The sequence below is a fragment of the Camellia sinensis genome, chromosome 6, assembly GCF_055761805.1.
Source record: "Camellia sinensis isolate YWXY chromosome 6, ASM5576180v1, whole genome shotgun sequence".
NCBI lineage: Eukaryota > Viridiplantae > Streptophyta > Magnoliopsida > Ericales > Theaceae > Camellia > Camellia sinensis.
This window is the reverse complement of record NC_138966.1, coordinates 33,609,372-33,681,460: the sequence shown is the minus strand read 5'-3', so window position 1 is coordinate 33,681,460 and position 72,089 is coordinate 33,609,372. Positions and strand designations below refer to the sequence as shown.

The following is a 72,089-nucleotide window of genomic DNA, read 5'->3' as shown; positions in this document are numbered from 1 at the left end:
GGAAGTTCATATGGAAGAACATCATCACCCGTTTTGGGATTCCCAGAGCAATAGTTGCAGACAATGGAACGCAATTTGACAGTAAGCTAATCAAGAGCTTCTGTGCAAAATTCAAAATCAAGAACTACTTTTCAACCCCAAGCTTTCCCCAAAGCAATGGACAAGCAGAAGCATCCAACAAAGTGATCTTGGATGGGATAAAGAAGAGGCTCCAAGCAGCAAAAAGAAAGTGGGTGGATGAATTGCCTAACGTACTCTGGGCATATCGGACTACGCTGAGAAGATCAACTGGAAAATCCCCTTTTGCCATGGCTTATGGCACAAAAGCAGTCATTCCGCTGGAGGTCGGCATCCCAGGAATCAGAACTCAGGGAGTAGAAAACGGTACTAATGATGTACTCTTAGCCTGAGATCTTGATCTTTTAGAAGAAAGAAGGAAGAGAGCTACAATACAGCTCTACAGCTCGCAGCATACCAGGAGCAGCTTACCAGAGCTTATAATAAGAAGGTCAACCCAAGGAAGTTTCAAATCGGTGACCTCGTCTTGAGAAAAGTCGTCGGCAACAAAAAAGATCCCAGAGAGGGGAAGCTTGGCCCAAATTGGGAAGGACCCTATAGAATCATCTCGGTACTAGGCAATGGGGCATATTGGCTTGAAGATGATGAGGGCAAAGAAATGCCAAGGCCTTGGAACACTTGCAATTTGGAATTTTTCTATCATTAGAATTTTTTGTTCTTTTGTCATTTGCCGAAGTAAATAAATAAAGTTTTAGCTTGTTTATTTGTTTATACACTTGTGACTGATAAAAATACATAACAATGTTTCTGGAATACATGTATAATGAGAACCCAAGTGGAACTTAGGTTCACATTAGGGGGCTGATAAAAGAGAAATGGTTTTAATCGAAATCATGTTTAACACGTGTTGAAACTTGAGAAAAGTTTACAAGTTAAAGTTAAACCGAAATCATGTTTAACACTTGTTGAAACTTGAGAAAAGTTTACAAGTTGAAGTTAAACCGAGATCATGTTTAACACTTGTTGAAACTTAAGAAAAGTTTACAAGTTGAAGTTAAACCGAAATCATGTTTAACACTTGTTGAAACTTGAGAAAAGTTTACAAGTTGACTTGAGAAAAGTTTACAAGTTAAAGTTAAACCGAAATCATGTTTAACACTTGTTGAAACTTGAGAAAAGTTTACAAGTTGAAGTTAAACCGAGATCATGTTTAACACTTGTTGAAACTTGAGAAAAGTTTACAAGTTGAAGTTAAACTGAGATTATGTTTAAACTTGAGAAAAGTTTACAAGATAAAGTTAAACCAAGGAAAAACACTTGCTGAAATTTTATGAAGTGATTTACAAGTTGAAACCAAGGGTGTGCCAAGAAAGGTACTTGAGTATTTGCCAATGTAAATTATCAGTTTAACCAGGGCGTGTCACCCCGAGAAGGTCACACAAGACTGAAGTGTATATTAAAGATATGCAAAATATTCTAAGTGTGGAATCAAACAAGAGCAGTAAAGAGAAGACAAAGATATAAGCAGGAAAGTTGTATTAACGTTCAAAAGAAGGCATGTCGACCAAAGCTTACAAATTGTTCCAAAAAGGAGAAAAACAAAAATACAGAGCACAGAAGAAAGAGAAAAACATGAAATTAAGATTCTTCAGCATCATTAGCAGGCTGGGTTTGGACCTTAGAGGACTGCTGAGAAGACATCTCGGCGGCCTTCTCAGCCGCAAGCTCAGCGTCAATTTCTTAAAGGGTTAGATTAAGGCTCTTATCGGCACGAGGCACGTCCGATGACGGCTTCTCGGGAGTGGCATCCTTGAGGACTTCCTCACCCTCCTCATCTTGAGTCAAGTCCAGGATTTGCTCATTTAGAGAAGGGGACTTGGTCCTAGCAACCTCCTTTGATTTCCTTACCAAGGTCTCCTCCTCAGACTCAGATTCGTCGTCGGATTGACTTGGAGTTGGAGGGAATGGAAGAAGATTGACGTCGGCATTCCTGAAGGGCGAGTCCTCGGGGACTTCAAGCTTTTTTAGAAGAGACATCTAACCAAGGGCAAAACCCTTGTTGCATGCCCGCTTCACTTGCTTCTCATAGTCCGCCGTGACATCGGCCACCCCCTCATTGTAGCCCTTCTCATCGGCCGCCTTGAGCTCGGTGTCCTTAGTGGCCAAGGCTCTTTGCAGTTCTTTTTGGGCCTGGGCCATTTTCTCCTAGACCTCCTTCTTTTCGGCCTCAAGAACCTTCTTAATGGCCTCAACGGACTCCGCCTTTTCTTCAACGTCATTTTGAGCTTTGATAGCAGCCTCGTCTTGATCCTCCAAGGTCTTCATCTTTGATTGCATGTTTTTATTAGTATTTTGTAGACTAGCAGTCTCCCTCTTCTTGTCGGCTAGCTCCTGCCGATTCTCAAAGGCTTGCACTGAGAATGAATGAGCATGTTGGATGGCCTGAAAGTGAACAAAAGTTATTAGAAAATATTATGAGTATGAAATGAAGAGAAAGAAAGAAAAATTACCAAATAAAGAGACTTACCAGAACAGAGTACTGGACCATCAGAGCATAGTTCTCATATTCGCTCATCTCGGCGTTTCGGTCGACATTGCCGAGAAGGAGCAGAGCGGTACTAAGGGCGACGGCGACATTAATGTCGTCGGCACTGTCGCTAGCCTTAACTGGCTTATCCTCCAGTGTGATTTGGGGGGCCCAGGGGGAATCATGCTTTAGAGAACCCGAGGTAGTTGTAGCGGATGACCTCGGCTTCTTTGATCGTTTAGACCCGGATGGTTGGGCCTCGGCAGGTCTCTTCTCGGAGGCAGAATGGGACTTATCGCTCTCAGCCAATTTCGAGACTGGCAATGTGTCCTCAGTGTCAACCTGAGTCACCGTTGCCTTTGGCTGAGCCTTCTTGATCCTTTTTGTCTTCGGCTTTGGCTGGTTTGGTGCTGGTTGGGCATCAACTGAATCAAGAATATTGGCCAAAAGATCTTTAGCGACTGTTTTTTGGCGGCCCATTTCAGCAGCAAAAACTGTTCGGGGTCGTCGATGGCGTTGGGATATCGGGATCAGGTATGGAGCTGAGGTAGATGGCTGCTCAGCAGGATCAGAGGTCGATCCTTGATCTGGCCGAGATGAGGAGGCAGCTTGAGGAGTTGTGGCAAAAGGAGGTGACTGGCTTTTCTTCTTCTTCTTTGGGATGTCGGGCAACATCGATTTGTAGGTTAGGATGAAATTGAGTACCAGAGGGGCTCTCCGTTTGTGGACTGGCAGATCCAAAAGTTTCCTCAAGTCTTTGCTGGGAAAGAAAGACTGACAGAAGCCCTTTGGTGGCTGAGGAAGAGTTGCAAAGAAAACAGACATTAGAAACAAGCAAAGTATTGAAGACTTTAAAAACAAGTTAGTATGAACACAGGGCTCTTACCATTGCCCTCTAGAAAAACTGATCGAGGGGGAGGGTAGAGATGGAGGCCCTTGTCTAGAGCGAACTCCCAGTTCCCCGAGGTAATGAAATAGTCATCCCCAACTCCCTTGTTAGAGTCAGGGAGGTCGGCGACAATTTTGTACTCTATGGACCTCGGCTTAAGGTAGTAAACGTAGCCCGTATCTTTTTTGAGGCAACACATGGTGTAGCAGTATTGGATATCGGTTAAGGTAATCCTAGCGTTTTCTTGTCTGGCTAAGGCTATGATACCCTTGATGACTCGATAGGAATTGATGGCGAGTTGCATTGGGTTCAACTTATAATAGTGAAGTATCTCACGAAAAAGGGTGTTGAGTGGGAGCCGAAGTCCGTACTCAATAAAGGCTACCACAAGGAAGGGCATAGAATCAGTTGTAGGCATGATGGAGTCATCCTCCCCAGCCAACCTCAGATGGACATCGGCCGGGATGTCAAACTCTCGCCTAAAGTACTCTAACTTGGATGGGGTGTCTACCCTATGCTTCCATATACCCATGATATCGGCTTAACTGAAGGGGTTGGATTTCAGAAGGGTGTGTTTCTAAAGGGTTTTATGGACCTCGGCTAAAGCTTGAAAATACACAGAATCTGTGCGGAATTGTTTCAATTTTCCATAACAATTGTTTTGAGTTCTACAAACAAATCCCAAACCTAGATCTATGAAAACGAAGATTGAAGGCACGAATCTGGAAAACAGAAAAGCAAGAATGCGCTTCAGAATCAAGAACAAAGATAGACTATAAAGAACATTGTAAAGTACAAAGGGTATAAGGTCAAGAACATTGACAAAAGTGCAGAAAAGTTGTGAGCAGTGCGTGTATTCAAGACATGGGCAAAGAGTAAAGTCGTGAAATAAACACACTCAGATATATGACTCATAAATCAAATACTTGAGTAAAATAGCAATGGCGATTAATAATGAAGCAGAACTTCTTGGAGAGCAACAAGAAATAAGATGAGGAGGAACAGTGGCTTACCAGAAAGAGGGAAGCCGGAATGGGGATTGCTGAAGTCTGACGACGGTTGCAAAGGTGAAAGATCGGTGAAAATCACGCCGGAAGGGGTAAACAGAGCAAGTCGCAGAGCTATGGAAGCTTGAACAATGGAGGATTTGAAAAAAGCTAGAGAGAAAGAGAGCTTCTGCAACGATGTAAAGTGAAAAGACGGGGGAAAGAAACAAGTTTTGTCAAAACTTGAAACGGTGGCAAAAAGGGTAATTAATGCGCCTGGAACAACGAATGCGTCAGACGGCACATGTAAGCACGAGATGGCTTGCAAACGCGTTCGGAGTATGATCCAGTAAGGAGAAGATGCGTGGTTAAAACGGTTGAGTTATTGTGTATGACAACTCATACGCTTGAGATGAGCTTTTGGGATCCTTGTTCTTCAAAGAGACATGTCGGCCTTAACAGTGATGTCGGCTGGGAATCTCTAAGCCGATGTACTGGCAGGAAGTACCGACATAGGTCCCATCACCTTAGAATGCCGAGGTAATAGAACCTAGGGGGCAGTTGTGGGGATATATTTTCTGAATACCAACACGTGGCCAAGGTGACGCCGACGTGTCAGCTGAGGTTCCACGTGTCCTGGTCATGACACCTAGGTTATCTCGGCAAGGTCGAGGTTATCTCCGAAGATATCATAATCCGAGATAAGCGAATAAGGCACAAGAGTCCTAGGATGATGAGGGGACTCAACCTGGATAAATATAAAGCTCTTAGGGAGTTTATCTCTATCTATGGAAGAGTCCTGGATAAGCACTGAGCTAAAGTCCATTGAAGCTAGGCTTCTGTTGGGACAAGGATTAAGTTAACTATAAAAGAAAGGCACTCCCGATGGGTTTAAGATACGCAATTTATATTATGAATAGTGAGTTTAGCACTATTGATGATCTTTGAGAGATTTACTGACTTGATCGTCGGAGTGACCCTGGGTGGACGAACCACCGTCGGAATCTTCTCTTTCTGTTGCAGGTCAGCCAGGTGTCATTTGTTCTACCAATACTCTCTAGCTGATTACTGAGTTGACAGTGTGGTCAGAAAATCACTCACATAATAGAGAAAGTGCATCGCATACAAATGTGCATATTGCTCAAATGATAAAAGGGAGGTGCATCGCATACAAGTATGCATACCGCACAAATGATATAGAGGGGTGCATCACATATAAATGTGTATACCACATAAGTGATAAAGGGGAGATGCATCGCATACAAGTGTACATACCACACAAATGATAGAGGGGGCAACGCATACAAATGTGTATACCGGACAAATGATAGAGGGGAGGTGCATCACATATAAGTGTACATACCACATAAATGAGAGAGAGGAGGTGTATCGCATACAAATGTGCATACCGCACAAATGATAGAGGGAGAAAAGTGAACTTGAACTCCAAACGCGTCTCACACGAGAGGAGGAATAGTGAATTCAAATTCCAAATGTGTTTCACGCGAGAGGAAAAATAGTGAACTTAAAATCCAAACGTGTTTCACACGAAAGGAGAAATAGTGAACCCAAAATAGTGAATTCAAAATCCAAATGCGTCTCACGCGAGAGGAGATATGGTGAACTTGAAATCCAAATATGTTTCACGCGAGATGAGAAATAGTGAACTCAATCTAAACATGTTTTCACGCGAGAGGAGAAAGAGTGAACCTGAAATCTAAATGGATTTGACGCGAGAGGAGAAATAGTGAACTCGAAATCAAAACGAGTTTCATGCGAGATGAGAAATAGTGAACTCGAAATCCAAACGCGTTTTATGCGAGAGGAGAAAGAGTGAACTCGAAGTCCAAATGCATTTCATGCGAGAGGAGAAATAGTGAACTTAATCTAAACGTGTTTCATGCGAGAAAAGAAAGAGTGAGCCCGAAATCCAAACGCGTTTGACGGGAGAGGAGAAAAAGTGAACTCGAAATCCAAATGTGTTTCACGCGAGAGGAGAAAGAGTGAACCCAAAATCCAAACGCGTTTTATGCGAGAGAAGAAATAGTGACCTCGAAATCCAAAAGCGTTTCATGTGAGAGGAGAAATAGTGAACCTAAGATCCAAACGCTTCTCACACAAGAAGAGCAATGTGGTGTAACCAACAGGCATATCTAACCTTATTTCATATAGAGAGGGGGAAGGCTTTAACCATGTAAAGGAGAAATGGGTCTTAACTAGCAAGCGAGTCCTAGACCGTACCTCAATATAAAATAGGGGATTGATTTCAACAGGTTAAAGGAGAAATATTGTAACCAAAAAGCTTGAAATGATGTGAACGGATTGTAACTATGCATGACAAATATAGACAGTGCAAGTGTGATGGTGAATGCAAAAACACGAAGAGGTAATGTGAGACATACAATATGCAATATGATATGATGGATGCACAACAGATGAATGTTCAATTTTTTTTTTTTGTTGTTTTCACAATTTTTGGTTTTTGATTTTTTTTTTTGTATTTGATTTTTTTTTGAATATTTCTTTTGAATCTTTTGTTTTTTATTCTTTTAAAATTTTTGTCTTTTTTTTTTTGTTTTGAAAATTTATATGCATATCGCATACAAAATACGTATCATGTATATATATACATACGGACACAGACAAGCTACATATATGGATGCATATATATATAAGGACATACAAATACATATATGGTACACATACGGACACATATACACACATATTATATACGTATTTCTCTCTCTCTCTCTGCTTCATTCGTCTTCATCGAGTGCCATGTCTGGTATGCTATTTCAACAATCATGGCGCGCCTGACCGACAGCAGCTGAACCAGCCTCGATTGTCAAAGATTGCCTCGATAATTCTTCTTTCATGGCGTCTTCTTCTCTTTCAGCTTCTTCTTAAACCGATGCATGTGAGAGAGACAGAGCAGAAAGCTGCAAACTCCTCTTGCCATTACTCTGCAAATTCTCTCTTTAATAGCATTATACTCCTTTTGACATGGCCTCTTCTTATCATCCCCTCACTCTCTTTCCTGGCCTTAACGATTCCCCAATCGAGATTACCATCTCCTCTAAGCCTCGACAGAGTGCTTCTGTCCCTACCTTTGTTCTTAGCTTTTCTGCGCTATCAGTCAAGCAACTGATGGCAGCGCAATCTAATATCGATGCCAACCACTACACATCGAAGTCTTGTGACCACGGTCTCCAATTTGTCCCATCGACTGTAGGGTAGGATGAGTGAAGTACATTGATTAAACGCCCAACTCTCCTTACTCTAGTATATGTACAAGGATGCTCAAGAAGAGATTAACAATTAGAAAAAACAAAACAAAAAGCTAAAACAATAGGAAACCTCTGCGGCCAAATTCGAAGGTCCTTGGTGCCCTTCATTTGACGGCTGGCAGGGAGTAATTTTTTTCGGAAGCTTTGCCAATGTCGAGGTAAAGTCTTCAAAGGCCTCCCGAGAGTGAAGATGTGGTAAGGCAATTGATGGTAGAGTCGAACGATGAAGTTGTCTACTTATGAAATTGGTTATCTTAGTCGCTGGGCTGCTGCCATAATCCGAGAAAAAGTCCATCTTTTTTTTTTCTTTTTGAATTTTTTTTTCAATTTCTTCCTTTTGTTCTTTTATTTTTATTTTTGTTCCCTTTTTTTTTTTTTAAATTTTTGTTCTTTTGTTTTTGGTTTTGCCTTTCTATTTTTGCTTAGGAAGGAGCACCAATGCTTCAAATGATTTCTCTTTTTTGTTTTGTAATGCTATAATCGAGGGGGGGGGGTTCACCTTGAAGTTTAGTAAATGAGTTTGTTTCGCAAATCATGGCGTGAATGACACAACACGATGAGCACAAAAACATTTTTCTTGAACTTGAATTTGAGAATGTTTGAATTTCAATGAGTTCTGAATTGGACATCAAGCTTTCAATTGACCAGAAATCAAAAAATGACTCAATGAAAGAAAAACACAGAAAAAAAAACCAGACACTCCTATTTATACTTGCTGGAATGAAATACACTCAAAACACAACTCGAAAGGACAAACCATTGAACCTACGCAATTTCTATAGTTTTTCATTTTGGATTGATGTCGAAAATGGCCGACCAGTTAATTGATTGGCCAACTGACTCATTTGTTGTCCAACCAGTTGACAAAATTGATAGGCCAATTGAAATATTGGCTGGCCGGCTAAACAAGTGGCTGGTTGGCTGAAACAACCAAGAATCACCTAGAATTAACTAACAACTTGTATGACCGACTAAATTGTTAGCCGGCTGGTTGAAACATGTAACTAGAGACTCGAGAGTGCGAGGAGAAGACATAATTCCCGACTATACTATGCCCCTAGTTTATTGCTTTGACTTTTTCCTTTTTTGTTTTCTGCTAAAAAGAGTTTGACATACCTGAGAGTTAGATTAGTATGTTTGTTCCACTCTTTGTTTTGAAATCATGTAAGTCAAACTGTGAGTATTGAAAATTTTCCATTTTTGGGTCCAAAGAATGGTCTGGGTTTTGCAAAGATGGAATAATTTTCAAGAAAATTAATCGACTTCATTAAAGGTCCTCAAAATCTGTTTTCACAAATGCCCACTACCTGACCAACATGAAATCAACCCTTGAGATGCACAATCTCAAATCCAAACTTGATCTACTTTGCAATTGAATCTGCCATAAAGAAGAGATAGGACAATTGAATTGAATGGAGATAAGCTAATTGATCATGGATAGGACAGCCGAGTCGAATAAAGATACACCAATCAAACATGGACAGGATGAGCAAGTTGAAAATGGATAAAGCTGCCTATGTATCCCAAAGATAGAAATCAGGCATTATGTAGTTCTAGGAAAGGTTCACTCGGGTATTTTTACTCTCCTTTTGTGCTCTAACTTTTTCTATAGCCACCCTTTTGGGTTTTCTACCTTACGATCTTTTTTCATTTTTTCACTTTTTCCTTTTCTATTTTTTTCATTTTTCATTTTTCTTCATTTTTTCATTTCCTTTTTTTTTTTTTTCATTGTTCTGCTCTAACTTTTGCTTGGGTCGTCCTTCTGGGTTTTCGGCCTAATGAGCCTCTCAAGGACAGTACTTTGTAGCTTGTCCATGTTGATTGGCTGTGAGATCTCTAGGCAATTTAAATCCATGAAAATGACTGCTCTTCCTAACCACATAGACGTGATGATGTAGGGACCTCACTAATTGGGTTTGAATTTACCCCTAGGGTCATGAAAGAAGTTCAATTGTCCTTCAGCACCAAATCTTCTTCTCTAAGTTTCTGGGATTTGATTTTTTTTTTTTTTTTTTTCTAAATGCCTTGGCAATCCTGCATTGACACCTTATCCTTAGTAGTTGCCCTTTGTGGGCGTAGGTCATTTTCCAAAATATCATGATACCGCGGATTTCATCTTCAACCCCTTTTGTTGCAACTATCATGCATCTTGACCCCAATCGGTATATCTACCATTGAAGGTAAGGTTGCCGAAGAGTCAACAAACTAGTTATTCGTTTTGACTAGATGGGTGACTAAGTTTGAGTCCCTGATCACATTCAACCTTATTGCCTCTAGTTCTAGGGTTGCTTCCAACCCAGCTATGCAAATCTCATACTTTGGTTGATTATTGAACATTATGAATCAATGTTTGAAAGCTAGGGAGATCAAGTCCCAAGGTCGAGAGGGATCCTATGTTGTACAATCTCAGGATTAATTTTAGGCATGTCTTCATAGGACCACATACAAAATATTTTTTTGAAATTTTTTTAATAAAGAGACGAATTGTTTGTGCTGTTCTAAAGACATTGTAGAACCAATCTGGACTAAGCTAGGATCCTTCTTAGTACCCACATTAACTAAAATGATCTCATTCATCAAGGGCTTAGCACACCTCTCTTTCTTTTAGTCGGTCAAATTTTACAAATCCCGAGGAATTCCTTCCTCTTCGTTTTTATCAAAGTTTTGGAATTTTTTTTTTTGAAAATTTCAATCAATGCAATGATTTAAAGGCACAAAGAAGTAAACAAAAATTACTGTATCTGAACTTTTTGGCTCACTGGTTAAAAAAGACTCGAAAGTAAAAGAAAAGGTAGGCATAGAAAGGACAATGATATCTGGGTTATCACCCTCGAAATCACCAAACTTAGACGTGCTAGAATAACTCGAGCCTGATCCTAACTCTACAAACTTGGTGGAATCAAACTTAGACTCAACACTCAATTCAGAACTCAAAATAAAACCATTCTCAAATTGCTAGTTAAAATGTGGGCCATCCACATCATTCAAAATAAAGCTTGTGTAATCAATAAGTGGTCATTCCCCAATCACAAAAATGGTCGACAGATATCCCATAAGTTATATTTATTTACACTGGTAGACTTTGTGGGATATTAGACTTTTTTGAAGTTATGGTGCTCTAATGACTTAGCAAAAAAAAAAAAAAAACAAACAAAAACAACACCCCAATCAGAATTCCAGCAACACTTCAACTTAATTTGCACAACTGATCATTGTATACCCCACCGAAAAAATTGAACCCCATAAACTGACATGCCTAAACCATTCATCTAAATTTAAGAACCCCTATATAGATCCCATACATTGCACATAGCAGGAAAGAGAACAAACACCCCTATGGAGGGTAGGGTTATCCTATCCTAGCTTTGAAATGATCTAAGATTTCACTATTCAAACAAACGACATCATACATCCTAGAATGAGAGAGTATCATGCCCTAAGTTAGAAGTTGCTAGTGTATGCTATATGCACTAGGTCAGTCTTGGTCAAAAGGGTAACTCAGCAAGACACAGATATACTTATCCAATCTGGAGGATCAAGCGGTACGTGGTGATCTTGATTCCAAGGCTTGTGCTCCCATCATATTATAGCCCATAACCATCTATCCACCTAAAATCGAATAGCCGTCTAGGATAATAGGTGATGAGCACGGGACTTATGCGCACCAATGCATGAAATGCAATGAACATATAATTGAAAATAAAAGTCATATCATGGAGTTTGAGTCAAGGTTTCTTAATGTCCCCAACAGAGTCACTAAAAATTGTAACACCGACCAGGGGGTACCGGAGCGCGTTAAACAGTTTGGACCCTTCATTTATTCGATCTAATCTCACAAGTGCAATGTGAAACATAGAGAGAGTCCACATTTGGCACCTATATAAAAAATCCTTTTTATTGCAAAAAAATATTTTCTAGAAATGGACTACATCATCAGATCTCAGAGTCGCCACCTAATATTTTGAAAAAATTAGGAAACCCGTGACTCGTGCCAAGCCACTGTTCATTGTAACCAAGGATGCTTGGCTCGAAACCTTAGATATGAGGGGGGGAAGGTCATCAATTGAGCACCTCTACTCACCCGATCAAAAGATCGCTATGATATGAATTTTATTTACTTTATATGTTCATATTCCAATTATTAATAATCTTAAAATTACTATATGAAAGCAAACAAGTATAGACTGTGTCATTCATTTTAGAACAACTTGATTTCATATATTTTGAAAGAGTTTGAATAATGTTCAGGTCAATAGAAATTGAGCTGACAAACATGATAATCGATATTATTCCAAATTGAACAACATAACCTCCATCCATTGGCATTCATAGAGATATATCAAATAAGAAAATAGCCGTATGGTACAATGCTAAACATAGTAAGAAAAGCACACAAAAGCATGATGTTAAAGCATAAAAACTCACATATTTACTGGTGTCCTGCGAATAGTTACAAAACAAAGTTAGCAAAATATGCATGATCCTATATACATAATCCTAATGCAATTCACTCATGAAATGCAACTAAAGATCTAGCTTCTAATAAATGACATGTGAATCATCTCAAGACATGAGGTAGCGCACAAAATCAAATAATAATCAATTAAATCCATAGATGCAAATTTAACCAAATCTTAATGCATGAAACATGGATGGAAAGTATGGATATGATGAAAAAACAATATGTGCTGCATATTTACAAATAATGAAATCAAGTAAAAGAACAGGATAGAAAGAAGTAGGGGTGGAGAATTATTATAACACTTTACATATCTGAATAAGGGAGGATGGGAAGAAAAATATAACAATAAAATAAAATAAAAAAAACCTCATAACTCTCTCTAAATAAAAGAAAAATAGAAATTTCAAGTGCCTCAGTGTAACGCCCCGAAATAATCCAACATAAATCTAATACATCAACCCGTGTCCACTAAACAAAATAACAGTACTCCAATCATTTCACCATCAATCCACAAAATTTATACAAAAGTTCCACATGCGAATTATATATTCAAGGATATAGAAATACATGAATCTATAGCATGCAGAGCATCATGTTCCAAAAATAATAAAATGCCCTCGTGGGCTTACAATTTTCAAGGCTTAAGCTCGGTTACACAAAAATGACCTCTTAGACCTATACATGAATAGCCCTTGGCTAGCAATTAAATCATAACAAAACAGAGTTTTTACTCTTCACAACATTCTACGCCCTCAACTTGGTGGGATCACTACGTCTTTTCTTGCACCAAAATCCCATAAGGGTGAGTATAAAGCCCAGTAGAGAAACTTTACAAAGTATATACGGTTATGTTAACCTTCAATCTTGAATGTAAATGCAAATGCCATGCAATGCCATTGTAAAGAAAATTTCATTTCATACTCTTCTTGAAAATCACCATGTCTCAAAAACAGTTTGCAATCTCAACAATTTCAAAACTTCCAATTTTAATCAATAGGGGCGATAAATATAACTCAGGTAATCCCTAGGTTGGTGTCTGCAAGTAGGCTCAACAGGCACTACCAATAACCCCACTTTACCGGTTGCTAACCGGAGGGGAAGTGGTACCTCCTTCGCGCGTGTTTTCGGTCTTTCACCCCAGACACTCAGGCTAACTTAACAATTTCATCTACACCTCCTATCTGGACTTACCAATGTATTTACCCCATGAATATTACCATGGTTTCGTTTCACAATATTTCATTTTCAACGACAGTTCCAATTTCAAATCAATGATCATGACATGCAAAGTTTTTAGAAGAGGCAATGCAATAATTATCCATACAACATTATGTTTTCTACGTTCAACAAGCTCTCAACAAATATTCAATGATGATCAAATTTTTCCCTTTTTCTTCTTTCAATGCCAATCCACAACTAGCCCCAAAGTATGCTACCATTTATCCATAAACAAAACAATATGCCCATAATTCATGCATTTCCATCATTTCAAGCTATAACAAATTTTGGAAAACAACCTCCATAATTCTCATGTGTAGAGAAACCTCCATCAATATATGAGCATTTGTAATACAACAAGAAAACCCTTCACTTCTTTACTTATCATGACACACCACTATGAACATATACATATACATATATACTATCACCCATGAAACCCTCATCTTCTTTTATTCAAGAAAACTCCACAAAATTTCCTAGATTTTCCTCTTTTCAAACATCACACACACACACACTAAACACTTGAAAGGGACCCCAAAGAACACATCCTTTTCTTCCCTACAATGATTTCAACCCTCAAGATGCTATCTCAAAAGGATTTAGGATTTTCGAAACTCACTTTTGAAAAATCTCTACATTTTGAGCCATAAAATCAAAACCAACATAGTGGTTTCAAGAAAAACCTATAAATCAACTTTTATGATGCAAAACATGTATATATAACTCAAGAAGTCCCTAACTTAAAGTTTGACGAAGAAAAGAAGATGAAACCCTAGAAATCAAGGATGCCCAAACTCAATTTCCACCGTGCACAATGTAGCTCTTGAGGAGCTCTTCCACTTTGATGAAAGGATTTAGGTTGGGATGCACTAGATCTTGAAAAATCAAGAGCCCTAAGTGTTTTGGTGGATGAAATGTAGAGAGAAGGGAGAGGAGATGATTTTTAGAGAGAGAGAGATGGGCCAAAAGTGATACAAACATAGCCCTAGGGAGAAAATAAAATAGAGATTTGGATTGCCTAGCGTCCCGCACGTGTGGAGCCTCCTTCTCGCACGTGCGGCCTTCATCCCCGTACGTGCGACCATCCACTCCCGCACCTAGCTCCGCACCTGCATATATTGCAGTGTGATGCCCCCAGCCACCCCTGAATTCTGCACGTGTGGCCTCTCCCGTACATGCGGCTCAACCATCTAGCCTAGAAAATTTTCCAGCTCCAACTTCAAGCCCTCCGGATTCAACTTTGCACTTTCCGAAATAAATAAAAGCAAGACTTTGGAAAAACTCACGAACGCAACAAGCCCCAACAATTAACAAGGTTCCAAGCCAACCCGACATTTTGACAAGATAACCCAAGGTTAAATGAAGAAACACGAAACTAGTGCCATTCTCGGTCATCACACTCAGAGACCACCGGAAACCATCATGCTCAACAATAGAAGACTGCTCGGTTATGTCTGGGAAAACACATTTGGCGAGAGCACTATTCATCTGACGGTACTATTCACCATGGCAATTACTATTCACCCTCCTTGGTCATTCTTCATCTTATCGGTCATTTTTCGTCTACGGTTACTATTCATCACCAGAGGCACTATTCATCATTGGGGTTACTATTCACCATCGGAGATTACTATTCATCATTGGAGGTTACTATTCATTGCCAATCACTATTCATTTGACGGAGTCACATTTTTGACAAATTGGGTGGTTTTGACCAACCATTTAAAGCAGTAAATTACACCAATTTATGTAGGTAGTGTTGCACTGACCATTCAAAGTGGTAAATTAAAACAGTTTATTTAAAACAATAAATTAAAGTAGTTTATGTACAATAGCAAATTACAATAGATATGTGGGTGGTGCAACCTTCCCTTTAAAGCGGTAAAACAGTTATATAAAAAAAATAGTAAATTACAACATATATGTGGGTGGTGCGGCGTTTCCTTTAAAGCAATAAATGAAGCGATAAATAAAGCAAAAAAAGAATTTAAAAAAATTATATTACATTTTACATTTAAATGAAAGTTTGTGAAAATCACTTTTTGGAGAAAGGATGAATTTTCTGATTTACAAACTTTCTTTTGATCACCCTTAAGGTTGTGAAATGTTTTCTCAATTCTCAATCCAAAATTCAGAATTTTAGCTTTAATGGTGATATATTGGTGAAAAGGAAATAGAGAGAATGGAAAGAAAGGTTTGGTTCAGAAAAATAAAATATCTAAAAACATATTTTTCCTCTCTTAAAAACTATTTTTCCCCCTTTTTTATGATTTTTTTCTTCTCCGTTCTCTCTCTCTTTTCTGATCTCTCAATTTTCATCTCCTTTTTTCTTCTCCTTGCTTGCTCCAGCCTTTTTATAAGCAAGAACCACAACAAACAAACTAATTTTGAAATGGTGGATGGGAAAAATTTTCAAATGGTGCACAGTAAAATCACTGTATACCGCATAGTAAAATTACTATACACTTTAATATAATAATATATAAAAGGTATTATTAGCATAAATATATGTACAAATGCCCAAAACAATATATAAAAACACACAAAAACATTTAAATTTTAAAACAAAAAATAAATAGATTAATAAAACATATTTTAACGGGCCAAATATGTCAAATTTAGGCTAAAACTGGTTTAAAACATTTTGGCCAAAACGGATAAAGATTGGGATTAAAGCTTAAATTTCATCATTCCACTGAGAATTTTGTGAGATAGCATATTCTTATTTTCATCATCAGGTAATTAAAAGAAAGTGCACAAGTTTTAAGACCAGTCAAAATGAAATGTCTACAGCCACCACTCTTGGCGGTGGTGGAGAGTGGGTGGCGGAGGTTGTGGTGGGTGTGGGTGATTTGAGCAGGTTTTGTATTGAGGGATCTTAACTAACAAGAAAAATCATATTGAACCTCTCCTACTATCCAAAGTTAAAGAGGAATATTTCACTAATTTTTCCATTTAAATAATGATATGATTTGTTAATATATATATATATATATATCAAAAGTATTTGTATCTAAATTTTTATTTTGAATAAATTATAGGATTTACTGCTAATTTTTTTCTCCCTCTATCACATATGTTAGAAATTAAAAAATTTAAATAAGAGTATGATTTGTTAATCTATATGTATCAAAAGTATTTGTATTTAAATCTTTATTTTGAATAAATCACAAGATTTACTCCTAATTTTTCTTTCTCTCACATCTATACTATTATACATAGTCTTTCTCTCTTTTCTCCTCCTTCCATTGTGTTTTCTACTCAATCATGCGAGTTTTTGTTAGTTAAACCAAGAATAGCTTCTTCTTCTTCTTTTTTTTTTTATTATTTTTATTTTTGTTACACATTTGACTAGCCACGAAAGTCTTGACTTCAACCATTATTTTCTTAGTCATTCTCTGAATATAATTTTGTTTGTCTCTCGGGATTAAATACCTTTTTGAAGCTCTCTATATAGTTCAAAAGTGACGTGACCCAGAACAACATCAACTCAATTATTTAATATACATCTATGGGGATATATATTCTGAGTACCAACACGTGGCCAAGGTGACGCCGATGTGTCAGCCGAGGTGCCACGTGTCCTGGTTATGACGCCGAGGTTATCTTGGCAAGGCCAAGGTTATCTCCGAAGACATCGGAATCCGAGATAAGCGGATAAGGCACAAGTGTCCTCGAATGAGGAAGGACTTCAGCATGGATAAGGATAACATTTTTAGAGAGTTTATCTCTATCTGTTAAAGAGTCCTGGATAAGCACTAAGCTAAAGTCCATCGAAGCTAGGCTTCTATGGGGACTGGGATTGAGTTAACTATAAAAGAAAGGCACCCCCGATGGGTCTAAGGTACACAATTTATATTCAGCACAGTGAGTTTAGCACTATTTGTTATCTTTGAGAGATATACTGACTTGATCGTCGGAGTGCCCCTGGGTGGATGAACCACCGCCGGCATCTTCTCTTTCTATTACAGGACAGCCAGGCGCCATCTATTTTGCCAGTACTCTCCAGCTGATTACTGAGTTAACAGTGTGGTTAGAAAATCACTCACATAATTTGGCACCGTCTGTGGGAAGGAAAGAAGAATAGATGGCCAACAACGGACAGAAGGAGAAGGTTGGGGATGACACTCCTAATGGGAGTGGGAGACTTATTGACGTTGACAGCGAGAAAGACAATTGCAACGAAGACCAGAATCATGGAGTAAAAGACGTCGGCCAGGAAGGCGACATACCAAATCAAACAGACCAAAGTGGGTACTATAACGAAGATAACCTCCAGGTATGGAAGGACAGATGCCTACGGAGGGACGACGAGATTAAAGAGATGGCGAACAAGTTGGCTGACCTGCAATCGGTCGTAAACTTCATGATGTAAAACAATATCATGCAGCCACCATTCCCGCTGCATGACACGCCGATTCCAGCGGCCAATGCCTAGAAGAGAGGACAGAAAACTATCCCTATAGCCCCCCAGCACCCCAGAAGCAAATGACATTCTCACCGGCCTTCAAGGGAGGTCGGGTGTGGAGAGCCAGGAAGGGAAGAGTCTCAAAGGACACATCGCACCAAGGAGGCAGATCCCAGAGAACATCGGCATGTTCAGAGGCAGGAGTTGTGCTTCGACGTGACCAACGGAGAAAGATTAAAAAGGGCTCACAACGAAGCTGAAAGCAGTGCACCTAAGAGACTGAAATCAGGAGATAGCTGAGCTTCTGGGTGGACCAAAGAGGACTTAAGAGATTACCTCAAGAGGAAGCAAGATCATGCCGAGGTAACTTCAACAGTTAAACCGAGAACACCATTCTCAATAGAGTTAGACAAATATGAGGCTCTGAAGAGATTCAGTATGCCGAGGTTCCAAATATATGACGGTAAGTCAGACCCCAACTTTCACGTTGGATTATACCTGAACTCAATGGCACTATATAGTGGGAGCGAGCCGTTGCTCTGCAAAGTGTTCCCCTCATCCTTCGGGGAGATTGCATCAGATTGGTTTCACAAATTGCCAAAGGGAAGTGTGAAGACCTGGGAAGGCCTGGCCGAGATGTTTATGGCCAGGTTGTGACAAACAAGCTACAGCCATTGAGGGTGGACGCATTGATGGCTCTAAGAATTAGTAAGGATGAAGGCCTTAGGGCCTACGTAAAAAGGTACTATGAGGTGTTCAATCGAATACCCGAATGCAACCAGGAGGTGGCGGTTGTGTCTTTCAAGAACGGCCTAAAAGACGACTGTCCACTACGGAAATCTTTGGCAAAGACATTGCTAAAAAGCATGGAGGAGCTCATGGCCAGAATTGAGAAATATGCTAGAGCCGAGGAAGATATATTAGGGGCTAAGGAGACGAAGCAAGAGAAGGAAAATGGCTCGCCAAAGCGAGGCCGAGGTAATAACAGATCCAACAAACAGGAGGTAGGACTAAGGGCTGCACAGGCAGTCACAACTGTGTTCCGCATCCCAATTCACAAAGTCCTGGATAAAATCCGAACCTAACCCTATTTCAGAGCACCAGCAAGGGTACCTGGAGAATTTATAGGAAGGAGCCTGGGTAAGCATTGTGGTTACCATAACGAAGATGGGCATCTGACTTAGGGTTGTAGAGCCCTAAAGTCACACTTTGAAGACCTGGTAAGGCAGGGCCATTTGAGGGACCTTGTAGACGAGGCCGGGACCAGAGAAGAGCAGGCAAGATTGCCTCAAGCACCAACAACTCGACCTCCCCTAGCATAGCAACCTTAAGCAGGAGGGCCTCTGGTAATTAATGTCATTCACTCGAAGGTCAACGAAAACAAAATTTGGGGGGAAACCCAAAAGGTAAAACACCTACACATGTCTAGCAAGTCAGGGAGAAGAGACATCGGGCAGAGGAGTGCCAGGGACTGGTAGTGTCCTTTACTGAAGTCGCCCTTGAGATGGTACAGCATCCGCATAACGATGCCTTGGTAGTATCCCTTAAGGTTGGGGAGTGCCAAGTAAAATGCATCTTAATTGACCAATGCAGCTCTTGTGACATCATGTATGTTAGATGTTACAAGGAGCTGGGCCTTCACCCTGATGGTATGGAGCAATCCAACAGCCCAATGGTCGGGTTCAATGGAACGCCGACATGGCCACTGGGCGCAACAAGCTTGGAGGTGCAGGCTGGCACCAAGAAGATAAAGACAGAATTCACCGTGATCGACACACCCTCCCTTTACAATATTATCTTGGGGAGGCCATGGCGGCATGCAATGGGGGTTATTCCCTCAACATTGCATCAGCTGCTGCAGTTCCCAACAGAGCATGGGATAGAAGAAGTCAGAGGGGATTAGCTGCAGGCAAAGAACTGTTCCATGGTAGCAATGAAATCCACCTGCAGCATACGAGAACCAGAGAAGGCAGAGATCGAAGACGAGGATGTGGGGGTCCTAGAGGATGTCGGCAAAGAGCTAGCCGAGAAGAGTGAAGAAGCACTGAAGAAAATCCTCGTCCAGGAGAGGGATGAAGAACGCTTCTTTCTTCTCGGCTCAGGCTTAACCGAAGAAGAGGAAAAAGAGTTGGAGGCATTCCTGAGAGCAAATATTGAGGTGTTTGCTTGGACACCTTACGAAATGCCTAGCATTGACCCTGAGGTCACTTGCCATAAATTGAACGTTGATAGGTCAGCCAAACCTGTCATTCAACGAGCAAGAAGACCGATGTTGATGCACGTCGAAGCAGTAGAAGAGGAAGTAGACAGACTTCTGGAGGCCAGGGCCATTGGAGAGGTAAATTACCCGACATGGCTATCAAATACAGTGGTGGTAAAGAAAAAGAATGGTAAATGGAGAGTCTGCGTGGACTTTAGTAGCCTGAACAAGGCCTGTCCCAAAGACAGTTTTCCTCTACCCAAGATTGACCAACTGGCAGACGCCACTTCGGGACATGGAAGGATGAGCTTCCTGGATGCCTACAGGGGATACCATCAGATAGCCATGCATCCCCAGATGAGGAGAAGACTGCGTTTATCACCCCAAAAGGGCTATATTGCTACAGAGTGATGCCTTTTGGGTTGAAAAACGCAGGAGCAACTTATCAAAGATTGGTAACCAAGATGTTCAAACACCTGATTAGCGAAACGGTGGAAGTTTACATCGATGACATGGTCGTGAAGACCAAGGAACCGGAAGGCCATTTAGCCGACCTGAAAGCAGTCTTTGACATCCTTAAAACATATCGGCTCCGACTCAATGCATTGAAGTGTGCATTTGGAGTAGGATTTGGTAAGTTTTTGGGATACTTGGTGACCAGAAAGGGAATTGAAGCCAGCCCAGATCAGATTAAGGCCATCCTTGAGTTGAAGAGCCCGATGTCGGCAAAACAGGTGTAGATGCTAACTGGAAGGGCTGCAGCCCTGAATAGGTTCATAAGCAGAAGCTCAGACAAGTACAAACCTTTCTTCGACTTAGTGAAGAAGGCCACAGATTTCTTATGGACCAAGGAGTGCGAAGCCGCCTTGGCCGACTTGAAGAAGTATTTAACCACGGCTCCAGTCCTCTCAAATCCAGAACCTGGAGAGGAGTTGTTTTTGTACTTAGCAGTTTCAGAACACGTAGTAAGCGCAGTGGTAATCCGAGAAGAAAAAGGAGAGCAAAGGGTTGTTTACTATGTAAGCAAAACCCTGACCGACGCAGAAACGAGGTACCTACTCTTAGAGAAATTGGCACTGACTTTAGTAATGACTTCAAAGAAGCTGAACCATTACTTCCAGGCCCATAAAATTGCGGTGCTAACTGAACACCCCCTGAAGTCCTTGCTGTAACAAGGAGACCTGACAGGAAGAATAGCCAGATGGACAGTCGCCTTGGGCCAGTATGACCTGGAGTATAGACCCAGAACAGCAATCAAAGGCCAAGTTTTGGTCGACTTCGTGGCGGAGTTCACGCCAGAATCCATCAAACATTGGGCCTCGTTGAGCCAAGGTGAACGATGTCCAAACATGCAAGGAGGAGCCCAGCCAAAGGCGAAAGAACAAAGGAAAGAGGAAAAACTCAAACCCTGCAGCATTTACATCGGCGACTCGTTTCGCTTGTTTGTTGATGGGAGTTCAAACCGATAGGGAGCCGGGGCGGGAGTAGTACTGGTATCTCCAGATGGGCAGATACTAGAACAATCGATTCGTTTGGGGTTCAAGGCCTCAAACAATGAAGCAGAGTATGAAGCACTCATTGTAGGACTGAAACTGGCAGTAGCAGTACAAGCCGACGAGGTAATAGTCTTTTGTGACTCACAACTTATAGTTAACCAGACAACGAAAGGATGTCGGCCTACGCAAAGGAGGTCATTACGTTGGCAGCCTTGTTTCAGAACTGCCGACTACTTCAGGTTAGCCGAGATGATAACAGTCACCCCGATGCATTGGCCAACCTAGCTAGTGTAGTACAACCTGGAAAAGCAAGGACAATAATGGTTGACTATTTGTCGGGCCCGAGCATCGAACCACTGACCATAGAGCGTGAAGCAATGTGTGTGGACATGGGACCAAGCTGGATGGATGCAATTGTTGCATTCCTGAAAGAGAGAAAGTTGCTAGATGACCACAAAGAGGCACACAAGACCAGATTGAAGTCTGCAAGATTCAGTCTGACAGCAAAAGGACATCTCTATAGAAGATCCTTCACTGGACCCCTTTTGAGGTGCGTACATCCTTTACAAGTTGAAGATTTTTTATATGAAATTCATGAAGGAATTTGTGGAAGCCACGCTGGGGGCAGATCACTTGCCCATAGGGCCATTACCCAGGGGTACTGGTGGCCTTACATGCAAAAAGATGCAGAGGCCTATGTGAAGAAGTGTGAAAAATGCCAAAGGTCTGCACCCCTGATACATCAACCAGCAGCAGACCTGAACCCAGTATCTAGTCCTTAGCCATTTGCCCAGTGGGGCATGGATCTTGTTGGACAACTCCCCCAAGCAACTGGACAAAGAAAGTATCTACTGGTGGCAACAGATTACTTCACCAAGTGGATAGAAGCTGAACCCCTTGCCAAGATTCGAGATGTGGATGTAAAGGGCTTCATATGGAAGAACGTCATCACTCGTTTTAGGATTCCCAGAGCAATAGTTGCAGACAATGGAATACAATTTGACAGTAAGCTAATCAAAAGCTTCTGTGCAAAGTTCAAAATCAAGAACTACTTCTCAACACCAAGCTTTCCCCAAAGCAATGGACAAACAGAAGCATCCAACAAAGTTATCTTAGATGGGATAAAGAAGAGGTTACAGGCAGAAAAAGGAAAGTGAGTGGATGAGTTGCCCAGTGTACTCTGGGCATATCGGACTATGCTGAGAAGATCAACGGGAGAATCCCCTTTTGCCATGGCTTATGGCACAGAAGCAGTCATTCCGCTGGAGATCGGCATCCTGGGAATCAGAACCCAGGGAGTAGAAAACGGTGCTAATGATATACTCTTAGCCCAAGATCTGGATCTTTTAGAAGAAAGAAGGGAGAGAGCTGCAATACAGCTCGCAGCATACCAGCAGTAGCTTGCCAGAGCTTATAATAAGAAGGTCAACCCAAGGGAGTTTCAAATCGGTGACTTCGTCTTGAGAAAAGTCGTCGACAACAGAAAAGATCCCAGAGAGGGGAAGCTTGGACCAAATTGGGAAGGACCCTATAGAATCATCTCGGTACTGGGCAATGGGGCATATCAGCTTGAAGATAATGAGGGCAAAGAGTTGCCAAGGCCTTGGAACACTTGCAATTTGAAATTTTTCTATCATTAGAATTTTTTGTTTTTTTGCCGAAGTAAATAAATAAAGTTTTATCTTGTTTATTTGTTTATACACTTGTGACTGATAAAAATACATAACAATGTTTCTGGAATACATGTATAATGAGAACCCAAGTGGAACTTAGGTTCACATTAGGTGGCAGAGAGAAGAACAATGGTTTTAACACTTGTTGAAACTTGAGAAAAGTTTACAAGTTAAAGTTAAACCGAGATCATGTTTAACACTTGTTGAAACTTGAGAAAAGTTTACAAGTTAAAGTTAAACCGAGATCATGTTTAACACCTGTTGAAACTTGAGAAAAGTTTACGTTTACGAGTTAAAGTTAAACCGAGATCATGTTTAACACCCGTTGAAACTTGAGAAAAGTTTACAAGTTGAAGTTAAACCGAGATCATGTTTTACACTTGTTGAAACTTGAGAAAAGTTTACAAGTTGAAGTTAAACCGAGATCATGTTTAACACTTGTTGAAACTTGAGAAAAGTTTACAAGTTAAAGTTAAAACGAGATCATGTTTTAACACTTGTTGAAACTTGAGAAAAGTTTACAAATTGAAGTTAAACCGAGATCATGTTTAACACTTGTTGAAACTTGAGAAAAGTTTACAAGTTGAAGTTAGATTAAGGTTAAACACTTGTTGAAATTTTATGGAAAAATTTACAAGCTGAAACCAAGGTTATGCTAAGAAAGGTACTTGGCTACTTGCCAAGGTAAATCATCAGTTTATATAACCCAAGTGTGTCACCCCGAGAAGGTTGCACAAAGATTAAAGTATATATCAAAGATATTCAAAATATTCTAAGTATGGAACCATACAAAGAACAGTAAAGAGAACAATACAAGCATGCAGAAAAGGAAGCTGTATTAACAATCAAAAGGAGGCACATTGGCCACATGGAGAGCTTACATTGTTTCAAAAAAAAGAAGAAAAACAAAGTGCAAGGCACAAAATGAAGAAAAAAGGAGAACACAAAATTAAGACTCCTCAGCAACAGCAGATGGTTGGGTTTGAAGTTCAGACGACTGCTGGGAAGATATCTCGGCAGCCTTCTCGGCCGGAAGCTCAGCATCGATTTCTTGAATGGTTACTTCAAGGCTCTTGTCGGCGAGAGGCACGTCGGATGATGCTTTCTCAAGAGAAGCATCTTTGGAAACCTCCTCACCCTCCTCATCTTGAGTCAAGTCCAGGACTTGCTCATTCTGAGTAAGGGACTTGGCCCCAACGGCTTCATTGGACTTCCTCACCAGAACCTCCTCCTCAGATTCAGAATCATCATCAAATTGGCTTGGAGTTTGAGGGAATGGAAGAGGAAGGACGTCGGCGTTCCTGAGGGGTAGTCCTTGGGGATCTCAACCTTTTTAAGCAAAGTCATCCAACCAAGGGCGAAACCTTTGTTGCATGCCTGCTTCACTTGCTTTTCATAGTCAGCTGTGACATCGGCCACCCCCTCATTGTAGCCCTTCTCATTGGCTGCCTTGAGCTCGGCGTCCTTCGTGGCCAAGGCTTTTTGCAGTTCTTTTTGGGCCTGGGCCGTCTTTTGCTCGGCCTCTCTCTTTTCGGCCTCAAGAACCTTCTTGATGGCCTTAACGGATTCCGCCTTTTCTTCGGCATCAGTTTGAGCTTTAATAGCAGCCTCGGCTTGTTCCTCCAAGGTCTTCATCTTTAATTGCAAGTTTTTATTAGTCTTTTGTAGACTAGCAACCTCTCTCTTTTTATTGGCCAGCTCCTTCCGGTTCTCAAAAGATTGTACTGAGAAGGAGTGGGCATACTGGATTGCCTGAGAGAAAATCAAATGGAGCAGAAGTTATTACAAAATTTTCTAAAAAAGAGAGAGAAAGAAAAGTTACCAAATAAAGACACTTACATGAACGGAGCGCTGGAGCATCAGAGCATAGTTTTCATATTCGCTCAACTCGGCGTTTCGGTCGAGATCGCCAGGATGAAGCAGAGCGGTACTAAGGGCAATGCCGACATTAATGTCATCAGCGCTATCGCCAACCCTAATTGGCTTGTCCTCCAGTACGATTTTAGGGGCCCAGGGGGCATCATACTTTAGGGACCCCGAGGTAGTTGCAGATGATGACCTCGGCCTTTTTGTTCTGGTGGATTTAGATGGTTGTGTTTCAGCAGACCTTTTCTCGGGGACAGAGGTGGTCTTCTCACTCTCAGCCAATTTGGGGATTGGCAAGGTGTCATCAGTGTCAATCTGAGTCACCGTTGCCTTTGGCTGAGCCATCTTGATCCTTTTTGTCTTTGGCTTTGGCTGGGTTGGTGCTGGTTGGGCATCAACTGAATTAGGAATATTGGCCAAAAGATCCTTCGCGACTGCTTTTTGGTGGCCCATTTCAGCAGCAAAAACTGTTCGGCGTTGTCGACAGCATTGGGATATCGGGATCAGATATGGAGCCGAGGTAGATAGCTGCTCAGCTGGATCAGAGATCGATCCTTGATTTGGCCGAGATGAGGAGGCAGCTTGAGGAGTTGTGGCAGAAGAAGGTGATAGGCTTTTCTTTTTCTTCTTTGGGACGTCGGGCAGCGCTGATTTGTAAGTTAGGATAAAATTGAGTACCAGAGGGGCTCTCCGTTTGTGGACTGGCAGGTCCAAAAGTTTCCTCAAGTCTTTGCTGGGAAAGAAAGACTCACGGAAGCCCTTTGGTGGCTGAGGAAGAGCTGCAAGAAAAACAGACATTAGAAACCAAACAAAGTATTGAAGACTTTAAAAAGAGGTTAATATGAACACAGGGCTCTTACCATTGCCCTCTACAAAAACTGATCGAGGAAAAGGGTAGAGATGAAGGTCCTCGTCTGGAGCGAACTCCCAGTTCCCCGAGGTAATGAAATAGTCATCTCCAGCTCCTTTGTTGGAGTCAGGGAGTTCGGCGACAATTTTGTACTTTGTGGACCTCGGCTTAGGTATTAAACGTAGCTCGTATCTTTCTTGAGGCCACACATGGTGTAGTAGTATTGGATATCAGACAAGGTAATTCTAGCGTTTTCTTGTTTGGCTAAGGCTATTATGCCATTGATGACTCGGTAGGAGTTGATGGCAAGCTGCATCGGGTTTAGCTTATAACAATGAAGTATCTCATGGAAAAGGGTATTTAGTGGGAGCCGAAGTCCGCATTCGATAAAAGCTACCACAGGGAAGGGCATAGAATCAGTTGTAGGTATGATGGAGTCATCCTCCCCAGCCAACCTCAGATGGACGTCGGCCGGAATGTCAAACTCACACCTAAAGTGTTCTAACTTGGTCGGGGTGTCTACCCTATACTTCTACATACCCATGATATCGGCTTAAACTGAAGGGGTTGGATTTCAGAAGGGTGTATTTCTAAAGGGTTTTATGAACCTCGGCTAAAGCTTAAGAATACACAGAATCTGTGGGGAATCGTTTCAATTTTCCCTAACAATTGTTTTGAGTTCTACAAACAAATCCCAAACCTAGATCTATGGAAACGAAGATTGAAGGCACGAATCTGGAAAACAGAAAAGCAAGAATGCGCTTTAGAATCAAGAACAAAGATGGACTATCAAGATCATTGTAAGTACAAAGGGTATAAGGTCAAGAACAATGGCAAAAGTGCAGAAAAGTTGTGCACAGTGCATGTATTCAAGACATGGGCAAAGAGCAAAGTCGTGAAATAAACACACTTAGATATATGACTCATAAATCAAATACTTGAGTAAAACAGCAATGTCGATTAATAATAAAGTAGAACTTCTTGGAGAGCAACAACAAATAAAACCAGGAGGAACAGTGGCTTACCAGAAAGAGGGAAGTCGGAATGGGGATTGCCGAAGTTTGACGATGGTTGCGAAGGCAGAAGATCGGTGAAAATCACGCTAGAAGGAGTAAACGGGCAAGTTGCAGAGCTATAGAAGTTTGAACAATGGAGGATTTGAGAAAGCTAGAGAGAGAGAGCTTCAGAAACGATGTAAAGTGAAGAGACCGAAGGAGAAAGAGGCTTTTGTTAAAACTTGAAATGGCGGGGAAAAGAAAGCAATTAATGCGCCTAAAATGACGTGTGCGTCAGACGGCGGACGCAGGAGCGAGATAAACTTACAAGCGCGTACAGAGTACGATCCAATAAGGGGAGAACGCGTGGTTAAGACGGTTGATGTATTATGCTTGACAACTCATACGCATGAGGGAGCTCTTGAAATTTTTGATCTTTAAAGAGACATGTCGGCTGGGAATCTCTAAACCGATATACTGGCAGGAAGTACTGATATAGGTCCCATCACCTCAGAATGCCGAGGTAATAGAACCTAGGGGGCAGTTGTGGGGATATATTTTCTGAGTACCAACACGTGGCCAAGGTGACGCCGACGTGTCAGCCGAGGTGCCACGTGTCCTGGTCATTACGCCGAGGTTATCTCGGCAAGGCCGAAATTATCTCTGAAGATATCGGAATCTGAGATAAGCGGATAAGGCACAAGAGTCCTAGAATGAGGAAGGACTTCAGCATGGATAAGGATAACATTCTCAGAGAGTTTATCTCTATCTGTTGAAGAGTCTTGGATAAGCACTAAGCTAAAGCCCATTGAAGCTAGGCTTTTATGGAGACTGGGATTGAGTTAACTATAAAAGAAAGGCACCCTCGATGGGTCTAAGGTACGCAATTTATATTCAGCACAGTGAGTTTAGCACTATTTGTTATCTTTGAGAGATATACTGACTTGATCGTCGGAGTGCCCCTGGGTGGACGAACCACCGCCGAAATCTTCTCTTTCTATTACATGACAGCCAAGTGTCATCTATTCTGCCAGTACTCTCCAGCTGATTACTGAGTTGGCAGTGTGGTCAGAAAATCACTCACACAACATCATTGTTGATCAAGTAGTTATGATCATCGCCAACATCATCACCACAATAGCGGCAAGGCTTAATAAGTTAATGATTTGGTGAAGGTATTTTTGGCAATGAATGGGAGGTGTTAAATTTTCATACTCTCTCAATGAAATTTATGTAATATTATATCAAAAATAAAAACACTACTTTCAAAAATAAAACTTGCTATCTATATAGAAATTAAAAAAAAAAGACATTTTCCATAATAGAAAATCCTTACAAAATGTAAAAGACACTATTTCATTAGTTAGAATATCCTTTTAATATTAAAAAAAAAAACTTTAACTTTTTAACTTTTCAAAATTATTCAAAATTTATACATGTTATTACTTTTTTATTTAACTTTTAAAATTCTTTTGTTGTAGCATGATCCTTTCACTAATAATTTGATTGTTATCGTAATTTCATAAATTAGGGATTATTGATATATATGTTTGCACAATATAAAACTAATATGAAATATGTTATAACACGAGTTATACCATAACATAGACTGCCACAAAAAGAAAAAAAAAAAAAATTATAACAACTCATTTTAAATTGTAAGATTCTATGCTTAGCACGGGTTACCACTGGCAAACTATAAAGAAAATTACAAAAATACTTTATTACAAATTGCCAGTATAAAAAGTAAAATAAAAATGTAATTTATAAACAATCTTAATACATGCACGAAATAAGGCCATAGGCTTATAAGAAGTGGGTAGCTTATCTAAATTTAGACTAGCCTCTTACAATTTTTTATTAGGGCATCTTCAACGGTTTACCAAAAATTTCATCAAATCTGAGTAAAAATATGATGAATTCCTCTATCTGATATTAGCCACTCCAACGGTGAATACTGTAGCTTTCATCAAAACACATTGGACATCCGGCGGGATGACTGGCCGGTCAACTGGAAAGAGGAAAATGATTTTTTTTCCCTCCATTTCTGTTTCCTCATTTCCTTTGCCATTTCTTTTTCCCTCCATTAAATCTTTTTCATTTCCTTTTGCCTCCAATAATTATTTCCTTCAAAAAACAAATATAAATAGATTAACCCATGTACTATATAAACCAAACAAACAACGTTGTATCTTCAACTTCAACTTCTCTTTTGTAGCCTTAGTAGTAATTGGTCGTGTTGATATATTACTTGATTGTTGGTCCTCCTCAATATTATTGTTGGGTTGAAAAGGCTCACCTTTAGTTGTTGGATTCGAAAATGGATAAGCTTGTGGAGTCACTTTTTTGGGTTGTGTTCTAATTCCATCCCACTTACAACTTCGGTGCAAAATATCCCAATTTGTATCAAATGTGAAGTGTTTTTTTTTCCTGTATTGCATGATACATGCGCTTAGCTTCAGTGACCTAAAAAATGAAAATTATAAACATTTCGATAAAAAGTAGATTGAGAACTCAAAAAATTGATATTTAATAACAAAAATAAAAATTACCATGTCTGCCTCAGTTGTTCCACTTTGTTGCCTCAATTGGATTTGCTCAAGAAAACCACAGAATTTATTAATTACCTTTTGCATGACAGATCAACGGTGAGACAAAGAAATACGGTTTCGATTTGATTCACCATTCAATTGTGAATTAAAATAAACGAGTACTCGTTCCCAGAATATTGCCATGGTTTGACTATTACCAGCAATGGGATCTTGAGAGATGGCTAACCAAGATCTAAATAAAGTTTCATCTTCTACAATGGTGAACGCTTCAGCACGAGAAATACGAGAAGTTTCCGAAATGAAATTAATATCAGTGTTTTGCTCTAAAGTTTGTAATTCCTCAAACATTTCAAATCTTCCGTAGTTTTAAGATAAAATTTGTAGAAATAAACAAGTTAAAAAAATTCAATAGGATACAACATCCAACACACAATGAGATATATTGTAAAAGAAACAAGAAAAGAGATGGGAGAAAAAAGTGAAAAATTGAAGAAATAATATAGACTGAAGATCACACAATGAGAAGATAAATGAAACAAAAAGTAAAGATTGAAGTTAACAATGACAAAGAAAAGAGAATCGTAATGATATTGTCAAATTAAAAGACTGGTAGAGTCTTATTTTATAGACCACAGCAACGGTAACTTTGTAAAATCCTCTGCAAAACCAACGGTAACCTTATTAGAGTTGCACCCTGCTAAATGAATTACATATTCGTCTGATTTTCTATTTAGTTATTTGATTAAAATTATTGTTAAATCTCTATCGATCAAGACTTAATAAAAAATTTACTAACACAAACATAAACTTAAACGAATGTTGCAGTAGTTCATTCACTTCTTTAGTCTCCAATCCTCAATTCCATCTCCTAGTAATTTCAAGAAGAAAAAAAACAAAGAAAGTCAAAACAATTTAACTAATGTAAATCAAATTGAAATTGTAATAATTTGTATGTATATTTAATATTTTTATATATTTATATTTAAATTTGTAATTCAAGTTTTAGGTTGTTGGAAATATTTGTCTAGGCCTAGCCTTGAATTTAATTCAGGCTTTTAAATTGCTGCATAAACTTATATTTTAAAAATATATTGTCAAATCCTTAAAAATTCAAGTTGGACACATTTTGCTTAGTTTGGGTTGCCTGAGTAGCAACCTTATTTTTAACTGTTTAATTGGATGACAAGAAATTTAATTTAACTCTCTCGACCTTAACTTTTCCAAGAATGCTATGTGCACCAAAAAAAAAAAAAAAAAAAGGATAAAATTCATTTAACCCCCTTGTGGTTTAATTGTGAAGCACTTTACCTCCTATATTTTAAGAATAGTCAATTATCCCCATCTAATTTGGATCGTTTTACAATTTACCTCTTCACCATCAATATTTCCGTTCAAATAAACAGAGTTTGTACCTCACACTCTATCGATTATGGTCAGACTAATCAATATTCAACCAAATCAATACCCAATTTGATTATATACACATATATACAAAATTGTGTATAAATAAACCTATATATATATATAAAGGGAAATTCTATATAATGTGTCTATGTAAACCTATGTATATATATATATAATCAGTTAACTCAATAAAATCCTTTGTGTAAACCTGTGTATATATAATGAGTTGACACACTGGTTCAAGAGGGTAAAATAGTAAATTTTTAATTTTGTTAATAGAGTTATGTGTTGCAATTTAGTCCAAAACCATATGAGAGTATCTTAGTAAACCACAAAGGATAAAATGAATATTACCCAAAAAAAAAAATAATAATAATAATATGTATCTTAATTTATTTTGAATTTAATTCACTTTGCACCTAGAATAAATCTAAGCCATGCATTGATTTTTCTCTATGTATTTCTTTCTACTAGTTAGACCCAATGCATATTTAGAAAATTTCTATATATACAAGATGAGTTCTTTTTCTTTATTTAAATTTTTTTTTACCAACAAAAAATTTATTAATAAAATGAGTATATATTGGGGGAGAAACAAGAACAAAACCACACATCTCCAACACATAACAGCCACGTAACTATAAAATACTAAAATATCAAAACATTACGTACCATTACATACTTGTTGGCAAGATACTTAGCTACCAACATATAAGACCAACGGCAAACAAAAGAAAAACACAACTCAATTGACCAACAAATCAAATAAATTAAACAAGGAAATATCTCTATTGATATCATTTCCTCGCTTTGGTGAGAGCAATCCCCAGTAGTGGCAGTGTCAATCTGTAGGCAGTAAGCACCAAATTGAGGTCCCCTAATTGTGCCCATATGAGGGTAACAGCAGTAATAATGGAGCTATACATGGCTATGGTGTCACAAAAAAATGAACATGTGAAACCACTTGTGTTTTAGCATAGTTGGCGGCATGCCTTGGTCAGGTTCAGTCTTGTTATAGCCACTGGGTATTGTGCAACCGGCTGCAAAAGTTATAGTGGCAACAAGGGTGGACACCAATAGAAGAGTGTTGAATCGGTCCTTATAGCTATCTATGTTCACTTGATCCAGTTGCATAGATGCTTGTTTCTTTTTAGCATTGAGGGCTTTTCTACAGTAAGCTTGTGGTGCACCAGCGGCCTTCAATGCAGCCCATGTTAACCTTGCAAGATAAAAATGTCCCACAAATTTAAGCTATGACCACCTAATGGCTATTGAAATAGCAGGCCATTAAAATTCCTTCCAGTCAATGCTAAATAATAATTCATAGTACTATGAAAAGGAATGTTCACACAGACAACCTTTGGAGAACTTCAGCTTTAGCACTACAAGTGAAGAAGCATTTCGAGATTGTATATATGGACTGGCACAAGATTCACAACAGTTACCATTACAAAACATTAATCATGAATAACAATAGATATAGCTTTGCTTGGACCCTATTTTGACATATTAACGTAAGTGGAGTTGATGCAAATAAAAATAAATAAATAACATGAAGAATCAAGAGCAGACATACCCTCATTTTGTTATGTTTGATTAGGTATTTATGTGTAGGGTTATTTAATTAGCTTAGTGCATACCTTTCGAAATGAGGGCATGCTTTCCATGTAGTATTCAGCAGAATCAAGAACAGACATACCCTCATTATTCACTATGAATCCACTCTTTCATCCCATGTTAGGGTACTAACAATCTTTGGATGCCAATCCATGGTAGCCAAATGCAAGGGTGTGTTTCCATGCTTATCCCTCATGTTTATAAAGCTTCTCGAGCTCAAGAGTTTGGAGAATGTAACTAACCATGTTATGTCCTCTGCTCTGGGTAGCAACATGAAGAATATTTTGACCATGACAGTTGAGCAGTTCCCTCGAATCAGGCCAATAGTGAAGCAATGCCCGGACAACATCAACGTGGCCTTTAATTGATGCTAAATGAATAGGAAGTAAGCCACTGTTGTCCCTTGCAATAGCACTTGAACTCTGTCTTCCTAACAAGTATTGAACCTCTTCAAGATAGCCCAATCATGCAATCAAGTGAAGTGGAGTCCTTCCTTCCTTCATCTCTTAATCGAATGAACCATAGTTCTGATTTCAATAAGGCATCTAAAACACCTGGGATTTTAAAATAAATTGAGAAACAAAAATGCAAAAGCCAAAGAGAAATCAAGAATAAGTGTTAGAATTACCTCGGTTTCTTTTAAAAATGGCAGCATGAATAGGTGATTACCCTTTAAGTCTTTTGTTTGTATTTTCAATCCCAATTGTATCACATAGAATATGCGTGACAAGTTCCAAAAACCCTACTTCAGCAGCTAGAAACAGAGCTAATTTCACTTCATTGTTCAGATAATATAACACTTCTGGATCTACCGCGATCAAATAATAAGCTACAACTTGGTGACCGTTCATCAAGGCCTCGTGTAATGATATGTTGCCCTTTTCATTTTTTACCCTCAAAAGCAGATTATCCCTATCAACATCTCTCTAAATTTTCCCACCATTTTCAGAACACATTTGAATCCTCGGAGCGTATAAATCAACCAGATCAATGTCAAACACTAAGCACTTTTTTCCTTTATTTCTCTTTTTGTTAAGTACTCAATAACAATGTACTTGATAGAGTACTTTGAAGTAATCATCCTCAACATACAGAAGCACAAGAATTGCAAAAAGTCATGCCAACTGACCTCTGAAGCAACAAAAATTATTGACATTACTTCAAAGAGACATAACAATCAAGTAAAACTGATACAAGGGAAGCCAAATACTTACCTGAGACTGAGGGAAGATATCAGCAAGAAGATTTTTGTACCGCTTCACAGGCTGTCTCGACCTTGCCCGCAGGGAAGGATAGAAGAAACAGATTTTACCACAAATGGGCAAAACCCGCCTCAACATAACCCCCATTTTCCAAGGAATTGAATTCAAACTTCTCCCCTGAAAAACCAAATCACAAATTCAAACCAAAATTCACCAAAACAACAATGACCCAATTGACCAAATGAACAATAATAATTCAGAAGAATTCCCAAAAATTTCATTTTTGTGGCAATTTAACGAATTGGACTCAAGAAAATCGCCAAAGAAAAGGTCAATAAACATATCAATTTTGCAAAATTCAAACAAATTTATCAAAATCTAAATCATACCCACCAATCCAAACAATACTAAAATTCATATACTGAACAACCCAAACTGTTAAGATCACGATCTAGATAAGCCTACCAACGAATGAACAAAATTGAGACAAAAAACAAAAAAGGGTCTAAATATTGATGAGTAAAGGAATGAAAAACTAAATAATTTTCATAAGAAGCTCTGGTTATCAATCCAAATGCCAATAATTAACGTAAAGAAATTAAATATTGAGAGAATACTCTTCCAAAGGCCCACCCAATGTTTTTAAAGGTGATAGGCGCACCAAGGCGCCAAGGTCTCCTAGGGCCTAGGCTCAAGGTGCAAGGCGAGGCACAGACTTCACCGAAGTGAGGCGCACTTTGTACGGAAAAAAATGTATAATTTAATATAAGTAAATAATTTAGGGTTAAACATAAACAAAATGAAATGTTAAACATTTAGTGTTTTTGGGAGATTAGGAATTAGGGCTAATTTTTCTTCTATCATTGATTTGGGGTTGAATGCCCAATATATTGGCATTTGTAATAAGAGTAGAGATCTTCTGTAGCTGCATCATATTAAATCAATGGTTAGATTTTAAACAAAACCAATTAAAGCAACAATAAAAAAAGCCCTTAAGACGCAAGCCTTGGGCCAATCAGGCGCCTTATCACGGTCTTTTGGCTTGGAACACTACAAGGCACAAACCTTGAGACTGGACGGGACTTGGGCCTAGGCGCACGCCTAGGCACTCCTTATCGAAGTCGCCTAGCTTGGAACACTATAAGGCGCAAACCTTGGGCCTGTATGGGACTTGGGCCTAGGCGCACGCCTAGGCGTGCCTTTAATACGGACCTCTAATAGTATAAATCCTCTACCCACCAAACAAGCTGCCATATCTCCCCTCAATCAATCTTCTCCAAAGACTATGCCGCTTTAGTGTAAATCTCAATAGCCAATTTTCTAATATCGCCTTATTAAATAAGTCCAGCTTCCTAATCCCAACACCTTACTGAAACCTCACTACAAAAATAGATTTCCATTAACTACTATACAATCTTTAAATTCTTTCGGTTATTAACTGATTTTTTGAAATTTAGCTGAAATTCCAACCAAACTAATAGACAATGTAAGAAAGCCATTCTTTTCCAGAATGCCAATTTCACCAAATATTCAAAATTTATAGCCATTTTTTTGCTATCTAAAACTTCATCAATTCAAATTTGATTAACCAATCTGAATCTAACTCTTGTGAAACTTGAGTAAATTAGGAAAATTTTAAAGCGATGTTCCCAAACAATCAATTTAGCTATGATTTTCTACATAGAATTGCAGCAATCTGTTAAAAATTACAGCCAAAATAAGAAAACAGAGGCAACCTATGAAAACCATACAATTAACATATTAAGAAAATAAGGGCAGAAGGAAGAACTCCAAAATCTTAGAACTCCATTTTTTAAAAATAATTTGGCTCCTTTAGACAACACAGTCACCCAAATAATAAATTCTTCACTTAAAATTGAGGCACCACAAAATAACTACCTCACAATTCTTGTTTCAATCAACTCTATACAAAAAAACTCGGGGACCTAAGTTACTAAGGTTAGTGACTCACAAGTATTCCTCCAAGATCCACAGAAGAACATGCATGGACAAGTTTCCCTCTCTCTTTTCTTATACCGGGTGATTATTAAAGGAAGAAACAAAAATAAACAAATAAATAAATTTATAAAAATTAGAAAGAAAAAAAAAACTCAAAACCAATCTAGCATTGATGTGCACAACCATATTGACCTTCCTTGGGGTCGAGTAGACTTGACAACTATATTAGTCTCTAAGGTGACATTGGTATCAACCTCTTGAACATCATCCTTTTCAACAGATGCAATATGCATACAAAGATGATCCTCATCAAACCATATAATGATACTAAGTGTAATGTAAATTCAATTTTATCTTGATGTACCTTCATCCTTGATTTTTGCAGCTTCCTGAAAAAATAAAAAGAAGAGTCAGAAACAGAAAAATACAAGAACAATTTTTTTAAAGCTTATTAAATCTAATTCGAAGGATAAATGGGACAATTACACTTTCAATCTCTTGAGGATGCTGTCAAACTATGATGTATCGAATGCCCTCATCTACACCAATACCTGTTGTAATTTTCAACAATTATGTCCCAGTACCAATTCAATTGCCAAGCTGCTCTATATGTCATGAACTCCTTATTTATGAAAAACTCATCCCATAACAAGGTTAAGGTTATTAGCTCCTTTGATTCAGAAGACAATTAAAATAAAATTAAAAAAAAAAACTTTATGTTCTAGGCAACAAAATAGAGCATGAATTTGATGAATAAACAAAAAAAATCAGAGAAACGAAGAGCAAAAAAAAAAAAAAAAAAAAAACTGCAATGTCCTGTTTGTTCTTAACTCTGACATATCCTTTGATCCCTTGCTTCTCTTTCCCAAGGCCTTCGCCTTCTTCCCATCCTTACAACACAATAACATCTTCACACCATCAACACACACATGTACACATATATACAAATTAGAAACTTAAGATAACCACAAAATTTGTTACAAAAAAGTAGCAGGAAAGTACAATTAGTTCTCTTTATAAAAGAAAATCAATTTGACATGTTTCAAAATTTCCAAGATGTCAATAGAACAATCAATTTATATACATGCATGTGTACATACATATGTAGAAAAGAAATCATGCTTCATCTAAAAAGAAAAGTTAGAAATTCTTCAATAGTAGCACACCCATTTCATATCCAACAATATTTGATGCAATGAACGAAGCAAATTTGTGGAAAAATAAAACAGCAGCAACATCCAAAGAAGAAGCATACATTTACATAATCAATAAAAAACAATTGAAATTTAGGATAATTTTTAGATAAATTTGCAGAAGAAAAAACAAATCCAAACTTAGATACACAAAGTTAATGCAAAAATGTCTTCCTTATACCTGATTGAAGAACAATAGAGAGACACACAAAATGGGTCATTTTTGTACCTGAAACAAAACGACCGAGAATAGAAAGCGAACCCTTCATTCAATTGGAAGAATAACAAGTCCAATCATTTCAATGAAAACTGAAATCAATAAAACAGAGCAACAAAAGAACACAAAACAAACCTCTTAGGCTTTGATCTTCTAACTTTATTGTTGAATTTTTAATATATTTCAAAACCCACTAATAAGACCCAAGATCTTTTTATCTTTAAAATTTTTTATTTCTCTATTGAAAAACATTCACAGTTGTTAAATTATATCTCCAAATATTCATATCTTAACATTCTTATATAATTCATTGACGATAAATATTACGAGACATGAGATCATAAAATTTGACTAAACTTGGCCCTCAACCATTAATGTATAATTTCAATTATTGAACAATATGAACAAAAGCAACTACTATATTATCCAACTTTCCAAACACAAAACTTCTGTCATTCAGACATTACAGAGTCCATAATTTGCTTTTATTATTTATTAAAAAAAATTGCTGATTCTTAGAAAGATCTAAGGAAGCAAAGTTGACTGATCATGTTGGCTACAAAACATAGGAAGTGGCTGCTTAAACTATTTCATAGAAAGTGCTGAAGCAGTAAGCATAAATAAAAATCAAAATAGAACTGGCTACTTAAACTATTTTACTTTTTTAAATCGAAATAGATATTTCACAGAAAGTGCTGAAGCTGATGTCATTTTAAATTAATTTCAAACTAAGGAAGTTGAATTATGCTCTTATTGTGCTAAAAACCATAAAAAAAATTCATTGCAAGGGGGGGGGGAAGGCAAAAGTGAAAAGCTGAAAAATAGGCACTCGGCCAAAAAAACTTGTCTTCAAGAGGAAAAATGCACATAGACTCATTATGCAACAACTAAGACAGACACTGAGACACCCCTTCAAGTAGATACCATTGCTTTATTGTGCTACTTAAAGGTGTGGAGCTAGTTTTGAAATAAAACATAAGCAACTCTAATTTTGCTTATAAATACAAACCACAAGAGATAATCCAATAAAATAAAGCTTCAAAGATAAATTCCGCTTACGTGATAACACCATTTGATTTTGCTAATTTCTTCCTTTATTGCATCAGTGGGCACCCTTATTAAACCTTTTCACCTTCTTATATTGTTTTCCTTCAACAATTTTCATAAGCCATTCTCGTCTTCGAGTTACAAACATAAGATATCCCATAACCATTCCAAATACAAATCTGCATCCATGCCCCATTACTAGAACTTGCCATCTAAATCCACTTGACTTGTCGGATTCTCGTATTGTTGGAATGTTGGTAGAGGTGGCAGTGGCTACAGTTCCTTACATTTCTTTGATAAGGGAATTCCACATAAAGCCAAGTTCCCATTGTATGAATCATTACCAAATGTATTAAACTGCCTCCCTTAAGGAATTGATCCTACTAGTTGGTTGTCCAAAAGGTTCAATAAGAAACATCAAACTTGCCAATTGCCAAGGAATCTCCACAACAAGCTTGTTTGAGGAAAGGTCCAATGATTCAAGGTTTGTTAAACTTGCAAGTGAAGTTGGGATATGGCCTGTAAGGTTGTTATGAGATAAATTGAGACCTCGAAGCGAATTAAGCTTCGCAATGGATTTCGGAATATCTCCATGGAAATTATTGCTTGATAAATCAATGATTGAGAAGACCATCAAGATTCTTGAATATTCAATTTCAAATCCTTTCATCACCACCACCACAGAATCTTGATGATACATCTCACCCATCACATTCATCATAGCTTCAAATTTTTCGATATAATTGGTTGGCAAAGGGCCACTGAACTCATTATAACATATGTCAATAATCCTCAACTTAGTGAAAGGAACTTTACTCTTGGTCTTAAAGGCGTCAATGTGACCATGAAACTTATTAAATCTCAAGACCAGACCCGCAACTCTAGAAGAGTTCCTAGCCAGTGGGGGAATGTATCATTTATCTTATTTATTCCAAGATCTAGAACTTCGAAGTGTTCACAATTGAGCAAAGATCGCGGAACTTGTCCTTCAATCTGGTTGCCATTCAAGTTAAGATTCCTCAGCATGTTACCTTTTGTAACTGCTGCAGTAAAGGTTCCATGAAAGCTATTCAGCACTGAGAGACTATTGCTGAAGTTTCCCAAACAATGTGGAATAATTCCACTGAAATTGTTATTGGACAGATCAAGAACTTTAAGTGAGTTTAGACTACAAATTAAAGGAAGGATTTCTCCTATCAATTTATTGTTTGAGATAGAGAAAGCAATTGTGGTGATAGGTGGAATAGGGAGTGGTCCATGGAGTAAGTTGGAGTGCAGGTCAATAAATTGTAGTGTTTGCCATGGAAGTTTCTCTAAACCAGTAAGAAATTATTAGAAAGATTTAAATCCTTCAATGATTTTTTCCCCACATCCAATACCTATTTTGGAACTTCACCACCAATTTTGTTGTTTGAAAGGTTTAGAGAAAGCAATTCAGCCTGCACTATAGCGATCCCGGTTCTTCCTCCTTTCGTTGTTGTATCCGGACTTGGTTCCGTGGATGTCGGTTGTGGTTTATATCTTGTTTCCGTCCTTCAATACTTTGTATTTGAGTTATTGGATGTATTGGGTAGGATTGTTACAGGTTGGGTGTGATTGGGAGTAAATGGTTGCTGCCCAGAATTTTGGTCCTTCACTCGAGCGAGCCTTTGGTCGCTCGAGCGAGCTCTGTGTTTTAGATCCTTCGCTCGAGCCAAGGTTCCTTCACTCGAACGAGAGTTGAGTTTTGTATCTGGTAGCTCAAGTGAGAAGTCCTTCACTTGAGCTTGCGTCTAGTTCTGGACCTGAAGGTTGCAATTCCTCGCTCGAGCGAGCTTTCCTTCGCTCGAGCGAGCGAGCTCTATGTTTTGGAGTTTTTCGCTCGAGCGAGCTTTTCTTCACTCGAGCGTGCTTCTGTTTGCAGACCTGAAGCTTCGAATTGTTGGCTCGAGCGAGGTTTTCTACGCTTGAGCGAGGATTCTTTGTGTCTGGTCGCTCGAGCGACTAATCTTTCGCTCGAGCGAGCCTGTGTTATATCAGTAGGCAGCAGCGGGGAAACACTTCACTTTTTCATCCTCTTTTGCTTTCAAAACCCTAGATCCATCCTCTCTCTCTCTCTCTATACACCTTCTCTTTAGGGATTGATCTACTTTTAGTGTGTTTCTACCCTAAGTTCTTTGTAAGAAAGATAGAGGGTTGTGTGGGCTACGTTTTAATCTAAAAATTTGTGGATTTGGATCACTTTGGATTTTCACCATCTATAGCGGTCCCGGTTCTTTCTCCTTTGTTTGTAGTATTCGAACTTAGTTCCGTGGATTTCGGTTGTTGTTTTGAACTTGTTTCTGTCCTTCAATTCTTTAAATTTGAGTTATAGAATGTTTTGGACTTGTTTGTTCCAGGTTGGGGGTGATTGGGAGCAGGTGGTTGCTGCCCAGGTTTTTAGTCCTTCGCTCGAGCGAGCTGTTTGTCGCTCAAGCGAGCGTGGAGTTTTGTGTCTGGTGGGTCGAGCCAGGGTGGCTTCGCTCGAGCGAGCGTTGCGTCTGGTACTAGGACCTGAACACTGGAATTCTTGGCTCGAGCGAGCTTCTGGTTTGTTTGCCCGCGCGTGAGTTTTCTGTGTCTGGTCGCTCGAGCGACCAGGTCTTCGCTCGAGCGAGTCTATCGTATTTCAGTAGGCAGCAGCGGGGAAAAAGATCATTTTTCTCCCTCTTTCATTCTTGAAACCCTAGTAGCCGAGAGTCTCTCTCTCTAAACTAATTATCTCTCTCGATTTCATCTCCTTCTAGTATGAATCCATCCTAGGTCCTTTGTTAAAAAGGTAGAGGGTGTCGAGGGCTTCATCTTAATCGGAAAAATTGTGGATTTGGAGCACTTTGTTTTCGGGTCATATCTCCTTTTAAGTTCTCCTTTGAGGTAGGGATTCTCCTTGTTCTTTTTCAATACTACGTCTATAGATAGACATGTGGTAATTTTTGTATTGCATGAAAACCATTTTATGTTGGATTTTTGTATAAATTCATGAGGTTGAACTTTGGGTTAGTTGTTGGATTTAGATCTATTATCATTAGATGTGTTTTGGGGCTAATTGGGTGTTAATTAACATGTTGTTGTTGTAAGGAGAGGAAACCCTAATATTTATTTGGTTTAATAACTCAATAGAGGGGTTTTGATCATTGGGTAAATACTTGGGTATTTTGGGTTTTGAATGAAGCCATTGTTGTTTGTTGTAGATGATTGAACCTTTTTATCAATATTGGGAGAAGGGGAGGGAAATCCTATTTTAGTGATTATGATTTAACTTGTATAATTAAATTGGAATGGCTTGGAGATGAATGTAGTAGATTAAAATGAGCTGTGGCTTTATTGTCCTTGGATTTGATTTTGTGAAAAACAAAAAGGATAAAACCGGTTTTGAAAAATAAAGAGAGTTGGTTTTGTGAAATGGGAAAGGTACTTTGAAATGAGTATGAATGTTGGATTGTTGTATCTTATACTAATATGTTAGTATTAGTGATAAGTTGATGATCTCATGATATTTGAGTTTGTTAATAGATGTACAATATACATGCATCTAGAGGTTTTGTCCTTGGTCATCGGTGGAGGATGACATGGTTGTGTTGAATTGTTGTGGATACATTACACCTATGTGTTTATCTACTTTAACTCGTTGTTAGATTCTTGTTGGTTATGTATATGCATTATACATGTTGGATATGCCTTGTTGCATGGTTGTTGTTGGCGTTATATGCCGCGCTTATAATCAAAGGTACCGTTACCTTCCAGCTAGCGCCTGGAGAACTGTATGCGCTAATAATAGAAGGCACCATACCCTTCCAGCTAGCGCCTGGTAAACTGGTATTTTGGCTTACTACGCACATAGCTAGTAGAGCGAAGTTGGTTGTAGTTATTTCAGTATATCTTTGGCTCACTAAGCGCATAGCTAGTTGAGCATGGTGGAATTGTTGTTGTTTAGTTGTAACTGAAAATATCATAGATTTGATTGGTTCCAGTTCGGAGAACCGAGTTACTCCATTGATTGATTGTATACATGTGGGTGGGTTGTAAATTTATATTTTTACAAGGTTATGCATGTATAGGTATGATAGTAGTGGAAGTGAACCAAAATGTCTTTTTTTTTTGTCTTTTGGAAAGTGTGAAGGAGAATGAATGTTTTAATGATAAACATGTTTTGAAAAGGTACATCTGTGTATGTATAGGAAGTGGAAGAGAGTATCGGGCTTAGTGAGATTATTTTCCTAAGTAATTGTTAATGTTATGAAAGAATGGGAATGGGGATTAATGAAAGGAATAAGGAAAGATGAATCGCTTATAGCGTTGAATGAAACGGTTGTTTTCAAGAAAAGTTTATATATATATATTTTGTATAAACTGTCATATTACTATTCTAGTATGAGAATGAGTGTGCATGATCATAGCTATCTGTAAGTTGTTATTGTTGAGGATCATGTTGAGATCCCTACTGGACTTTATGTTCATCCCACGTTGTTGAATCTTTTTCAGGTGTTTAGCAGGTTGTGCTACAGGATTTGGATCTTCTTATTTGTTGGCCACGGGGCCTCTTTGTTGTTGGCGGAACATCATATGTGTGAAAGGGTTACACCCCTTCATTTGTTTATTTAAAGGTTGTAAGCCCAAGGGCAATTTATTGAGTATGTTCATGTAACATTTACTTTGCATACGAATGAGAGTATTTATATTCATTCCTATGGATTGAATGTATGAGTTTATTTCTGCATGTTATCTCTGAAATTGAATTAAGTTAATGAATTTGGTAATGGCTTCGAGTATTAAAAAGTGGGGCGTGACACCATCTTCTCCTTTGGTCTCTTCATTTCGAGGTAGGGATATCCTACTCCATCTTATGAGTTTTTACATAAACTTTGGTCATTTTGATTAGTTGGTATTGTTGGGTAATATTGGGAAAGTTAGGGTTTGTTATGTAATTTATAAAAATGGGGTTTTCAAATATTAAAACCCATGTGTATGTGAGATAATGAAAAATGAAATTATTGTTGTCAAATTGGTGAAATCGAGCCTAATGGTTGATATTGAGAAAGGGGGGATAATTCCCTAATTATTGAAATAAATTAATTTGTATGATTAATTTGAGAAAATGTGGAAATATGAAATTGAGTGAAGGATAATGAAATTGGGAAATTATGGGATTAAATGGTGTAGTTGGATTAGTTAATCACTCACCTATGAGAATGTGGGTATTATATCTGTTTATTGCATTTATTATCTGTTTAGAAATAACTGCTTTGGGCTATCGGTGGAGGATAGTCTTGATTGTTGTAGACATTGTATGTTGATTAGGGAAAACTGAAACTAATCACATTAAATATGTCATTGAATATGACAGTTGAATTAATACAGCAAATATGTGTATTGATTGATTGTTGTGTAGGACAAGTGTTAAATACATTGTATATGCATATTGTTTGGGAGGAGATAGGGGATGTACTCCATGGTTTGAGAGGAGATAGGGGATGAACTTTCAAACTTGTTTGGGAGGATATAGGGGATGGACTCCATTGATACAGTAAATATGTGTATCACTTGAAGTGTTAATACAGCAAATGTGTGTATTAAATTGAAGTATTGGAGGTGTTTTAATATGAGCTTTAGTCTCATTTGAATTGTTGATATTGGAAGTATTTTTATATGACCTGTTGTCTCATAGAAATTGTTTGGCCAGGTTCTGAGCCATGTTTGTATAAATGGAAAATTGGATAAATAATGGAAAGTGGAATGTAACATGGACATGATTGTCATGGAACTGTATTGTGACATAGGTATTGGTTTACAAGTGTTAACCATCTATCAAATGCTAAATGTTTTAGTTGTCTCTCATACTTGGTTTAGTATACCTCTACTGGGCTTTGGCTCACCCTATATGGGACATCATTCTCAGGTTCAGGTGACATGCCACCTCCAAGGACATAGCTTGGGAGGTTCTGGGAGTTGAAGACTCTTTTTGATTACTTTGTTATTTTGGTATTACATGTAAATTCAAGCCAAGGGCTTAATGTGTATGAGTTAGTACTCTTTTTTTTTTAACCAAGTGTTGGCTTGGAAAGTTGTAAGCCCATAGGGCATTTACTTTTGTTGTCAACATGTAATACTTTTGTAATGAAGACTCTGATAAATAGAAATATGTTTTATTCTCTTACATCTATGCATGTTAAGAATGTTGGGTTTTATGTATTATTTTGAGGGCGTTACATGCACTCTCAAGAAGTTTGGAAATTTGATTGCAAGAAGCTAATCCTATAGTGTAAAATTTGGGCATGGTAGAGTTGACACTGTTGTTGATGCTCAATGAGAGACCATTATGTGAAAGATCAAGATGGGAGAGATATTTTACCGTTAAAAGCTTATCTAGCTCCACTATACCACCTAAGTTATTTGATGAAAGTGACAAGGGTGTCAGGTTTGCAAGTTCATAAAAAGATCCTAGAATTTGTCCTTGCAACTTATTGCCTCTCAATTCTATAGAAACCAGTGAAGGTAGAGTAAATAACCAAGATGGTATTGTCCCATTGAGTGAGTTATTTTTTAAATCAAGTTAAGCTAACCTGGAAAGCCCAATTGCATACAAAGGAATGGGACCTGTTAGCTAATTTCCAGAAAGGCCCAAGAAATCAAGTTGGCTCATGTTGCCAATGGAATCTGGTATTTGTCCATTCAAATTGTTATTAGAAAGAAACGAGTGAGTAAACTTTGCAAGGTTTGAAATCGACAAGGGGATTTGACCGCTAAAACTATTATACAAGAAGTACAAATAGGTGATTTGTTAAGGTTCCCAAGAGAAGCTAGAATGGACCCCAAAATGTTGCACTCAATGAGGTACACACTATTCAAGGCTTTAAGATTGCTGATTGAATCAGGCACTTGTCCAGAAAACTTGTCCTGGAGAGATCAATAATTTGAAAGGAACTAGTTATATTAAAGTTTGGAACTTTCCAGTGAGGTTTCTGTTATCCCATACCTCGAGCTTTTCGTAGGTTTGGGAGGTGGAAAATGTTTTCTGGGAATTTCCCATGCCGTTGACAAATGCAGGACTAAGAGATGGCAAAGAAAATTGATTTAACAAAGCAAGAGGTAAAGGTGAAGAGATATCCAATGCATCAAGGTGTAGTTCTCTTAACTGGATTAGGTTCTAAAGGAGCATATTGAAAGTGTGTTGTTCAAGTCTCCCCTCATGAATACCAGAAAAATCGAGCGAAATCAATTTGGACAGGTGGGAGATTTCTGAAGGAATTCGACTTGAAAGTAAAGAGGTTGAGATGGGTCAAATTCATGAATGAGCCAAACTTAGATGATATTCTAGAGAATCTGAAGTCATTGAAGGCAAGATTAAGCCTCTGGAGCTAACGAAGGTGGAAGGAGGCTGCTATTGGTTTGGATGGTGCCCTGAAGGTCACTACAATTGAGGTCAAGTCCAATTACATACCATTCAACCAATCGCACATGACCCCCTCCCATGAGCAGCAATCAGTACTCTCATTCCAGAACTCCATTTAGGATGAGAATAAGATTTACACTGTAAAAAGGTAAAGACACTAGTGACAAATATTTTTTTAAATTGGAGTAGTGGGAATCTCTGATCCTCAAGGCACGTGGGGCGTGCAGAAGTAGAAGAAGATCATGATGATGAACAAGTAAGAACTTGAGAAAATGAGAGACAACAGAAATTGATGAAACAATATTAGCCAACTCAATTCTCCTCATGGGAATCAAAGATATCAAAATGAATAAGTTGGATATTTGATGATGGAGAAGGGTAAGAGAAAATGTATAAGCAACAGTAAGTCTTTCTCTGGTGCAGCCTGTCAAGTAAGGCAACCATGTAAATTGTAATTATCCACTATTCAAACAAGCTTGTCTTCCATCAACGGTTGGTATGACGGAAAATGAAAATCAACTGAAACATTTTCCGTTGATCATGAAAAAAGGATTATTTGGGTGAAGAATATTTTTTAAACTAAACTCCTGTCCTACTAATGACATCAGACGAACTCCATCTCCACCACCCTACCACTATTACCGCCAACACTACCACCATAATTTCTGCCCCATCACTGCCGCCACCACTACCACACCAACGTTACCACTACCATTACCACAATCACTAGCACATTAATTTTAAAATGTTGAAAAATATTTATTTTTTATTTGTAATAAACGTCTTCAGTAACAAAATATATTTTACCCGAACAAATAGAGTGGTAATTCTAATGGTCCCAAAGCTAGCAAAGGTTTGCCATAAATCACTAAAAAAGTTGGAGTTGGTATTACTAAGCAAGTAATGCAATAGTTTGAGACTGGAATTGTTTGAGAGATGGAAGAAAAACCAACCTGGGTAGGTGGGATATTTCTTAAGGAATGTGGCTGGAAATAAGTAGTTTAAGATGGACATATGTTGTGTTGGGAAAAACTACTCACATTACATAATTTCACATTGCATATCGCAAAATTATGAGATGAACAAAACAAACCTTAAATCCTAGGAAAAATAACATACTGAATAAAATACAGATAAAATATAAAATGGTTAAAGGAAGCAAACCAAAGCCTATGTGATACCACAGTCTCCTTAAAATAGATTCGCCGCCTCACCGTTGGGTGCTGGAGGTACGCCGGCGTCTACTTCCTAGGATACGACGGTTTTTACCAGCTACAACAGAAGCACCTTCTGATTAGCTTTGCGAACGGACAACGGTAGCACTCTCTCTCAGGAAGAAAATTATAGGAGAAGTAGACTAACAGTGTATGGATGTCAAGGAAAAATTCTATATCTCTTTTCAAGGACTAGGGCCTCCTTTTATACACCATGGGGGAGAGGGGAGGAGCCTCTAGCCATCAAGGCTGGCAACTAATGCTAGCAAAACTGCCCAATCAATTTTGTAAAACTGATGAGCCTTAAATGTGTGAGTTATATACACATTCAGATGAGGCTTAAATGTGTGAGTTATATACACATTTATGAGGCAATTTCTTATTCAACCATTTTTCTCCAACAATCCCCCACATGAATAAAAATTGACCAAATACAGCAAACACTCAACGTTTATCAACAAAGACTCGAAAAGAGAGAGAGCACATAGACTAACCCTGCATCAGAAAAGGTAGCTGTTGGCCTTGAACCTTTCGTAGTGAAAGCCTATTGGATTTACTGGCTGACCAGTGAACGTGATGTCTTAAACTGTTCTACCGTTTATGTAAACCGAGACAATAGACCTCACATAGGAGTTAGTCCAACCATTGTTCTTGTTCTCACCGGTGTGTCCGGTATGGCCCTGGAACACTAGCCTGGTTCTGTGAGTGTTTTTAAAGAATTCGGCCTTGGCAATTCTTAAAGAAACGGCCCCACTTCGCACTAACATAGGTGACCTAGATACGGTATTTCATTATACCACATCACTAAGGTCATTAAAAGCATTAGCTTAACCTTCCACCCCCACAGGGCATCACTGTATAAACGAATGGGCAAGAGGATTTACCTCTTCAGTGACTCACCCGTTACACAAAGTTAGGTTGTCCCTTTGAACCTAGATCTTGGGATCTCCAGTCAACTAGGTTGGGTTTTCCGTTCCGGTAACCTTTACTAAAGGCCTTAACCCCATTCCTCTTGACGACTTTTCTACTAACTCTCGAGTTAACCCTTTGGTTAGCGGATCCGCAATGTTGTCCTTAGACTTGACATAGTCTAGAGAGACAACTCCATTTGAGAGTAGTTGTCATATGGAATTATGTCTACGACGGATGTCTAGACTTTCCATTATACATATTACTCTGTGCCCGACCAATTGCTGATTGGCTATCGCAATGAATACTGATAGCTGGCACAGGTTTTGGCCAACGTGGAATATCCTCAACAAACTGGCGAAGCCATTCAGCTTCTTCAGTTGCTTTTTCTAAAGCAATAAACTCAGATTCCATCGTTAATCTCGAGATACACGTTTGCTTGGCAGATTTCCAAGACACGGCTGCCCCTCCGAGGGTAAGCGCATAACCACTAGTGGATTTGGAATCTTTTATATCAGATATCCAATTTGCGTCACTATACCGTTCTAGTACCGCTGGGTATCTGGTATATTGCAACCCATAATCTAGGGTGTAACGGATATACCCTAACACCCGCATAATGCCCTTCCAATGAGTAGCATTAGGATTACTCGTGTATCTACTCAGCCTACTAACAGCGTAGGCGATATCCGGCCTTGTACAACTCATCGGATACATCAAACTCCCAATGACCTGAGAATATTCTAGTTGAGAGACACTCTCACCATTATTCTCGGTCAAATATATACTTAAGTCTATAGATGTCCTAAACATACTTGTATCTGACTTTCCAAATTTCTCAAGTATCTTATTAACATAATGAGCTTGAGAAAGTACAATACCACCAGATGCTCTGGTGATCTTAACACCTAGAATGACATCAGCAAGGCCCATATCCATCATGTCAAACTTAGAGTTTAACAATCTTTTGGTAGCTTTAATCATTTCATCATTGCTACCAACAATGAGTATGTCATCAACGTATAGACACAAAATAACATAACCTTTGTTAGTGTCTTTAACATATACGCACTTATCACACTCATTGATTCGAAACCCATTTGACAACATAGCATTGTCAAACTTCTCATGCCATTGTTTGGGAGCTTGTTTCAAACCATACAATGACTTGACAAGCTTACAGACTTTCTTACTTTTTTCTGGAGTTGAAAACCCCTCGGGTTGCTCCATGTAGATTTCTTCACCTAAATCTCCATTTAAGAAAGCTGTCTTTACATCCATCTGATGTATTTCTAAACCACGTAAAACTTCTATTGCAATCACCATGCAAATGGATGTAATCCTTGTCACAGGTGAATACGTATCAAAGTAATTCAGGCCTTCTCGCTGTCTGTATCCTCTGATAACTAGCCGAGCTTTATATTTATCAATTGACCCATCCGCTTTTATCTTTTTTCGAAAGATCCACTTACTCCCCAAGGCCATACTGCCTGGGGGTAGATCAACTAACTCCCAAGTACGGTTCTGTAAGATGGAGTCAATCTCACTCTTAATTGCTTTTTTCCATAAAAGACTTTCAGGTGAAGTCACATCTTCATGGAACATTCGAGGTTCTCTCTCTAACATATAAGTCAAGAAGTCTGGACCAAAAGACTTTGTGGTTCTAGCCCTTTTACTCCTTCTTGGCTCATCTACTTCATCAGGTTGATCATCTGCTTGATCAATTATTTGATCAACTGTTTGATCATCCATGTGATCATCTATGTGATCGTCTTCATGATCATTTATTTCTTTCATGGAACTCGGAACCCTGTCTTGGGGACGACACGGAAATACATCTTCAAAGAAAGATGCACAAGAAATGTTTTCTGGGAATTTCCCTCTATATCTGAAATATCAGATTTGTGCACAAGAAATCTATATGCACTACTATTTTGTGCATAACCAATGAAAATACAGTCCACGGTTTTCGGACCTATCCTAATCCGCTTGGGTGTAGGTACCACCACTTTTGCAAGACATCCCCATATTCGTAGGTATTTATATGAAGGCTTGTGACCTTTCCACAACTCATATGGAGTCTTGTCTACTTTCTTCCGTGGTATTCTATTAAGAATATAATTCGCAGAGAGAATCGCTTCCCTCCATAAGTTCTGTGGCAACCCAGAACTTATCAGCATTGAATTCATCATCTCTTTCAGCGTCCTGTTCTTCCGCTCAGCAACACCATTTGACTGAGGCGAATAAGGCGCTATGGTTTGGTGAATAATCCCAAATTGAGCACAAGTCTCGGCAAACGGGGATTCATACTCACCACCACGATCACTTCTCAATGCCTTGATTTTCCGGCTTGATTGATTCTCAACTTCATTCTTAAAAGGAATAAATTTATCAATAGCCTCGTGTTTGCTTTTAAGCAAATACACATAATAGTACTTAGTGCAATCATCAACAAAAGTGATGAAGTACTTGTTGCCACCACGTGATTGTACAACTTTCAAGTCACACACATCACTATGCACTAAACCCAAAGGCTGGGTACTTCTTTCAATAGAATGAAAAGAAGACCTTGTCAATTTTGCTTCTACACAAGTTTCATACTTGTGTTGTGGATTAATCTTGAAAGATGGTATGTGATCTAACTTGATTAATCTACGTAAAGAGTCAAAATTTACATGACCCAATCTACCATGCCATAAATTAGGGGACTCAAGCATATAAGCAGAAGAAGAAGCTTTCTCATTAATCTTAGGGATAAGTGTCATTGCATTCAATTTAAACATACCACCTGACATATATCCCTTCCCCACATAGACCCCGCCCTTGGTCAACACGACCTTGTCTGATTCAAACACCATGCGGAAGCCATGCTTGCTTAGGAGAGACCCCGAGACAAGGTTCTTACGAATGTCCGGCACAAAAAGGACATCGTTCAAAGTCAGTTCTTTTCCTGAAGTCATCTTCAGGATCACCTTGTCTTTACCCTCAATAGCTGAGGTTGCAGAGTTTCCCATAAACAACTTCTCCCCGTTTGAAATCGGTTCGAAAGTTGTGAACATTCTTTTCTCTACACAAATATGGCGAGTGGCCCCAGTGTCCACCCACCACTCCCTCGGGTTTGACCCCACCATGTTCACTTCTGACATGACGGCTGATAGATGCACGTCGTCCACATCGTGTGACAATTCCTCCATTTCAGCCATATGTGCCCGGTTTTTGTGTTGGGGAGGGTTTTTCCTGTAGGGCTTTTTCTTCAGACAATCAACTGCCCGATGCCCGTCACTTCCACAGTTGAAGCATTTGCCATCGAACCTAAAAGTAGGCTCCTTTGGCTTTGTAGGCTGGCCTTTTGGAGATTTCTCCTCTAGCCCCCAACTTTGAGCTTTTGCCTGTCGGTGGTTTTTTCCTTGCCCCCAAGGACTCGCCATGCTCAACCATGTTGGCTTTGACAGTGGAGGTACTTCCTCCTTTCTTCCTGTTGTCCTCTTCAATCCGGAGCCTAACAACGAGCTCTTCGACTGTCATCTCCTTTCGTTTGTGCTTCAAGTAGTTCTTGAAGTCTTTCCAGCCGTTAGGCAGCTTCTCAATCAAAGCAGCTGCCTGGAATGACTCACTCAGGACCATCCCTTCTGCATGTATCTCGTGCAGAATCACTTGGAACTCTTGGACTTGACTCTTGACAGTTTTAGAGTCCACTATCTTGAAGTCCAGGAACCGGCCGACGATAAATTGCTTTACCCCAGCATCCTCGGTCTTGTACTTTTTGTCCAAGGCATCCCACAACTCCTTAGCCGATTTCTTGGCATAGAACACGTTGAAAAGCGGATCCGCCAAGCCGTTCAGAATGTAATTCCGACATAAGAAGTCTGCTTGTTTCCAAGCGTCTAGAGCCATGAGCTTTTGTTTATCTTGCTCATTCTCCTCTACGGCTAGTACATCTTCACTTAGAAACCTCGCAAGGCTTCGAGTAGTCAAATAAAACAGCATCTTCTGCTGCCATCTCTTGAAATTCACTCCCGTGAACTTCTCCGGGCGCTCGTGATGATTGAGCGGTCCTCCCGGAACAGCCGGAGTAACAACAGGAGGATTGACCACAGTGGTCACAACAGGGGTTGGCAAGCCAGTCGCCCCGGGGTTCGAATCCCCACCAACATTAGCAGCAGCAGTAGTAGTATCAGAGACAGTTGCCATTTCTGAAAAATTACAGCAGAATTTTCACTATTCTGTATTTCCAAAAATCAAACTTAACACTAGAAAATCCCACAATTGGAAATTTAATTCAAAACTAGTCTCACCACGCAACCTAGAATCGAACATGGTCAGGAAAGTTTCCAGGAAGACTGAAGGGGTCACACTGGTCCCACTTAAAACCAAGTTAACCTTAGACAAAACTTTCAAGAGCATGTTGACTCCTAGTCCATGGGAAACAACTTTAAGAATTAAATTTTTCAAGGGATGAACTAGGTTAAACACACCAAGTTCCAAACTGTACAAGCAATTACAACAAAATTGCTACAATAATTACAAGCAAATAAAACGTGCTTTACATATTGGTGAATAACCACAAATGAACACTCAAGCAAACAATTGCTTCAAATATTTAGTCCAAATTAATCCTTTTTCCCATTTCCATAGGTATTCCTGCAATAAAGAGTTAGCAGCAAAATACAACAAAACCTCCCTCAGCTTTTCTTTGCTTTTGGCAAAGTAGTGATTGAAGGGAAGGGTACTAGCAAACAAACTAATAAATAACTGTAAGTAAAGATTAAAACCAACCCTTATGTTACACATCTAGAATTTAAACTAAAAAAAACTGTAAAAAATTAATTACATAATAAACATGTAATTAACTATATAAGTTATAGACCTAAATTAAATACAATTAAACCATATTTTAAATTGGTAAAGGTTACATATGAACTTATGGTACACTAAACATGTAATTAATTGAGGCAAGTTACAAACATTTTATAACTCCTAAATACTTAAATCACATTACTAGGCAAGAATTGCAAATGACATGATTAACATGCAAATAATTCTAGAGAAATTAACATGAATTTAAATATAGGCAAGTTATAAACTTTACAACTCCACACCTAAATTAAAGATTAATAGGTACAAGTTACATGAAAATTTACTACCTAATAAACATGCTAGAAATGTAAATTACACTAAAAATTAAACCCAAATGAACATGTAATTTATATTGTAAACTAGAAGCACGTGAACTAGAAGCATGTAAATCTAGAAATACAAGGCATGAACCGGTACACCATAAATTAATAAATTAATTAGAAAATACAGTGAATTAACGTTGCACCAATGGAACTCTTCTTCTCAATTGATAACAGTGGCCTATTCCGTGCCATGGGAAGACCAAACAGTAGCATACACAAAATGGCAAAATCAAAAGCTTAACCCTGTGTACATGCATCTAATAAACCAATTAACTCGCTAGTACTACCAGTGGCCAATTACATGCAAAATTATTATACACACCTATGAATCTATTAATCTAATTCTATGATAAACGTCAAATTTATTTTAAGCTTGTTGGGAAAAACTACTCACATTACATAATTTCACATTGCATATCGCAAAATTATGAGATGAACAAAACAAACCTTCAATCCTAGGAAAAATAACATGCTGAATAATATACAGATAAAATATAAAATGGTTAAAGGAAGCAAACCGAAGCCTGTGTGATACCACAGTCTCCTTAAAATAGATTCGCCGCCTCACCGTTGGGTGCTGGAGGTATGCCGACGTCTACTTCCCAAGATACGACGGTTTTTACCAGCTACAACAGAAGCACCTTCTGATTAGCTTAGCGAACGGACAACGACAGCACTCTCTCTCAGGAAGAAAATTATAGGAGAAGTAGACTAACAGTGTATGGATGTCAAGGAAAAATTCTATATCTCTTTTCAAGGAATAGGGCCTCCTTTTATACACCATGGGGGAGAGGGGAGGAGCCTCTAGCCATCAAGGCTGGCAACTAAGAGCATCTCCAACGGTAGTAGGCATTTTACCTATCTAAATATTACTATAAAGTATATATTTTATTTTGCCTATCAACTGTTTTATGTTTTTACTCCAACCATGCTCTTTATTTTAGCTATTTATCCAAATACTATTAATTTTATAGAATGCCACGTCAATAACAAAGATGGAGGGAAATGATCTTAATGATTGAATATATTTTGCCTAGCGTTGAAGGATAGCTACATGTAGCTAGTGAATATGAGTTGAGCCAAAATGCCTAATCATATGCCTAGTGCATTGGAATTGAAAAAAGTGAATCACACTAGGCATTTTAACTAACAAGTATTATATGCCTAGTGCATTGGAGATGCTCTAATGCTAGCAAAACTGCCCAATCAATTTTGTAAAACTGCTGAGCCTTAAATGTGTGAGTTATATACACATTTAGATGAGGCTTAAATGTGTGAGTTATATACACATTTATGAGACAATTTCTTATTCAACCATTTTTCTCCAACATGTTGAACTTTCAAAGTGGCCTAAACCATTTGTCTATTTTTGTTATGCAAAACGGACGGGAAAATGGTATTTTAGTCATCAAAAAAAATGAGGAAGATGTTGTGTATGGTGATAAAGTACAATAGGGTATATATTCAAGATAAATAGACATGTGGCATAATATGATTGGAGCTAAGACTAAATTGACTCAAATTGATCAAAATGATAAAAATTAAAACTTAAGGGACTGAAATGATAGGAAACGACTTTAGGCACTAAAACTATCTTTTAGCCATACTGTTCCCGTTAATAATATAGACGGACGTTAGAGCTATGGCCAGATTGATTCAAATTGACAATTTGGAGGACCAAAATGACAAAATTGAAACTTAAGGGACTAAAATAAAAAAGATCCCATACTTTAGGTATTGAAACCGTCTTTTATCCAAGTTTTGATATTTGGAAAAAAGAAAACTAGTTCACCCACTTGGTAGTGACCAAGAAAACAACACTTATTTTTCTATATTTTCTTTCTTTAATCAATTTAAGATTGAAATACAATCTTAAGATTATCCAAGACATATCTGATATCCATTCATTTAGATTGTTTTTAGAAATGTTAAAGTTAGTAAGTTGTGCAATCTCTAATGGACCCTAAAAAGTGGGTGAATATATCTTATAAGCTTAAAGCTAAACTAAAATGATATCATTTTAGGATGTGTAGTTTAAAATAAAAACATAATATTTTAATGTCATTTTACTTTAATTTTAATGTTATATTGCTGGATTATGTAGTTCACAAACATGTTTTACTATGGTAAAAATCATGACAAAATCATTATTAAAAAAAAATGACAATAATACAAAGTTGCAAAATATGAGAGGTACAAACTACTTAAGGATCAAATATTGTTCATTGAATGAGGTAGTTGGTCAGAAAAAAAACTAGTTTGAGAAGAAAAATTATCCAATGCTCCTGCAGATAATTAAAAAAGAATGGCTTCTTTCCAATCTGAATATGGACTAAAGAATGTTGTTTGAGCACTCAGATTGTCTACCCATTAACATATTGTTAGCAAAAATCTGGTTTGGATGGAGTCTACAGAAGAAAATCAACAGAGAAACTAGTTTTTACAAACAACAAACACATCAAGCAATTATGGTTAGTGTCCAGTTTCAAGGACTTCTTTGGAGGTTGCAATGTGAAGAAACAAGTGTAAACAAACTACAAATTGGTAATAAAATTGAAACTTGTTACTCAATTGCATTAATCAAACAAGAAGCACAATCTTTGTTACACAATCGACAGGAATCAAAAAGGTTACAAGAACCAAAACTAACTGCTAAAAACTACTCCTAAATTAAGGTAATCTACTCCTAAGTTAAGATAGACTACTCCTAGATAAAGAACTCTCATGAGTTTGATGTTTTGTCGATCCCTTTTGATCTTCTCTTCTTTGCCTATTTATAGGCAAAGTCCCATGGCTTAATTACCAATTGTTCAAAGGCAGTTTCTTCAATTCACAAGTTGCATAATATTTGCCACAAACCGCAACTAACTGCCCGCGATCATCGTATCAAGCCACGTTGGCACTATTTCTTTGTGCCCCATGTTGCCCATGCATGACCCACGATTTGGTGGGTTTGAATGAAACTTACCTGCATAACATTAGTAATAATAATAATAATAATAATAATAATAATAATAATAATAATATGGCCATAATCTTTTAAAAAGATAATTTATGATCTGAATCTACAGATCAAAATCAACAGACCACTATCAATGAGATTAGATTTGGCCATAATCAACAAGCCACCGTCAATAAAATAGGATTTGGTCATAATTGGCAGGCCATAGCTAATTAGATTTGATTTGGCCTATTGACAGGCCAAAATCGATAGAAAATAAAATATGGTGTCAACACATTAAATATTGGGTCAAGTTTTTTATTTGGATCTAATTGTGAATTTGTAAATAAGTAGACAAAATCTTAACCATTAATTTAAAAAAAGTGTCAATATGACAAACATCTATTGCTCATACTAAACTAAATATCCAGTTTGAATATCCGGATTGGTTGTGGAATACGGACATCCAAACTAGAGAAGCTCCGCCCATAGCTAGAAACTGAAGGGAACAACAAGACACATTAAGATTAGTTGACTTACAAATAATTGCCATCTTCTTTTTTAATGTTTAATAACAATCATTCAGTTTATAGTTTATTGTATTTGGGAGAGTTAGCATAGAAAATACAACAATATAGTCCACCAAACTATCACAATTGAAAAAAGTAAACCCCACTGTTGATTGTATTTCCATGATTCTTTTCTTGCTTATGAACAACATTTCCAATCAATACTCTTAGAATCACCATTTTCCTACTATAATTAATCACGAAATTCCCACATCTCAATAGAAACAAGTGCTAGACTATATCTCCAGTGTGATCCCTTAGTCGCCATTGAATTGAGAATGTTTTTACCTTCCAACAAGCAAACGTTGAAATATTTTAAAAAGGAGTAACACATCATTATTTTCAGTGCGAATTCTCTATCAGGTAGCCAACAATTTTGTCATTCAAAAATAAAACAAGGGGAATGGTTTGAGTTGTAACTTTTAAGATTGCATTTTAAGGTTAAAAAACTCAGCAAGGCCAAGTTTGACTGAAATCCAATTTAAAAGCAGCTACATAAAAAAAAATTACAAATCTTTAAAGGTTGCTACATGATGCGAGAAAAGAAACAAGGAGTCATGATATGCAACTCTTATTTGACTCGTGCGTTAAGAAAACTAAACAACATAACAAAGCTATAGAACTCAATACAGCAACGAAGGTAAAATCTTTTGAAGTGATCCTGTATAGTTGCTATCTAGATGCACATGGACTCAAATGCAATAGCTACATGAGACACCCCTTCAAGTGGACACCATTCCTTTATTGTGCTACTTGATGGAACAGATCTAGTTTTGAAATAAAAACATTAGCAACTCAATAATAGCATATACATAGAAACCATAAAAGATAATTCAATAAAGTAATGTTTCAAAGATAAATTCTACTTACCTAAATGACGCCATTTGTTTTTTGCTGATTTCTTCCTTTACTGCATCAGTGGGCACTCTTCTTGGACCTTTTCACCTTCTTATATGGTTTTCCTTCAACAATTTTCATCAGCCATTCTGGATTTCGAGTTACTAACATAAGATATCCCATAACCATTCCAAATACAAAGCCACATCCATACCCCATAACAACAAATTTCCAGTTAAATCCGCCCTCCCAATCTAAATTTTCATCATGTTGTAGTGTTGGTGGAGGTGGCAATGGTTGTTGTTCCTCACATTTCTTTGATAAGGGGAATCCACACAAGGCCAAGTTCCTATTGTATGAATCATTCCCAAATGTATTAAATTGGCTTCCTTGGGGAATTTGTCCCACTAGTTGGTTATCCGAAAGGTTTAGTACGACAAGAAACTTCAAACTTGTCAATTGCTCAAGAATCTCCCCAAAAAGCTTGTTTGAGGAAAGGTCCAATGATTCAAGGTTCGTTAAATTCCCAAGTAAAGTTGGGATGTGACCTTTGAGGTTGTTATGGGATAAGTTAAGACCATGAAGCGAATTAAGCCTCCCAATGGATTTCGGAATGTCTCATTGGAATTTGTTTCTTGAAAAATCAATGATTGAGAAGACTGTTAAGATTCTTGAATATTTAATTTCATATCCTTTCATCATTACTACCACAGAATCTTGATAATAATATTCACCCATGTATTTCAATTTCATTTCATGTTCATTTGCATTCATCATAGCTTCAAATTGTTTGATATAGTTTGTCGGCAAAAGCCCAGTGAACTCATTATAAGATATGTCGATAATTCTGAACTTGGGGAAAGGATGTTTGCCCTTGGTCTTGAAGGTGCCTATGGGACCATGAAACATATTAAATCTCAAGACAATAACCTGCAAGTTTCGAAGAGTTCCCAACCAGTGGGGGAATGTATCATTTATCTTGTTTTTTCTAAGATCTAGAACTTCCAAGTGTCTACAATTGAGCAATGATCGTGGAACTTGTCCTTCAATTTGGTTGCCATTCAAGTTAAGATTCCTTAGCACGTTGCCTTTGGTAAATGTTGCAGTAAACGTGCCATGAAAGCTATTGATCCCTAAATTCAGCACCAAGAGGCTGTTGCTGAAGTTTCCCAAACATTGTGGAATCAACCCACTCAAATTGTTATTAGACAGATCAAGAATTTTAAGTGAGCTCAGATTGCAAATCAATGTAGGGATTTCTCCGGTCAATTTATTGTTTGAGATAGAGAAAACATATGTGGTGTTAGGTGGAACAGGGAGTGGTCCTCGGAGTAAGTTGGAGTGCAGGTCAATATATTGTAGATTCTGCCATGGAAGACACTTTAAACTTGTAAGGAAATTATGAGAAAGATTTAAATTTTGCAATGAATCTTTCCCCACATTGAATAACCATTTTGGAACTTCACCGTGAATTTTGTTGTTTGAAAGGTCTAGTGAATACAATCTGGCTTGTTCTCTCAAGAAGTTTGGGAATTCGCTCAAGTTGCAAGAAGCTAATCGTATAGTTTTCAAGTTGGTCAAGGTAGAGTTGACACTGTTGTTGATGCTCAATGAGAGACCATTATATGAGAGATCAAGATAGATCAGATTTTTAAGCTTTAGAAGCTTATCTAGATCCACTACACCACTTAAGTTATTCGATGAAAGCAGCAAGTATGTTAGGTTCTGGAGTTGATAAACTAATCCTGGAATTGGTCCCTGTAGCTTATTGTTACTCAATCCTATTCGAACCAGTGAAGGCAGAGCAAACATCGAAGATGGTATTGTCCCATTGAGTGAGTTAAAACTCAGAAGGAGAGAAGTTAGTTGGCTCATGTTGCCAAGGGAATCCGGTATTTGGCCATTCAAATTGTTTCCGGAAAGACCCAGGTAAGTAAGTTGGCTCATGTTGCCAAGGGAATCCGGTATTTGACAGTTTAAATTGTTTCCGGAAAGATCCAAGTAAGTAAGTTGGCTCATGTTGCCAACAAAATCCGGTATTTGACCGTTCAAATTGGTTCCAGAAAGACCCAAGTTAGTAAGCTTTGCAAGGTTTGAAATTGATGAGGGGATTTGACCACCGAAACTATTATACCTGAAGTCTAGATCGGTGATTTGTGTAAGGTTCCGAAGAAAAGCTGGAATGGACCCGAAAAGTTGCATTGGACGAGGTACAAACTATTCAAGGCTTTAAGATTGCTGATTGATTCAGGCAATTGGCCAGAAAAACTTACTCCAGAGAGATCAAGAACCTGAAGGGAACTAGTCACATTGAAGTATGGAAGTTTACCTGTGAGGTCCCAATTTGCCCGTACGTTGAGCTCTTGTAGGTTTGAAAGGTGAAAAATGTTTTCTGAGAATTTCCCACGCAGTTGACAATCAACAAGACTAAGAGATGTCAAAGAAGATAGATTTAGCAAAGCATGAGGTAAATGTGAAGAGATATTCAACCAATCAAGGTGTAGTTCTCTTAATTGGGTTAGGTTTCGAAGGAGCATATTGAAAGTGTGTTGTCCAAGTCTCCCTACATATAAATGATTATTATAAAAATTATAATAATACAAGTACGAGAGGTCAAGGGAAACCAATTTGGATAGTTGGCAGATTTTTGAAGGAATTCGGCCTGTAAAATTAGAGGAAGAGAGGTTGAGATGGGTCAAACTTGGAAAGGAGCCAAAATCAGGTGAAATTGTAGAGAAATTGAAGTCATTGAAGGCAAGATTGAGGGTTTGGAGGTGACGAAGGTGGAAGAGGGAGCTGTTGGGTTGGATGGTGCCCTGAAGGTGGCTGCAACTGAGGTCAAGTCCAATCACATGACCATTCGACCAGTCGCACGTGACCCCCTCCTACGAGCAGCAATCACTACTCTCATTCCAGAACACCATTTTAGGATGAGAATCAGATTCACAACCTAAAGAGGCATTAATAGTTATGGTAAATGTTGTTTTAAATTGGAGAAGTGAAAATCTCTGGTTCTCAAGGCAGGTATGGCGTGCACAAGTAGAAGAAGAAGACAAGAGAAATAGAAGAAGAAATTGATGAAGAAGAAACATAGGCCAACTCATTTTGTTTTCTTATAGGTAGGAGGATTCAGAGAGAGAGAGAGAGAGAGAGAGAGAGAGAGAGAGAGAGATATGAAAAGCAGAGGAGAGTAAGAAGGATAGTAGTTTGACGATGGAGAAGGGAAATGTATTACTCATTCTTATAGACACCAACTCTTTCTATGGTGGTGGGGCAGCCCAGCTCGTCAAGCACGGCAACTATGTAATTTTAGTCATCAGCCATCATGACGTCCAGGTTGGCAACAGCGATTTTTGTCTTTAATTCCAATGAAAAATTATGTTGATAATTCCTACATTTGGTCCATTATGTCATTTTAATTTGAATAATTTCAATTAATTCTATTTTGAATTCGTAATTTTAAATTTTATATTAATTTAGTCCAATTAATAACACTGATCTTTCCGAGTTTGTTGAGAATTGAATTGAATAAGTTTACAATTTTTTAGCTATAAAAGATGAAACATGTTCATGTGTACATTTTTCACAAAAAAAAAAAAAAAAAAAACTAAAAGTTATAATCAATTAAACTAAATTGAGATAAAATCATAACTTAATGTTAAAATTGAGTCAATTAAAATTATAAAAACAAAAATAACACAAGAGTAAAAATATAAAGAGTGCGAATATAAATTTCCTTAAATCAATTAAAAGTTGGTAATGCCTTGACTATTTATAAAGCAAGTAATAAAACATTTTGGGACTGGTTTGCTTTTAATTGAACAAAAGCATAAACGTAAGATTCATTTTTTTTTGTCTCGTAGTTTAAAAAATATATGAATTTTTTAGGGTATTATTTTCACAGTATCTTTGATAGAATATTTTAAAAAATAGACTTTTTAAATTGTTTACTAAATAAGTTTTTCATAGTACAAGGCAACAGAAAATGATGAATCCTATGATATAGTTCTTTTCATCAAATTGTTGAGTATGATTTTGTTTGATGTAGTTTATTCAATTTTTGCAATTAAGAAATATATATTTTTTAAGTAAATTAAAATTGTTTATGTAATTGTTGTTCATATTTTAATAAGTATGGTATAATTGGAATAAAGGATATTATTAAGGAAAAGTAAACTTTTCAGAATAAATTAAAATAAATAAGACTTAATTCTCTACATTGAAAATGACTCATTAATAGAAAATAAGATTTATTGATAATTTTTTTTAATTTATTTTTTAACAGATTGCGTTGCTCTAGTTCTCCTTGATAATTGTTAGAGATGGGAGATTTCTAAGGAATGTGATTGGAAATGAGCAAAAATTATTCTATAGGACTAACCTATATTTTGTGTGGTTTGTCCTCCTAAGTGTACAAGGCCATATTATTAATTTTTCATACATTTTTTTGTTACATTTGAAGCAAACTAATTATGTGTCTCATTGTTATAAGATCAGCACACAATCAAAAATTATTTATTAAGTTTAGAATACAGCGTGTCCATGTGCCGTCCAATAATATTCAATAATTTCTCCACTATTTCCTTATTTTGAAGTCATGTATTCATTTAGCTCCTGCTATTCACCATGCACATGGCCAATGTGAAATTCCCACAAAACAAAATAATTCATCGTACATAACCACCTAGTAGAATGGATCCACTAGAAAACTTGGAAATCAGGGAATACCTTGATGTTAATATAGGTTGATACATGCGAAACAGAATAATTCCTCCCACATAACCACCTAGATTATGTATAGTATTTTTTTTTTATCAAATCGTTTTGTTTGATATAGTTTTAATAATATTTACAACTAAAGAATATATAATCAGAGTAAATTAAAATTAATTATACAATCGTTATTCATATTTTTATAAGAATGGTAAATTTCTAATGAAATATATTATTAAGGAGACGTGAACTTGTTTGAGAATAAATTAGGAAAAATAAGACTTAATTGTTCACATTAAAATTTGGTAGCACTCACTAATAATATTGAAATAGTGGTTTGAATCATACAATTCGAAATATGATTCATATAATTCTATATGAGTTTTACATAGGGCAATACAAATTGCAGCTAAGAATAAGAAATTTGTTGGAATCGTGCAATTCAATAATGGAATCATAGAGTCAGAATGAATTCAATTCGAATTATTTTCATTTTTACTCCCAATGCTATTAAATGACCTCATTTGGTGTCTTTGACCCCCAACAAAAAATAAAAATAAAATAGTACTCACCCAAAAAACAAAAAAAAAAAAGTAGTAGAAGAAATCAATACATATCATACCAGTTGATGAAAGAAATTAGGACATAACAAATTAGGGAATCAAAGATGGAAGTGGAGCAAATCAGTCGACCAAGAAATCAAGCAACAATAATCCTTTTTCTACCAAAATCTAAAGTTATGCAGTGTTTATTTGATAGATGGTTGTCTTTTTCTCATTGTTATTTTCATGGGTCTCATATTTTTCAAATTAGAATCATAATCACCTTGGAATAATCTTGCAAAGGTAATTTAGATAAGTAATTTAAGCTCAAAACTTTAATTAGTGATAATGTAAATAGATGCTTTAAGTCTAAAACACTATTATTTTACAATAATCTTGATTATTGCAAGAAAGATATTGGAAAGAATCTTATTTCGTATTTTTCCATGTTGTTTTTTACAAGACTTTCGTGACTTTGTTTGTGGGTCGCTTTATTTGGTAAGAGTATTAAATTATGCTAAAAAAGATTGCATGTGTTATTCTTTAATAATGGTTTTGTTTGGTTGGTCTCTTGAGAGTCAATTTTTGATAAAAAAAAGATTTCAAAAATTTGTTTGGTTGAAATTTTTGGAAAAAAAATTCAAAATCATTTTTCTCTTTACTATACATCAATTAATCATGTTTTCTCTCTTTTCTCTTTCTCTCACATCCTACATATCAATCAATCATTTTTTCTCTCACACCCATCTATTCAACTACAAATTATCCCAACCTCCAAAACTATTTTCAAAACATACAACCAAAAAAAATTTTAAGATTTGTAAACTTTTTCCAAAAAATTATTTTTCAAAATTATTTCACAAATACAAACCAATTGGTTTGGTTAATGTGTGCCCTTAAAGTAAATATTGAAAGAACTTTAAAGTATTGTATTTATTGAACTCATTTTCATACACAATGTGCAATACTTTTAAATTTCTTAACATGTACTTTAAGGACACACATTAATAAAATTCATATTATATTTAATATTATATATATAAATTGTTGATTTTTTTTTTCATTTTAAGAACGATATTTATGATTTAATATGCAAATATATAAGAATATATTACTATATTAGAAAAATATAAAATGAAGTGAATTTTACGATTTACGATTTGAAAATAATACTTATTAATGGACTGCATTACCCTGACTAATTGTTAGAGATAGATAATATGACAAAACCAACTTGGATGGGTGGTGGGAGATTTCTAAGGAATCTGGCTGGAAATAAGTCATAATTATCTTATAAGTCTAGCCTTATATTCAAGAGTATGAGATATATAATTAGTTTTTCTTTTATTTATTTATTTATTTTATATTTTAGACAAATTAATTATGATAGACTTTGGTTTACTTTTCAAAATTCAACTATGTTTTTAAATCATGATTTGAATGTAACATGTTCACCAAAAATATTTTTAAAATACAACTCAAAATTACTTTCAAAACTCATCTCATCTCTTATTATTATTAATCAATCAATCAATCATTTTTTCTCTCTCATCTCTCCTCTCTCCTCTCTCCTTTCACATTCTCTCACATTTTATATATCAATCAATTAAAAAAAAAAATTACAAATCATTCCAAAATTATTTTCAAAACTCATAATCAAACAAATTTTCTCTTTTCAAACCATAATTCAAAAACTCAAAACACAACTCATACTCAAATTCAAATCATAATTCTAAAATTAAATCAAACGGACCCATGTGTTTCATTGTTATAGGATGGAAACATGGATTTGAGGTGCATGGTGTTGTGCCTTGTGGCACATCATGCATGTTTTGATGTATCATGAAGACTTGTCTTGAGCTTATTTGATGATCTGAACAATTCATATTGTAAGGTTCATCGAATATATCATCCTTGTAAAAAATCAAATACTAATTGTTTTAAAATAAATTATTAAAATTATATTAATTGTTTATTTTTTGAAAAATAAATGTGGTCTTATTTTAAGGTTATAAACAACCAACTGATTTAATTTTCTTCATAGATGATCTACTCAACAAACCTTACACGATGAAAAGTTTGGATCAATAATATGAGCTCGGGACAAGAATCCAATGAGCCTCATAGTACCGTGTTGTGCCTGTTGTGCCTTATAAGCACAACACACTCCCCAATTCCATGGAAGCACAGCCATCTTGAAACATGGATCCACTAGATAACTTTTTCGGAAATAAGGGATATTGTGAAGTTTATACATGTTGAACTTTCAACGTGACTGAATTCATACCCAATTTAGAATTGCCAAGCTTAAATCAAAACCATTAAGGGTTAGTTTGGGATGGGGGTTGGCTTTTTGGCTTTTTAACTATTTTAGACTGGGGCTAAAAAGCCTCGTTTGTGAAGGACTTTTTGGCTTTTTTGGCTTTTTTGTGAGGGAAAAAATGTAATAATTATGGGTTGAATGTGATGTTTTGTCTTATTAGGCTAAAAAACCTATTTTGTTTTTTTGCGGCTAAAATAGCCAAAAAGCCCCCAGACTTTTTCTTCCCAAACAAACCCTAAGCACGACCAATTTTATTCATACGAAACTTTATAAAATTTGTGTTAATTTTGTAAATGGATTAAAAATATTATATCTAATTTATTGCACTCATTTTTATACATAATGTATAATACTTTTAAATTTCTTCACATGTTTCAAGGACACATATTAATAAAATTCATATTATATTTAATATATATTCTATAATTGTACACTTGCACTTCAATATTATATATTATGTGTATAGATTCTTTTTTTTTTTTTAATTTTAAGAACTATATATATGATTTTATATTTATATATTATATTAAAAATATAAAATGACGTGAGTCATACAATTCATAATTTATTTTATTGAAAAATTAATTGATGATTCAATTTATGATTTGACAATTGAAACTAAGACTTATTAATTTATTTTTGAATGGACAACATTTATCTAATTTCCCTTAATAATTGTTAGAGATAGAATAGGACAAAGCCAACTTGCGTAAGTGGTGGGAGATTTTTAAGGAATGTGATTGGAAATAAGTCATAATTAGGGGTGTAAAAATGACCCGCGGCCCGGGGTGGGCCCAGGCCTGAGCCTGACCCAGCCTGGGACTTTAAGCCTAGGTCTTCATTTTGAAACCCAGCCCGGCCCGTGGTTCAGCCCATCGGCCCACTCAAGTCCTACTCAAAGCACAGCCTGCCCAAGGCCTAATGTTATTTTTAGTAGAAAAGAATAAAATTTTAGTTAAAAAATAAGCCGGAGCCCAGACCTGTCGGCCCGACCCACTCAAGGCGCGAAGACACTTGAGTCTGAGTTTGGGCCTAGGCCTAATTTTCTGATCCATGACCCGGCCCGAATTTTAGCGGGAGCCTAGGGGCCCAACACAGGCCGACCCGAGCCCAAGCCTGGGTGGGTCGGGCCCAATTTACACCCTAGTCATAATTATCTTATAAGTCTAGCCTATATTCAAGTGTATTAGATATGTAATTAGTTTTTCTTTTTTATATATTTTAGACAAACTAATTACGTGTTTCATTGTTTTAAGATAGAAATACAACCATGAGATAACTTCTTGAAAATAGGGGAATACTTTGAAGTTGATATTTGTTGAACTTTCAAAGTGGCGGGATTCATACTCAATTTGGTATTGACAAGCTCAATTTGAAACCGTCAACCACGCCCAATTTTATTCGTTTCAAACTTATTTTTTTTAATTTCATAAATGGATTATGAATGAGTAGCATTTATAAATGGGTAACAAGAAATTTAATTCACTGGCATCATCCACAAATCCTAGAATGAACATAATAATAATATATATAATTGTTATTTTTTTTTTCATTTTAAGAACCATATATATGATTTTATATGTAAATATATAAGTATATATTATTATATTAAAAAAATATAAAATGAAATGAATTTTACGATTTGAAAATAAGACATATTAATGGATTGCATTATCTTGACTAATTGTTAGAGATAGATAGAATATGACAAAACCACATTGGATGGGTGGTGGGAGATTTCTAAGGAATCTGCCTGGAAATAAGTCATAATTATCTTATAAGTCTAGCCTTATAGTCAAGTATATTAGATATATAATTAGTTTTTCTTTTATCTTTTTTTATTATATATATTTTAGACAAATTAATTATGTGTTGCATTGTTATAAGATGGAAACATGGATATGAGGTGCGTGTTGTGCCTTGTGGCACATTATGCATGTTTTGATGTATCATGGAGACTTGTCCCAAACCTATTTGATGATATGAACAATTCATATTGTAAGATTCATCGGACATATCATTCTTGTAAAAAATAAGGCCTAACTGTTTTACAATAAATTATTAAAATTCTATTAACCGTTTATTTTTTTAAAAATAAATGTAGTCTTATTTTAAGGTTATAAATAACCAAGTGGTTTGATTTTTTTCATGAATGATCTACTCAATAAACCTTAGACAGTGAAAGGTTGGGATCAATAACTTGAGCTCGGGACAAGGATCCAATGAGCCTTACAACACCATGTTATGCTTGCTATGCCTTATAGGCGTAGCACGCTCGCCACCTTGAAACATGGATCCACCAGATAACTTTTTGGAAATAAGGGATACTGTGAAGTTTATACATATTGAACTTTCAAAGTAACTGAATTCATACTCAATTTAGAATTGACAAGCTTAACTTGAAACCATTAAGCACGTTCAATTTTATTTGTCTGAAACTTATTTAAATTTGTGTTAATTTTGTAAATGGGTTAAAAGTATTATGTTTAATTTATTGCACTTATTTTTATACATAATGTATAATATTTTTAAATTTCTTTACATGTCTCAAGGACACACATTAATAAAATTCATATTATATTTAATATATATATTCTTAATTGTACACTTGTACTTTAATATTATATATTGTATGTATAGATTTTTTTATTTATTTAAATTTTAAGAACTATATATATGATTTTATATTTTTACATTTTATTAAAAATATAAAATAATGTGAGTCTTACAATTCATAATTTATTTTATTGAAAAATCAATTGATGATTCAATTTATGACTTGACACATGAAAATAAGAATTATTAATTTATTTTTGAATGGACAATATTGCTTTAATTCCCCTTAATAATTGTTAGAGATTGAATAGGACAAAATCAACATGGGTGGGTGGTGGGAGATTTCTAAGGAATGTGACTGGAAATAAGTCATAATTAGAGGTGTAAAAATGACTCGCGGCCCGGGGTGGGCCCAGGCCTAAGCCTGACCTAGCCCGGAACCTAAAGCCTACGTTGTCATTTTGAAACTCGACCCGGCCCGTGGTCCAGCCCCCGGCCCGTGGTCCAGCCCATCGGCCCACTCAAGTCCTACTCAAAGCACAGCCCACCCAAGGCCTAATGTTATTTTTAGTGGAAAAGAATAAAATTTTAGTTAAAAAATAAGCCCGAGCCCAGACTTGTCGGCCTGACCCGCCCAAGGCCGAAGACCCCTGAGTGTGAGTTTGAGCCTAGGCCTAATTTTCTGACCCGTGGCCCGGCCCGAATTTTAGCAGTAGCCTAGGGGCCCAACATGGGCCGACCCGAGCCCAAGCCCGGGTGGGTCGGGCCCAATTTACACCCTAGTCATAATTATCTTATAAGTCTAGCCTATATTCAAGTGTATTAGATTTGTAATTAGTTTTTCTTTTTATATATTTTAGACAAACTAATTACGTGTTTCATTGTTTTAAGATAGAAATACAACCACGAGATGACTTCTTGAAAATAGGGGAATACTTTGAAGTTGATATTTGTTGAACTTTCAAAATGGCGGAATTCATACTCAATTTGGTATTAACAAGCTCAATTTGAAACAGTCAACCACGCCCAATTTTATTCGTTTCAAACTTATTTTTTTTAATTTCATAAACGGATTATGAATGAGTAGCATTTATAAATGGGTAACAAGAAATTTAATTCACTGGCATCATCCACAAATCCTAGAATGAACATAATAATAATATATATAATTGTTATTATTTTTTTTCATTTTAAGAACCATATATATGATTTTATGTAACGCTCTCAAAATAATACATAAAACCCATTACTTTAAACATGCATTGATATAAAAGAAACCAACCATTTTTATTCATCAGAGTAATTCTTACACTGTATCGCATGTTAACAACAAAAACAAATGCCCTATGGGCTTACAGCTTTCCAAGTTAACACTTGGTTACAAAAAGAAGAGTACTAACTCAATACATATTAAGCCCTTGGCTTGAATTTACATGTAATACATCAAAATAAACAAAAGAGTCTTCAACTCTCATCATCATCCAAGCTATGTCCTTGGAGGTGGCATACTACCTGTACCTGAAAATAATGTCCCATAAAGGGTGAGCCAACGCCCAGTAGAGATATGCTAAACACAGTACGAGCAATAACTAAGACACTAGCAATTGATAAATGTTCAATTTCCATAAATCAATTCATAATCCATTTCCATTTCATTTCAGTTTCCATTTCTTATCAATTTCACAATTGACATCAACGGCTCAGAACCTGGCCAACTACTTATATGAGACAATGACTCATATTAAACATTTCCCATTTTTACAATAGATAAACATACTAGTTGTATCAATACCTCAACAGATAAGCATACAAGCTGTATCCACATTTCAATAGATATGCATATTAGCTATATCAACACTTCCAATGATAAGCATATGAGCTGTATCAACACTTCCAAAGATAAGCATATGAGTTGTATCAACACTTCCAAAGATAAGCATATGAGCTATATCAACACATTATCTGACAAGCATATGACCTGTATCAGTGGAGTCCATCCCCTATCTCCTCCCAAACAACATCCGGTTTAGAGGTCCATCCGCTATCTTCCCCTAAACCGTGGAGTACATCCCCTATCTCCTCCCACACACACAGCGTATATACACAATGGTCATATACACAATCAATCAATACATAAAGTTAATGTATTCTATCAACCGTCATACTCTATGACACATCCAATTGATTAGTTTTAGTTTGCCTAATCATCATGCATTGTCTATAACAATCAAAACTACCCTCCACCGGTAGCCCAAGCAATTATTTCTAAACAGATAATAAAAGCTTCAACAGATAAAATATCAATGTTTTCAAAAGTGAGCGATTAACAAATCTAACTCCACTATTCAACCATATAATGAGGCAATTTCATTATTTCCAACTTAATTCCATATAACCACCATTTTCTCAAATTAATCATACCAATTAATTTATACAACCAATTAGGGTTTTCTACCCCATTTCCCAATATTGACCCAATGGTCTATATTTCAACAACCAACATCAATAACACCATTTTGAAACCCAAAATACATATTATGAGCCCAAAATCACAAAACCCTCTTTAACACATTTTGAAACCCTAAGTCCCAAAATCAACCATTTAAACAATAAGCTCAAAATCTAGGTTAAAACTCATAAGAGTGAGTAGGAATCCCTACCTCAAAAGTTGACACCCAACAAAGAAGATGATAAAAACGAAGTTGCTCCAAATCACAAGTTTCTCGGATCAAAAGATAGCCCTCGACGATCAATAACTTTTTTGTAAAGGCCAAAGGTGAGGAAACAACTCCAACTAGATCAATACCTAGAGAGAAGGCAAGGTTCTAGAGAGAGAAGCTCTCAAATGGCGTTTTGGAAAAGTAAGAGAGAGAGTGTGAATGTAAAAAGTGATTTTAAAATGCCCAGCTGCCAACTGATATACGACATTCCCGCTCGAGCGGAGAACACAACGCTCGAGCGTCAAGAACAAAAAACTAGGTCCGCTCGAGCGCAATAAGGCCCACTCGAGCGCCAAGACACAAGAATAAAGTACATCCGCTCGAGCGCGAAAACCAGTCCACTCGAGCGTAGATTTCCCCCTCCCAGAACTTACACCAAATAGTACTACCCGCTCGAGCGCCAGAATACCCGCTCGAGCGCTACCGCTCGAGCGTAAAAATCACACCTGTAGAAGTTTTGCAGGGACACGAAAAACTGGGAGCGTGCAATCTCCGCTCGAGTGCAAGAAGACCCGCTCGAACGGACCTCCTAAAAACTGGGCAACAAAGAATTGAAACCAAAGCCTAACCAAACTGTAACAACTCTGCCCAACACATCCTAAAACCCGAACAAATGGAATTAAAGGATGACAACAAGGTATACCACCACCAACATCACGGAACTGAGTCCGGAACACAACAGAACAGTGAAGGGACAACCGGGATCGCTATATTTTATATGTAAATATATAAGTATATATTATTATATTAAAAAAATATAAAATGAAATGAATTGAATGATTTGAAAATAAGACGTATTAATGGATTGCATTATCTTGACTAATTGTTAGAGATAGATAGAATATGACAAAACCAAATTGGATGGGTGGTGGGAGATTTCTAAGGAATCTGCCTGGAAATAAGTCATAATTATCTTATAAGTCTAGCCTTATAGTCAAGTATATTAGATATATAATTAGTTTTTCTTTTATCTTTTTTTTATTATATATATTTTAGACAAATTAATTATGTGTTTCATTGTTATAAGATGGAAACATGGATATGAGGTGCGTGTTGTGCCTTGTGGCACATCATGCGTGTTTTGATGTATCATGGAGACTTGTCCCGAACCTATTTGATGATATGAACAATTCGTATTGTAAGATTCATTGGACATATCATTCTTGTAAAAACTAAGTCCTAACTGTTTTACAATAAATTATTAAAATTCTATTAACCGTTTATTTTAAAAAAATAAATGTAGTCTTATTTTAAGGTTATAAATAACCAAGTGGTTTGATTTTTTTTCATGAATGATCTACTCAATAAACCATAGACAGTGAAAGGTTGGGATCAATAGCATGAGCTCGGGACAGGGATGCAATGAGCCTTACAACACCATGTTATGCTTGCTATGCCTTATAGGCATAGCACGCTCGCCACCTTGAAACATGGATCCACCAGATAACTTTTTGGAAATAAGGGATACTGTGAAGTTTATACATATTGAACTTTCAAAGTAACTGAATTCATACTCAATTTAGAATTGACAAGCTTAACTTGAAACCATTAAGCATGACCAATTTTATTTGTCTGAAACTTACTTAAATTTGTGTTAATTTTGTAAATGGATTAAAAGTATTATATCTAATTTATTGCACTTATTTTTATACATAATGTATAATATTTTTAAATTTCTTTGCATGTCTCAAGGATACACATTAATAAAATTCATATTATATTTAATATATATTCTTAATTGTACACTTGTGCTTTAATATTATATATTGTATGTATAGATTTTTTTTTTTTAAATTTTAAGAACTATATATATGATTTTATATGTATACATTTTATTAAAAATATAAAATAACGTGAATCTTACAATTCATAATTTATTTTATTGAAAAATCAATTGATGACTTGACACATGAAAATAAGAATTATTAATTTATTTTTGAATGGACAATATTGCTTTAATTCCCCTTAATAATTGTTAGAGATTGAATAGGACAAAATCAACTTGGGTGGGTGGTGGGAGATTTCTATGGAATGTGACTGGAAATAAGTCATAATTGTCTTATACGTCTACCTTATATTCAACCGTATTAGATATTTAATTAGTTTTT

At 37.0% G+C, this 72,089-nt stretch overlaps 1 protein-coding gene and 1 long non-coding RNA gene across 2 annotated transcripts; both read right to left on the bottom strand.

The window, feature by feature from the left end:
* Positions 1-31,469: 31,469 nt before the first annotated feature.
* On the bottom strand, positions 31,470-36,822 carry LOC145792618 (uncharacterized). Its single transcript, XR_014332173.1, has 3 exons — positions 35,626-36,822; positions 33,666-33,830; positions 31,470-33,582 (listed from the first exon to the last, which is right to left on the bottom strand). It is a non-coding gene; the product is annotated as an uncharacterized LOC145792618 (long non-coding RNA).
* A 20,383-nt stretch (positions 36,823-57,205) lies between these two features.
* On the bottom strand, positions 57,206-64,576 carry LOC114268360 (receptor-like protein 6). The gene is made up of 4 exons (XM_082876037.1): positions 64,445-64,576; positions 59,401-60,012; positions 57,862-59,344; positions 57,206-57,744 (listed from the first exon to the last, which is right to left on the bottom strand). Exons 1-4 carry the CDS (start codon positions 64,574-64,576, stop codon positions 57,206-57,208), a joined length of 2,766 nt encoding a protein of 921 aa, XP_082732163.1.
* Positions 64,577-72,089: the final 7,513 nt, after the last annotated feature.

What these genes read in the sequence shown, in the direction of transcription:
- LOC114268360 (XM_082876037.1), bottom strand. Translation starts at nt 64,576, where the DNA reads ATGGCTGTGCTTCCATGGAATTGGGGAGTGTGTTGTGCTTATAAGGCA. An exon ending in CAAACTTTTCATCGTGTAAG is followed by an intron (nt 60,013 to 64,444) that starts GTTTGTTGAGTA and finishes TGCTGCTCGTAG; the next exon opens with GAGGGGGTCACGTGCGACTG. An exon ending in AGGTTCTTGATCTCTCTGGA is followed by an intron (nt 59,345 to 59,400) that starts GTAAGTTTTTCT and finishes AGCCTTGAATAG; the next exon opens with TTTGTACCTCGTCCAATGCA.